Raw genomic sequence first — 72,089 nt, forward strand, 5'->3', positions numbered from 1 at the left:
TAGGCTTCTACGTTTTCTTTTTCAGTAAAGGAGTTAAGAAAGAGTTAAAACAGAAGAAAAAGTAGTAAACACGTCTATTTTTTTTTTTTTTTACACTGGAACAAATGACATCTCTTGCTATGTACAGTGAGACTAAAAAGAACACGAGCGCTCCATATATTAGAGACCACATAAATTACATACAAATACACGTTGCATTTCTTTGCTTTACATAGGAATTTCTCTGTCATTGTATTTACACTATACACTTGTTCCAGTAATTCAGCTGCACTCATACAGTTAATGTCACCCCCAACTGTCATGCTCAGAAGGCTCAATGTCAGGTTTTTTTTTTTTTTTTTTTCAATCCTTCTTTCTGGACCTTATTTATACAAATTCCAGCGATGCAGAACTCCAGCTCTGAGGAGCCAATCAGGTGGCTTTTGCAGTCCTTATCACTGTCTCACCACTGGACAGGGCCCTCTTACACTGGAGTGGGGGTAACCATAATGGGGTAAAGTCGGTTATCCCCTGGGGGAGGGAACAAAAAACTGCCATTTAGCAGTTTGCCGCCCCATTTAAAGATATGAATAAATACCAGCACTACACAAGAGAAACCTTTACACAAACAACGTTCTGGCATTTCCTATGAATAATTGTAATTCCTTATAAGGCGTCTCATACTGGGCCAGAATCAATAACAGTTCATGCATTAAGAGCTTATTATGAAACACAAAGCCACATTCACAAGTTTCACAGCCACCACAATGCCTGCAGTACCATGAGTGAGCTCCTCCCCCTTTGCGCTTGTTATCTCCTGTAGATGAGGTATGGTGCTTTAAATGAACTGCCCTAGGTAATGTTGATCGCCATAAAAATACCTGCGCACTAACGGCTATTTCCTTTCATGCGATTGGCTGCCTGACACCCTGCTATAAGAACGCTCTTCTCGGAAGGGGTTAATACTCTCTAAAACTGATTGCTACTTTCTCCTGCCAGCAGTCCTTTTTCATTAGGCGCAGTTCCAACTGAGAATCCCAGGGAAACGCTGCCTTTTCTGAGTCAATGGTCGGGTGTGCGAGTTCAGGGTAAATGTTTGGACATTTCTGAGTGCTTTTAACATACCCAATACATTTCAGCTACAGCTGTCTCTCTCTCTCACTCTCTTTTGTTTTTTGTTTTTTTATTATTTAAATAGTCCTATTCGGTTGGGAATTTACACAGTAAACATAGAATTACAGCAACATTGCACAGCACTGAAGAATCAAACACACCAAAGCCACTAGGAGTTTGGGAATGTCCATCCCGGCTCGGGGAGCAGTATTCGGAGGCCCCAAGTCTATGGTCCTTTCAAACAAATGGACTTTGTTCTTGTTGGAGTGTAATAGCTTCACATCCTCGAAGGCGTAATAAGCAGCTAATGTGAAATTCACGTCCCCTGTGGTGAGGAGGTCAAAGACGCAAGACTGGAAGTAGAGGTCCTTCACTGGCAGCTTCTCCTTGCACTTGGCTTCTGCCGTTTGGGGGGTGAAGGAAGCAGCACTGGAGGCACTGGTTAGCCTCTTAAGACCAGTCTCTGGGGCTTGCAAGTGAAAGTTTCGAAAGTCAATCTGCTGGTTTTGAGGGCAACCGTGGAGGCACAAGTAAAGTCCCTGGTTATCCTTGTCCTCCACAGCATTCACAACCTCCTCTGGCATCCGGACTGCGAAGGTCAAGTAGTGACCCACCTGACGGACCACAATTGTGGTGCCGATGTACTTGGCCTGGATCTCAATGTGCTGCCCGGCCACTTTCTCAATGATTCTCAAGCTGTTGGCTCCACTCTTGTCTCCACCATTTTTCGAACCATCAATGAAAGCTGCAGGAAGTTCATCCATCTCAGCCTGGTACACTTTCTGGTCTACACACTCCTGGAAGTTCTTGAAAATGATAGTCAACTGAAAGACAGAATGAAAACACATTCTATTAGTTTGACTGAAGCCATCTATGACTGCTGTACAGACTGACAACTGGCCTAGTAGCCCATCATATTGCAGCATTCCTGGTCACCCCTTTTGATTGGCTCCTATGGGTTCCTCATAAGACATTTAAATTTAGTACCTAACAATCCCAACCAGGAGAAAAGAATGTAGTGTAGATGCCATTTGTGTACCATAAGGTTGAGCAACATACACTATAAAACTATAAAACTTCAGCTGAATGCTGGTGAGATCTCTTGAAAGGTCTCCGTGGTCAGAAGGACAACATGAGACTAGTGAAATTAGGGATATCTGCTCCTTGATAATGACTAGAATAAGCAGGAATGGTAGAGTCTAACTTGCCCTGTTGTGAGCTTGGATTTACCAATTTAATACCAAAATGGAGTTAAAAAGAATACAGACATTTCTTTAGCCAGTGAAAGTGACCTCCAGAATAAGGGAAGCATGTCTGTGCCATTCCTTTCCTATGATATTCTGATTCCTTCATAGCGACACGGAAATGCAATTAAAAGCTGTGACACCCGCACTGTCTGTTACTCGATCCACTGCTTTCAAACATAAGAGGCTTTTTAATCCCTGGCATTCTTTTATATTGAGGATAACACTCTTATCTATCACACACAATATCTCCCTCTTGTACAGTATTAGCCTCTCCTATCTCTGCTTGAGGTCACTCAATCAGGCCTGTGTTACTGCTGACTCCCAGACCTCTCATTCTTTTGCTTCCTCCTCTGAAATCAGATACTCCCTGCGCCCTCGCTGCCAGCACATTTGTTCAGCAATTGCATCACAATCCGGTCTTTTTGGTCTTCCATAAAGGAACAGACCTCTGTGATCAGTTATGCTTCTACCAAATGCGAAAATATTGGCTTCTATGATCATTAACTTCCACTGGAAAGTGTTGTAGCTGAAGGGGAAGCGCAGGTAAGGCCCAGATCTCACAATAGCTTGAGGAGGTACCAAGGGGCAGATTTATTAAAGGATCAAGTTGTGTTTTCCATGAAAAATCGAGTTTTCAAGGTTATTTTTGGAAATTGCTTGAATCTGAAAATTCACCATCTAAAACCTGTTGAGGTCATGTAGAAGTTAATGGCAGAGGTCCCTTGAACCATTTAAAGATGTTTATAGCCTTTATGGGTTTTTTCTGAGGTTTTACCTGAAAACGTAATCAATTCTAGATTTTTATGCAGAAAACTCTATCAATTTATGTTTTCGGTCGTTTACCCCAAGCTTGCAGATTTGAGTTTTTTCCATTCAAGTTATTAAAAACGCTAAAATTTGACCTTTAATAAATAACCCCCTTAATGTGGGTCCACTGATCTAGTAACAAGTGAGTATTTAACTCTTTATTTTCAGTGCTGTTCAAAACTGGACTAATTACTATTACCCTTTAGGAACGCTGGGTCAGGAGCTAACATTAGATCAACCTCCTACAAATAAACTCCCTGCTACGACGGGACAATTTTTATGTGAAGTAGATACACAATTACTTCAAATCTTAAGGCACCCAATAAATGGGCCACTCCTCGTAGGATCCAGATACCATATGGAGAAGTCATACGTGACGTGGCTACCTTCCTGTTGTCTGGATTCAGGATTCAGTTGGCCCAAACAATCAGAACACAAGGAAATGAAGAAGAGATGCAGCTTCTTCTCCTGCTGATGCAAGTGCAACATACACTGGCAGATAATATTATAGAACATCCCTGATCCCCAGAACTGACAGATATTCATAGTACTTGGATATTGGCTGCAATTGGCAGTGCCTTGCACATTCTGAATATTTTACAAAGATATTTTCAGTAGGACTATGGCCAGCTTAAATCTTTTCTTGCAAAACTGACACTAATTTCATCTAAGCCTTATATAGTAGTTAAGATATATAATAGTTAAGATATAATAGTCAAGATATATAAAATATATTCCTGGAAGCTGCTGTATTCATGCAATGCAGGATCAATGCACTGCAGAAAACAAGGTATTTTAGTAATGTTGGTCCATTTCTGATGTCAATAGGAAATGCCAGTGTGAGAGTTGCTGATGCCAATCTATACCAAGAAGGCAGATGTAATAGACCAGGGAAGTGATATCCCAATTCATAAATGATCTGTGTGCTGGATGGGGCAAGAGAATGATCCCACTGATCTGGGGAGAGTTCATATATATATATATATTTAGCATTTCCTCAGGGCATCACTTGCATAAATACAGGCCAGGTCTGTTGTTACTAAATCACTGTTCAGCCAAAAGGTCATTAAAAGCTTATGTAAATGATTTGCATTTCCAGTGCTGCACCTTATCTAGCCCTAAGGCGAGTGCCTGACAAGAAACCTACTTGCGTGATCTGATCTCTATTAGAAAGTCGCCAGGGACCTCTGTGGCTAAAACTGCCCTTCCTAGGGGCCTGGCTGAATCCCAGTGCAGGTGGAGACACATTTGCATTTTTGGGGGATTACCAGGGAATGCCGCATGTAATTCGTTTTCAATCCAGCAATTCCAGTTAAAGGGGACCTGCCACCATATATGAATTCCAACTGTATAAATGGGCACAATTCTGCCCGTGTGACATAAATGTCTCTCCTACAACACTGAAAATCACGAAAATAAAAACGTAATAAAAGCTTCATTATACTAAAATAAAAACTTTTTAAATACAATCAATTTAAAAATCTGCATAATTTCTGAAATAATCAAGTTTAGCTTCACTATCCCTCTCTCAGCATTTATTTCTCCTCATTCTCTCTTCATGCAGCAGTTGGGTGTCAGATGATCATAGACAGTTAGATCCAATATATCTTATAGGGGGGCTCCTTTCCAGATGTATTAGAGCTTACTTAAATAACGGATTTCAGTACAAACAAAATCTAACAAAATAACTGCCTTTTGCACAAATCCTGCATGTAGAGAGACACAATGTCTGGTGATTTTAATAGAGTGAGCTCTAATACATCTTCTAGGCAAAAGGAGCCCTCTATAAGATATATTGGATCTAACTGTCAATGAATATCTGACACCCAACTGCTGCATGAAGAGAGAATGAAGAGAAACAGATGATAAGAGAGGGATAGTGAAGATAAACCTGATTATTTCAGAAACAGTACATAATATTTAATTGATTGTATTTAGAAATGTATTCTTATTTTAGTATGCTGAAGCTTATATTAAATTTTCATTATCACAATAGTTCCCCTTTAAAGAATATACAGTAATATAGGCCTCGGCAGCACTACGTCAGCTTTATGGCTGGTCGGAAAGACTGCTGGTGTGTGAAAAGTACACACTGCAAATGTCACTCTGCGGCTTTTCCAGGGGCAACCCTTTAAATGCGATATTATCATGTGCAAATAAACTGTGTTTACCTTGCTGGTGGCTGTGGCAGTTGATCCTGGAAGCACAGGAGTGTTGGTAACCTGCACGTTCAAGTAATTATTGTCTATGAGGGGCCAAGCGCCTTGGATTTTGCAGGTCTGAAAAGTGTCTGAAAACGTCCTAAGATGGGGGTCTCCAAAGAGGCCACAGTGGGTGTAGTTTGGAAGGGCAGAGGGTCTGTGGAAGCTTTTTTCATAATGACATATTTCAGGGCTGTCCGACCTCTCTTGGCTGTCTCCTGGGGGCAAGATGCGCACACGTGGCTGAGAGGTGGGGCCATCTTTGGAGCAGTTATGGTGGCTCATGAGGTCATCGATGCCATGGACAGTTGAATGGTAAGCCAGGTCTCCTCTGCAAGTGCGTGCTGTGCGTCGGCTGCAGTGGGCGTAGGTGCGTAATGCCGTGCAGATATCCACCGTGTCCTCAGCTCCTGTGTGATGGTGCGGGTTGGAAGTCGCTTGCAAGTAGTCAGCAGTGCACTTCAAAATCTTGCACGATGAGCTCACTAGTGAGACAGAAATACAGAGAGTCAACATACACCCTCGGCACACTGTGCAACATCTATACACCCTCATTTGTAAACAGCACTTCCTGCTTCCTGTCCAGCTTTTAAAAGAGGATGTTCACCTTTCAAACACTTTTTTCGGTTCAGTTGTTTTCAGATTGTTCCCCAGAAATAAAGACTTTTTTTCAATTACTTTCCATCTTTAATTTTTTTTACCATTTTTTTTCAAAATCTAAGTTTAATGCCTCTGTCTCTAGTGATTCAGTCTGGCCGCTCAGTAATTCAGGCGCAGACTCTAAACTGTTACAATTTTGCAACATTTAGTTGATACATTTCTCAGCAGTATCTGTGGAATATTAGCAACAATTATATCAATTCTAACAGCTGCCTGTAATGAAACCCAGAGATTCTGCTCAGCAGGGACAAAATAAGAAATGTATCAACTAAATGTATCAATTTAGAACAGTTTACAGGGTCCGCGACCCCCCTCCCTCCCAGAGCTGCTTATGACGGTGGAAAATGACACTTTACACTTCAATATTACACATAGAAAATAGAAAGTTATTTCTCGTAAACTATCTGAAACCAACTGAACTGAAAAAAGTGTTGGAAGGTGAACCACCCCTATAAGTGACATTATACTGAGCAGTTACACATCTTTATAACACGGTTTACTTTCTAAGACAACGGCACAGAGGGCATTTTGTTCCATGGGACACAACACAATCAAATGGGAATCACCAGCAAGTGGCCAAACACTGTAGTGAGCCGTGTATTAAAGGGAATATGTTACAGTACAAGCCCATAGCATTATGATAGACTAGAGGCAGGATCTGGGCATGCCCCGTGGTGGAAAGGTCAGCCGCACAGCCAGTGCCATATGGAACTCATTACTAGTTTATTGCACCGCAGACTGTTTCTCAACCACAAATACGATTACTGTGAACCCCAAAGCTCAGGGGGAAAGAGCAGCTCTGGGAGGACAGTCTACCCGTGTATTTAGCATGATCTACTGCCAGTAAATAAGTCTTGAGTTATTGGGCCAAACAAAGTAGAAATGTCAGCCAGTGGCAATCACCAATCAGCATGTATAATGCAGCAGCCAATAAAGATCTGCCTCTGCTAATCCCGAAACCAGCCCTACAGCACTGAGCAGAGTTTATTTGATGTTTAGGAGATATGAACTTGTGAAAGCAGCAGAGGGAGGGGGTGGCAGGGCTTTGTCTTGCTGAAAGACTCGGCTGAACATCGGCAAATCACTATGGAGTCTTCAAATATCGTAATGTGTGAGTGTGTGCAGCCTGCTCCCCATTACAGACACACAGGGGCGAACAGTATCATTTAAATAGAGGTGACTCACATAACGGGGTCCTTTCATTCAGGGGACTCTCCTTTTTTTATTATTGCAGGGGGTGGCTGAGAGTTTTAGAACAGTTTATACTTTATTAGTAAATGGTGCCGGAAGAAGCACAAACTGAACAGGCCTTGGTGCCAAAACAAAGAAGCTGCATCAGGAGTTGAAAAATATTTAAAAAAAAAAAAAGTACTAAAGGGCAACTATAGTAGGGAGGTGTAAGTGTTCCCCAGCCCAGGGCTTCCTCTGGTGACATTATGTCTAGTACTTTAGCTTCTCTCTTATGTACAGATGTGTCCTGCAGAGTCACTGGGCTAAGCGCTGCCCCAATCCTGGACAGGTATGTCATCGCTTATCCGGAAACCTGTTATCCACAAAGCTCCTAATTACAGAATGGTCGTCTCCCATAGGCTCCATTTTTTCCAAATAATACAAATGATTTCCTTTTCCTCTATAATAATAAAACAGTACCCTGTACCTGATCCTAGCTAAGATATAATTAATCCTTATTGGAAGCAAAACCAACCTATTGGGTTTATTTCATTTTTACATGATTTTCTAGTTGACTTAAAGGACCAGAATTCTCTGCTTGTGCTCCTCTTCAGAAACGGCGACAGGGTGACAATCCATCAAGTGGCGATAGATTTCTCCTCCCTGCCTTTGATAGCCAGGGAGGAGAAATCGAGCACCGCACATTGGATCGTCGCCCTATCGCCGTTTCTGAAGAGGAGAGCAAGCAGAGAATCTGTAAGTAATTTCTTAATAAAGACTTTGCGAATTGAAAGTTAAAACTGCCTTGCTGTTTTTTTTTCGTTAAGTAGAAACACATTTTCCTGTTATCAGGAAAACCCCAGGTCGCGAGCATTCTGGATAACAGGTCCCATACCTGTACCTTATGGCCCCCCATGCTATAAACCTTTGCTGATGAGTTTGCCATGCATATACTGAAACTAGGCATCACTTGCAACCTCAGTAGACTCCTCCATACTCTTAGTAGCCCCCGGGGAGACATTAGCTTTGCCACCCCTATTACTACCAATATGGTTTATCACTCTGCTAACCTACATTCTTTTTTCTTTTTTTTTAGCGTACTCTCAAGAACGTCAATTTGTTCAGTAATTGAATGATTCACAGTAATTATAATAAATGGGTCTCTGTGCCTGGAAGCCATGGATAATGATGAGTGGAAGCAGCGTGCAGTAGGGGTGTAGTTCCCAAACAGTCATGTCATACTGACAAATATTCCACCCAGGGAAAGATTATTGTCCAGCCAGGGGGTGGTGCTGCGGCCAGAGCATTATGTATCAGAGAGGGCAAGAATGGGAAAAGAAATTGGTGACATTAGAAGTCTCGGGTCCTGGGTTCAATCCCAGCCAGGGTACTTGCTGTATGTGCTCCCAGAGGGTTTCCCCCACATTTCAAAAACACACAAGCAGGTTAATTGGTTCCTGATTACTATGATGACAGTGTGCATGAATGTGATTGGGTCCTTAGATTGTAAGCTCCACTGGGGCAGGGACTGATGTGAATGATAAACTTTAGAGAGTAACATGCCCATGTCATATAAAGAACTATATATTAAAGTAAATATATGCAAAGGGTAAATATTCCAAAGTCTTATGTTAAACACAGAACATTTTCTCATTAGGTCCTGTATCTGGAGGAGTGATTTGAGCTGCTGTGTGAGGGGCTGCCATAAAGGGGCTCTTTTTACCTTGGGACAGGGATGGCTGCACAGTATACAATGTGTCAATGTATTTACGGAGACTGAGCTCAGAAATCTAACCCCGGGGGCAATGAGGACAGCTGCGTTCCCAGGTGAGGCATTCAAGGCAAAAAAAAAAAAAAAGTAAAAAAACGCACAGTTTCCTCCCACCTCTCTTTCCAAACATCCACACAATCTGAAAGTGCATATTGGCCGCAGGCATCAAAAGCTAACACCTGAATGCAGCAGCGACATGTCTGGGTACCTGGCAGCTGGTACATAAACGGTTAATACCTGTCCAATGAAAAATTTACATCAGCGACATGGCTGTGCTCCTCGTGCCCAGATCCCTCATCAGTAGGTAAATACATGTGACAATTCTATACGCTGAACCACTTGGGAGCTTATATAGCAACATCATGTCACTTGGCAGCCAATCAGATATTTGTTTTCTCTATTATAGCTGTGCAAGATCAATAGAAGCTGATCTCTGATTGGTTGCAATGGATTTCTCAGGGGTGGGGTAAAGAGGTACATGTTACTACACAAGCCTGTTTGTCCTGAAAAGGGGAAAATCAACAAGGATTGAACCTATGTATTAAGGCCTATGGAAGACAAGACACCAGGGTGTTCCAGATGCCCTGTAAAATGAAAGAGGTAACGCTCAAACACCTCGCAACTTGGACACTGGACTCAAAGGACCTTTCCTTTTTCCTACAGCAAAGTACACAAGTATGGCAGCTCCCGCTCGAACAAAAATAAGGAGAAAACTTTACAGCTTGGGAGAAGATTCAAAAAGAAGCTTTGTGTTTTTATTTCAGTTTTATAAATGATCGAGCCAAGTGCTGTTTGCTTCTCGTTCTATCACTGTGAGTTAGACGGCCTTGACTCCTCACCTCATACAAGCAATGTATTCTTTCCCAGGCTGTGGGTGTGTTTACCAGACTTGCTCCTTATATAACACCCAGGCAGCAGATGCCAAGCCTAAGGGGCATGTTTACTAACATTGGAGATAAATATCTGGAGAGATTTCTGGAGATGTTGCCTTCTAATAATGAGAGTGCAGAGGAGGATATGGGAAGGGGCTAAGGTTGATGTGCGTATAAGTCACAGGGGAGCCCGGGCTGAACGTTAGCACAGGTGGCTCATTTCATGGCTCTGGATTTCTCACTGACCTACCTTTGCTCTGGCTCCTGCTCCTTGTTTTGCCAACCCAGAGAAAAAAAAAAGAAAGGAGGTTTGTGTGGAAAGTGGTGTTCTCTAAATTAAGGTCAAGGAAAGCTCCATTAAAACCAGCGAATACAAACATAGAGCTTTATAGGCCGGCGCAGTTTCATGTCAGGCGCTTGCTCAATAGCACAGTTGTTTGAAACCTGGACGGATCACAAAACCTTCTTGTGTGACTCATGCCTGGCAGGACCCGTTGGTATTGTTGGCACCCACTGCTTTAGAACTTTGTTTACTTGGTTTTGACACAGAAAGAGAGAAAAAAAGAAGTGCCAATGTATCTTGGCTTGTGGCGGCCACATCTTTCAACAGAGAGACCAGAAGATTGAAAAATTAGCTGATCGAAATGAACGCTAGAAAAAAAAACTCCCTTTATTCAAGTCGTTTCAGTATTCGTTTCCAGCGCCCCCCCCCCCGCACCCTGAAAGGTGCCACCGTTAGAAATCTTGTTTCTTTTCAATAGGACTAATTGGCTTCATGCATCATTTTTACGCCTGCGGGATTTTCCAACTTTTTCTTATTTTATACAAATATCCCAGAGTGTTTCCAGGAAGGCAGAGAAACAAGGGCCCAGCTATAACCTCCCAGGCAGCACTTTCACAGCCATAACATGTGTATTCTGGGTGTTAAACAATGACTTCTGCCCTTGCAATATGGGAACTCTATAGAATATTAACTGCCACAAAGTCACCATTAAAATGGCTGAGGCTGCTGTTTGCACGGTTACTTGGAACAACACCTGACCTGTACTTTGTAAGTTCTAATCTCGCAAAGGAACCGCCGTACCTTTCATCTGCCGATACTGATAACCAGTGTTCCCATTGGAACCACATTAATCACCGTTACTATGTTGTAAAAAAGGCTGCAGTAAAATTTGTCACACAAAGGACAACTTTATTACCATTTTTTCCCATTTTATATTTAATATGGACCAACACGTTAGCCTGCTCTTATGTAGCAGAAGTTACTGTATATCTGCACATGTATGTTCATGTTTCTTGACTTGAATATACTTTATCACTACAGTGCCAAATACAATCATTTTATAAAGCTTTTTTATGATCAGTTAAAGGCAAGGAACTTCCCCATTGGATTTCAGTGAAAAGAATTGTGATGGCAGCCAAGCTCCGCTATATCATTGTGCTGGACATTCATAGAGAAAGTCAATGGAAGCCTATAGGATAGGGACCTGAAGATCAACGGACACATGTTTGTCCATGTGGAAAATGTATTTAGAGTCAAGCTGGAGAAAATGTCAACATTTTACACTCACTTTTCTGCCTGAGTCTCTAGAGGTGTAGGTCCTGACTCGCATTCCTTTCTCATTCCTTCAGTGGGTCTCTAGCGGTCTCTTTTTTTTTTTTAATACAATGAACGAGTGAGAATCAGGCAAGGTAAGAGATTCGGAAGGCCCAAAACAGGCCGTGTATATCTAGGTCTACTCTTTGCCCTCTTTAGTCACCAAAGTGGTGGGACAAAGCATCTTTCATGGGGGTTCATGCATTCACAGTCCAATGTAGACTTGCAGCAGGCATGTTGTGGGCTGGGCCCTTGAAGAGATCTGTAATGCACCAGACTGCTTAAGATTATTATCTGGATGGCATAATTATTTAACTAGAACCTGCCGCTTTAATGTATCATAGTAAATAACTGGTCCACTATATGGACAAGTTGTACAACACAGACTTACAGGACTTTTCAGTCATTCTGATCAGTGACCAAGCCGTGAAGCATCAATTTAAACCCATGGACACACTAAACTGCCAGTTGGCTTAAAGGAAAACTATACTCCCAAAATGAACACTTAAGAAACAGATAGTTTATATAATATTATATTAAAGAATATTATCAAACTAGAATATATATTAAAGTAAATCTTGCCATTTACATCTCTAGCCTTGAACCACCATATTGTGATGGTCTGTGTGCTGCCTCAGAGATCACCTGACCAGAGATACTACAACTCTAACTGTAACAGGAAGAAGTGTGGAAGCAAAAGACACAACTCTGTCTGTTAATTGGCTCATGTGACCTACATGTATGGTTTGTTTGTGTGCACCGTGAATCGTAGGATCCCAAGGGGCGGCCCTTATTTTTTAAAATAGCAACTTTCTATTTATGATTATCCAATGGCGCATACTACTAGTAAAGTATATTATTATGAAAATGGTTTATTTACATGAAGCAGGATTTTACATATGAGCTGTTTTATGCAATATCTTTTTATAGAGACCTACATTGTTTGGGAGGCTATAAATATATTTACAGCTGGGGGCACCTTTAGGTTACTCACAGGGGTCGTTCGCCTTTAAATTAACTTTTAGTATGACGTAGACATACAATTTGCAATTGTTTTTTTTTTTTTTTAATTTGTGGTTTTTGAGATATTTAGCTTTTTATTCAGCAGCTCTCTAGTTTGCAATTTCAACAATCTGGTTGCTGGCGTAGAAATTACCCTAATTCAGTAGACAATAAACCTAGCCTGAGGTTTCCTTGTGAGGTAACTTCCGGGTGGCAGTATAAATTGTAAATCCACATGCAAATAATGTCTCCCCTGTTGCAGTTGTCCTCTATACACGTCCCTCTTTCACGGGAGAATCTGGTCCCCTATGTAAATGTTACAGACGGATGAGCTAGTGGAGGGTCTGTGCGCGGAATCTGTGTGTTCCCTGATGGTTAATGACCTTCATGATTATCACATTAATGTAAAAAGCAGATTTAACATGTGAATGATCGGTTAACGAGATCCCAGTTGAAAGGGAGGCCTTTGCAAACATGCTAATATCAAACCTCCACAGCCCAGAGATGCCCGGCCTCCCTCATTTGCAACACATTGCCGCATTAATGAGGATTAAATCCACGGCACACATATAAAAGTGAAGGAATTAAAGAGAAAGGCTCTCCGAGGTTTATTCTCCCGTGTATTATCTTCTGCCTAAAGTGAAACTTTCAAGGGAAAGAATAAGGAACGGGTAAAACAGAAATAGTGAATATTTGTCTGTGGGCTTTGGGGTCCTTCCAGTGACCTCTTTTGAACTGTTAATGGAGCAATCTTGCGGAATAATGAGCTGATTATTGTTGCCTTGTTTGCATAACAAAGTGTTCCAATAAAACCTATTTGACTGTACTCAGAGGGGTGTGAAAGATCAGCTGAGAGCAGAGCCTATGGAATGCACCCGCCTCACTATAGCTTGGGCCCAGGAATAAAGACAATGCAATTTGCCATTAAGGGAGGCCCAATAGGCCAATAAATTACCCCATGTGCAAAGGGATTAGATCAGGTTTCAGTTACACTCAGGAGGGGGGTGGGGGGGTGGAGTGCAAAAAAAAAAAAACTTCTCTTTTTCTTAAAGACACAGACTTTCTTTCATTCAATGCCTTCACAACAGGGATCTTCTGAGACATATGGTGTGATGCTTCATGTATTCAGCTGCTAAATAATGCATTGCTGGCCTCCGTCATTCTCCGCTATACACCATCGCTGGACTTGATAACCCACATGCATTTTAAATCCTTATATGGGGCCCACCAAAGGACCTGCCCGGCTGATATCTGCCCAAAAATTGGGCAAATATTAATTGTGTAGGCTGACGATTGGATCAGCCAGCATGTGGGTGGCCAACCTGGGCCAAGATTAGGGTTGCCACCTTTTCCAGAAAAAAATACCGGCCTTCCTATATATTTATCTCTTTTCCCTATCAATAACATTGGGATCAACCATCCCAGCCAGGCTGGTATAATACCGGCCAGGTGGCAACCCTAGCCAAGATCAACTCGGTTGGCAAGGTAGCTAGCTCTCCAGATGATCAAACTTGCAGCTTATGGCCAGCTATAAATTGTAAGCTCTTGCTAGCAGGACCCTATCATGCCCTAATAATATGCAATTGTAACTGTTTATCCATTATTGTAAAATGTTTGCCTTATATTTGTATCCCTTACTCTGTAAAGCATTGCAGGAGATAATAGAGCTATATAAATAATATTTACAAAAAGCCTACTTATGTGAAACTACACTTCCCAGCATCCCCTCCCAGAGCAGACAGCAGGAATCTATATAATAGCTGCCTTTACATTTGCCCATATCCTGCTCAGAAAACACTGTAGACACCAACACACCACCCAAACAATATTACTGTCTGCCAGAGAAACCTGATCTTGTAACACTGCCCTTTCAACATGGAAGCCCTACTGCATGGATGGCCACCCTCCAGGACAGGTTGTCTGCCAATGCCTTACTGCATCATCTACCAAACACATGGAAAGATTTTGCTAAGCAAACAATATAACTCACATGACAGCATAACCGGTAGAATGCTGCGAGAACTACGCTGATGTGGCCCCAGCCTTTAATAGTCTAACTGCAGCTCACTTCCTACATTAATGAGAAGGAGGATGGGAGAACACAAAAGCCATTGTATGATAAAAACAAGAATGCACGTATAACGTTAAAATATGCAGTCCCACCTTATAGGGGCCCGACTGCAATGAAACACCTGGGGCATTTCAATAGGCTGCTCAGCTCACTCTATGTAACTGAACACAGATGGAGAGAAAGAGGGGGAAATACTGCAGAAATCCCACATGGTTTATCTATGAGATAAGAATACATCCCAGAGCTGTCAGCAGACTCTTACTATCTAGCAATACTTAGTGAGAATACTCTCGAGCAGTCAACGCAGATACTCCCAGCACATACCGACTGCACAAACCGACTGCACAAAACTTTCACATATTCCCAAGTACTGATAAAGAATAATCGTGGCTTTGCTATGATGTCAGGCTGTAACCAGGGAGAGAGCATCAGAACAAGCTCAGTTATTAGGGATATAAGTGGTCACAGGGCAAGGCAAATGTTGCACAGGTATATAAAAGCAGGGAGATGCCCAACATGGAGCCTTGTTGGCTAACATTAAATGCTATGGCTACTATGGCCCACTATGGCTACATTGGAATTTACTTGTTGGCAAGGGACCATTTCAATTTCACAGCAACAATGCGCTCATAATTGGATCAATGTGACCATTTGCAGACACAAAATCCGCACACAGGAACGGAATCAGACACTTTGGGCATATAACGCACATGAAGGGGGGGGGCTTATTAAGTGAAGCTCTTGCACTAGACTAACCACTAACTATTCCTGAGCCTGTCTAATATTCCAAAAAATCTCAGTACAATTAGCTCTACAAATAAGGCTGAAGAGCAGTGCGACCACTGGCAGCATCCAGACCACTTTATTGGGAAGGAGGAAGATGTTTTGGCACAAGGAATTGTGTGTGACCTCTACTGAAATCCCAGCATGGCTGCTCCTGATTGGAAAATCCAAAAGCTATTTGCCCTTGCAATGTAAATACACTTTATCACACAGTTCAGCTCTGAGATATCTGGCTCTCAGCAAACTGGGGATTTTTATATCTTATTGAACGTGACACACATAAAATACATATCCCGCAGGGCTGCATGTCCTTCCATTGCAGCTGCATACTGCTTGCTATATGGGGAAGGGATTCTGGAATCCTGGGCTGCCATATAGATTTTAGGGAGGATACAAACACCAGTGTTAAGCCTACAGTAAAAGTTAAAGAGCAAAAGGTATTGACGTGGGAAACAGGTACTTTATAAAGTCAATAGGCCGGGCTGGTGTGCTATAAATCTGCAGGTGCCCAGGTTTGTGCTATAGACAAGACAGGAATCTGGTTTAGCATATATGAAGCCTTTTGATATATATAGTTTATACATATATACTCCAAATGACTTGCAATATGTTATTATTTTCAACAATTATAATCACTGTTGTATTATTTAGTCTAGTGTTCTCCATGTGGAACACTAGCTGTTGTTCAACTACAATTCCCAGCATCCTCACTGGACACTACCCAGTAGTTGTTACTAAAACCTAGAGTGCACAGGTTGTCTCTCTTTTCAGATTCCGCCTATGGATAATGGGGGAAAATACAGCAGGTTCTGTACAAAATAAGAATGTTTTGAAAGGGAAATTGTTGTATAACGTGCTCTATGAAAGATTCCCAGTATCAAGCACGGCTTTGGATCTCAAAAGACATAATGAGATTCTTGTTGCCTCTTTAATAGAGTTGTAAAGGTGTTTTTGTAGAGCCCGGGCCCCTCTCGCTGGAGTTTTCAGTAGAAGTGAGCAGCCACATCCCCCCTGACTGCCAACAAGAAACACAAAGGTGATTTATCAGCCTCTTTGATAAACCTCCAATAAGGCTGATCTTTATCTGGGCAAACCACACAGACTGGATACGAGGCGCTGCTACTTCTGAAAAGCACTTCAGTCAATTAATATATCACCTTCTTCCCATAGCCACAGGGGCTCTTAAACCCCTCAAGCCATAGAAAGGATACGCCAAGCCTAAAATAAGCATCACCTCATTTTTATCTGCAAGTGTCTGATTTGCCTTTGCAATTCTGTTCTTAATAGAGCCGGCATCAGATTCTACAAGGGCTTGGAGGAAATTAGAGGCATTAATCTTTCACCCAGAGCTACACTGAGATATTATGAGAAAATCCCCTTTGAGCAGGCAGCGTTGGAGCAATTAGAGAGTAATCAGGGTCATACCACCTTGCTTTTTTTTCCCCCCTTTTTCTTCTCAAAATAGTTTGGCCGCCCTAGACGACAAGGCAGCCTCTGTGCAACTCCCAGATTAATTTCAGAGCACAAACAATAATAGTATACAGATATGCTAAATTAGTTTCAACTCTTTTTTTTCTCAGTGGGTGAAACAGAATCCCCCCGGGGCATTTTCCCTTCCAATAAATCACAATGAATAGCAGTTTATGTTGTTGTATACTTTGCATTATATAAAAAAACACTCTACTTGCTTTTTTCAACCCTGTGGAGTCATGGAGTCAAAAATAACCGTATAAAAGCCTATTAAAATGTATCACAGCCTTGTTTTTTTAATTTATCGATCTCCGACGTGGATTGTTTTTTTGGGACATATGAAAGAAATCAGGCCTTCATTTAAATTCATATTGGAAGAACTTTTCGGCAGAACTTTTGTCTAAATCCTAGTGGAACATGTAAGCAGGGATTTAGATGGAAGAAAGGAATCTAACTGCACACATCAAATCAAGGAACACTATTGATTCTGAGAGTAGCAAGAACCAAAACATTAGCCTGCCTGATTATTTACACTGCAACAGCATATTTGCTTAAAATTAATATTTTTTTTGGGGGGGGGGATTTCACATTTCTACATTTCCAGGTGAATAAAACCTGAGGGATATAGAAATCCGAGAACTTTGGAAGGAACAAAACCCCCAGTGTGGAGGCTGTCCTCCTCCCCCAACAAAAACAAGGCTCACAGGAATTTAAAGGCAAGGATCAAGCCAGAAAAACAGAGGGATTCATTGGAAACAGATGGTTTCTCCTGCACTTATTTTATAGGACGTGTAGCCCTTACCTTGATGGAGAGGGGAAAATTTAAAAAAAATATATTGAAAACCAGTAACACCTAGAAAATAGGAGCCTGGCAAAGAAGTGAGCAGCTCATATATTTAAAAAAGGCACCATGAGAAGTAGTGATCGATATGGGAACAAAAAGGTTACAAGGTTTAAGGCAATGGGGGAAACTGCGTTAAAGAGCTACGTGATGCAGGGCAATCATTTATAGTGACAAGCAAACAGCTCTGCAGAAAGAGCAGCCCAGGCAGCAGCAGTCCCATGATGAACAGCAGAGGCACAATGCAAGAGCGCAGTTGGAAACGTGCATTAGAATAGATACCCACGCAAATTATATGCCTATTCTCAGGTTTCAAATTCCACCCGGCCCCCAGAAATAAGAATCTAAGGCTGCAATGGGCAACCTGTGCCCCTCCAGATGTTGCTGAAGTACAGTTCTTGGCATCGGCCTCATGGGGCTACCTTCACCCATCCTATATATATGCAACATTTAAAAGTCCAGTATAGATAGGTTTCGGGAAGCATTATAAATGAAAAGAATTCTTGGCATGCGATTCAATTGTTCTGAATCGTTCAAAAGGAGACATAGGGGGGAAAAAAGTATTTGCTTACCTGTATGAAAAGTGCACAAGAAGACAGTGAGGATTTTGAAGAATCCCAGGGCTTTGGGTCCTGCCCCTCTCCCCATACCCATCCATCCAGCTTGGGCTTTAACCGCAACCTTCGCCCTGGACGAACAGTTAAGAGACAGAAGAAGAAGAAAGGATCATCAGAAACTTGTACTAAGAAGCAGCTTCTCCTTAGCCAGCACTGCATTGAAAGATTAGACACACTCTTTCCTTCCCTCCTCCTCCTCCCTCCTTTGCACAACAGAAAAGCCATCAATCACCTGGCTTCTCTTCCAATGCCTACACAGAGCTTCCCTCTTCCCAGCCCCCATGGATGATCTCAAAGTGTCCCACCCACAGGCTCCTGTTACAGCCGGCAGGGCCCAACTCCAGGAGGAGGAGGGGAGATTCCCTCTCTCACACATTCAGCAACTGAGAAAACACACAAGCTGTGCGAAGCCAAATATGTAAAGGCTTGGAGGGAAAAATAAACAGTGTGCAGGGCCCATGAAGAGCCATTTGTCACCAGATGTCACACTCGGCATTTGGCCGCAGGAGAGCAATGTTTGCTCTTGCTCCACTCATTATTGGAACTTGTGAGGCTTATTGTTGCTGCTCTGCCACACAAATACAGCACTTTCTTTCTACCCCAGTGGATCAAAAATGCTGCCTTAGCCTGCTAAGATGTGAAATTTAGTGTAAGAAAAGTGATTGCCCTCCTACAAGTAAACAGCAGCTGGAGCGACATTATTGTTACATTGTCACCATAGTAATAACATAAATACATAGAGAAACATCTAGTCTCGCAATTTTGCAGTTGCTGGGATCGCCGACCATAGCAACCATTTTTTAAATTTGAGGGTGGAGAATGCCAAACAGAAAGGCAACTGAGTGGCAAAGGCAGATACAACAATAACAACCCTTAATCGCAGTGTTGCTTCTGTCTGGGGAAACATTCCTTTCACTGGCCATATAAAAAAGAAAAGTTATGCGTAATTATAGTGCAGAAACTGCAGAAATGTTAACGGTGGCCAAACAGTGACCGATGCTAGCCATAAAGACAGAAGGAAGTGAAGAGGAGCTGCGGCACTACACTGGCAGGCATAATATAGTTTACATTTTCAAGCACATCCAATTGACAGGAGAAGCAATATCCATAGTATAAAGGAAGTCCAGCCCTTGTACAACTGCCTCCTTTACACCCCAGTGTATGATCTGATCAGTGGCCCCAGGCCTAATAGCTGCACCAGCTCCATTTGGCTTTGAACTAGGCCCAGATCCACTCATTTAATGATTGCACCAGTGATTCTGGCAGTGTAAGGTCAGTTTGAGAGTTATATGAAGGATAATATATTGCATTTCCCTAAAAATGATAGACATGTTATCAGTAATGCTACTGAAAGATACCCAAAGTATTATTCTCTGAAAATCTGCAGGCCAATGTTACTTCAGTGATCTGACCCACCCAGGGCAACGGCACATAGGGGCAAATTCCCTAACCTGCTGAAATTCGGCAGTGATGGCTTTGCGCACATCACTATAGGCAAAAATGTGTTCAGACAACGCTAATTTACTAAACTGCGAAGTTGCATCCAGGGCGCCGAAAGCTGGCAAATTTTCACTAGCGTTATGTTGGCAAACAAAGCGAAGATGTATTAGCGTTCAATTCTGCCTAGCGCAACTTCGTTAGAGGTCTTCGCTCAGGCTAATATTCATAAAGCGGGAAATTATAAAGTTTATTATTTTGCGGCAAATATATTACATTACACAAGTCCAGGGAACCTTAATAAAGAAAATAGAGTTGTAATAATGCCCTACACATGAGCCCACTGTATAGTTAATGTTCCATATGTTAGAAAATGTATGGGGCAACTTGTTACCCAAAAGACATTTTTAAGGACTTTTGCAGGCTATCATTTTGAAAAAAGGAAAAGACGCCAGCGTTTTTTGCGACTTAGTCATTTTTTCCACTAAAAATTGAGGAAGTCCTATCCACTCCATTGCACTTCACCTGGTCTGAACTGGCAAAGGCAAGTCTGGCAAAAGAGGTAACGTTCAGTAAAATCTGCATCTTAGTGAATTTGCAGAGTTACGTCCATTCGCCAGAGTGAAAATTCACCTGGCGTTAGAATGTGAAGCAACGCTAGCGTCTATCTCCTTCGCTAGGGAAATGACGCCTGCGCCCGTTAGTAAATCGGCAAAGTAACAAAATGACGTCACGCTGGCGAATCATCGACCGCGTTAGTCACTTCACCTTTAGTAAATGTGCCCCATAGAGTGTTGTGACGAGATTCTTTTGATTGCGGGTGGACAGCAAGTTCTGCATAAAGGAAAATTCTCTGACCCCGCCAGTGCCCTTGAGGATCATGTGTCTACCACTAAAAAAAGAAAGCTTACTAACTTTGGGCTGTGTAATATTAGTAAGACCACTCAGTGATATATTTTTCTTGTGGTTTATTGCTGACAGCAATATCGTTGGACAAAGCACTGATATCAAAAACAAAAAGTGTGGGTGATGCAGCACCTTCATATACATAACCCATCCTAAGCACAGGAAAGGGGAGCAGCAGTTATGGATCGTAGCTCTGTTATAGGGCCATTTATCTTTGTACACAGCACTCACTTTAGGGTAGTCCAGTGACTTTATGGGCACATGGGCATGTATATATATATATATACTAGCCACCCTGCCATCCAATGAGTAGGGATGCACCAAATTCACTATTTAGGATTTGGCTGAATCCTGAATTCTTTGTAAAACCCTAATTTGCGTCTAATAATTAGGGAAACGAGGAGTAAAGAGAGTAAAAAAACTTAAACATTTTTTAATTCCTTGTATGTGTGACAAAAAGTCACATAATTGTATTTTGGATTTGGTTCGCCATGCACTTGGATTCGGCCGAATCCTGCTGAAAAAGGCTGAATGCCAAACCAAATCCTGGATTTGGTGCATCCCTACTAACGAGTCACATATAAATATTTATTTGAGATCAGACACTTAATGGGGTGAGACAATTTGCAATTGGTTTTAATTTTTTATTATTTGTGTGTTTTGAGTTATTTCACTTTTTATTCAGCAGCTCTCCAGTTTGCAGTTTCAGCAATCTGGTTGGTAAGGAACAAATTACCCTAGCAACCATGCAGTGATTTGAATAAGAGACTGTAATATGAATAGGAGAGGCCTGAACAGAAAGATGAGTAATAAAAAGTAACAATAACAACACATTTGTAGCCTTACAGAGCATTTGTTTTGACATGGGGTCAGTGACTCCCATTTGAAAGCTGGAAGGAGTCAGAAGAAGAAGGCAAATAATTCAAAAACTATATAAAAAATAAAATAATGAAGACCATTTGGTTAGAACTGACAATTCAATAACATACTAAAAGTTAACTTAAAGGTGAACCACCCTTTTAATATGCTTGCATTGCACCATAAAGCATCGTGCCCCACTCATAGCTATACATATCAAAATGAAGAGGGGAGCTCAGTAAAACAATAGGCGACTCTCTCTTACATTGCTGGCTATTTCATACTTTAACCCTATAAAAGGATATATTTTCCTTAAGCTCAGCATCTATTTAACCCCCTCCCCCCTTTTTTCCAGTGGAAGTTTATTTTGTCACGTATTTGGCATTGTATCTAGTGATACAAATCAGGTAATGACACCCAGTTAGTCTCCAAGTTGTGGCGTGTGGCACCTCATTGTCCCAGATTTCACAGCGGGACCCTGGTGCCAGGGAAGTTATAGTTCCGCTTACAACGTGGAAATACATTTCACAGCACTGTACGCTATAGAACTATGTTTATTGGCAACCAGAAAACAAGAACAAAAGTGCTATGAGTGCAGGGGGAATTCTATATACAGGCCTGAACTCTAACAACAGAAACCATGGTGTAAACATACACTTCCCCAAGCGTGGAACAGCGACTCCGATGATGATCTCTCTTGCTTCTTATAGGATTCCTCTCTCTTCTTAACCAAAATAAAAATCAGGCTGTTGCTCTTTTCCCTGTTGACATTAGCAGGACCCCCTTCTGGCAAAGAGGTTTAATGTGCAGAAGTGTCAAATTAAGGTAAGATGAAGCGGTTTTGTGCAGCGTTACGCATAAACATTTATAAAGGCGCTGCGCTGAGAGCTGATAAAAGCACATCCATGGTGAGCAAAGATAAGCACAATGTCATCCCATTCCATTAACAAGTATAGGGGTGATTAATCAGAGAGCAAGACATTAGTCTGGGGCTAGCGCTGTATATACCCTGACAATCTCAAACCAGCATTTCGTCAGGCCCCTGGCACTTAAGAAGGTAGCAACCAGCTGTATTACTCATGCTACGTGTTTTATGTGGGCCCTGCATGATCACCAGGAGACCATAAAGCTAAAGGCTGTACTAGCACTATATCATAACAGGTCACATTGTTCTATAAACAACACTTTTATGACCTTGGAGACAACAAACAGCTCAGTATGAGAGATCACGTAGTGTGACACTTGCTTCCTATGTACATAGCTTTTCAATGGGACAATCTGAATTCTGCCCATTCAGCTGTTCTAGAATGCAAACTCCCATCACCCTCAGCTGGTTACAGGGTGGGGTTCTGTGTTAGAGCCACTGTCACACAACATATACTGTACGTTTGGTACATTTCTGCAAGTGTAGATCTCGCAAATGGATCCTTTTCTGGTTTGGAAGGTCATTTTATTCAGAATGCTTGGGACCTGAGGTTTTCCAGATAATGGATCTTTCTGTAGTTTGGATCTTCATACCTTAAGTCTACTAGAAAATAATGTAAACATTAAATAAACCCAATAGGCTAGCTTTGCTTCCAGTAAGGATAAATGATTAGTGATGGCCGAATTTATTCACCAGGCATGGATTTGAGGCGAATCTCCGCACTTCGCTGCCCGCAAACGTTTTTGCAAAACTGCTACGAAAATTCCCAGTGGAAAAAAATTGTTGCGCGTCAAAATTATTCAGACCTCCATTGATTTCAATGCATTTGGACAAAAGGGTCACGCGTAGAACAAATGTTGAGCGTCAAAATTATTTTGACACCCGTTGACTTGGTTTGCAAATTTTTTGGCGTTTCGCAAATTTTAAGGGGAAGCGAAACGGGCAAGATTCGCCCATCACTATTAATAATATCTTAGTTTGGATCAAGTACAATGTACTATTATTATTATTACAGAGAAAATTTGTATTATTTGGATAAAATGGAGTCTATGGGAGACTGCCATTCTGTTATTTGGAGATTTCTGGATAACAGATTCCATACCTGTACTTCAATATTAATTTGCCCAATAATTTTTTATTGTTTTGAATGCAGCTTAGGGAAAGACAGTTGTTGAGTATTTATAACAAACATATACAAACAATTCGCTCCAAGATGGGGTAATACAGAAGGTAAAAGTCTTGTTTGAAAGAGCTTACAGGCCCTTCCATCTGCTCTTCAATGGCAACTCACAGCATTCCCAAAATATTTGACAATGGCACCTTTGGGGTTCAAAGTATAACATGGGGAGGCTCGTTAAATAAATGCTGGTTGACTGCTTTTATATATACTGCAGCTTTATTATTAGCCGAGGGGGCAGGAACAAATCTTGTATTGAAGGTTGCTTGAAATCTTCTGCACTATAGCTGTGATATCAACAGTAAGTCTGTTAGTGGATCAGTTCTGATATTGGTTACGTTGATCTCACTTGGTATTTATATGAATATTTATATGGTATTTATATGGTATTATAATTCAACCAATCGAAATTTATTAAAAACATGTCAATTCTAAAAATCGGAGGAATTGAAACGACCCGAAAATCAATTGGATCAAACTCGATTTGAAACCTCAAATGTCAGGAAGGGTTCAAACAACTCCCAAATGATCCTTGGACCTCTCCAATTGCAATTCAGAAGGTTTTAGGTTGCGACTAGTGAAATTTGAATTCTTAAAGGGCCAGATTATGATAAATCTCGAAAGCCACATTTTTTTTAAAGAACTCCCTAGATGAATTTGACAGTTTTGACCATAAAAACATTTGAAAATTTGAATTTTAAATTTGACCCTTAATAAATCTGCCCGAGTGTTAGTTGAGCCTGGGGCCCAACGGGTAAGAACGCACAAGAACCTGTCCAAGTGCAGAGAGTTTTAGTCTACCTGTGCCACGTATAGACATTTCCCCATAGCTAACATGATTTTCCCTCCTCGGTGGGTGATGGAAAGTAATGCAAAGCTCCAACAAGACAAATGATTTTGTCCGCACACACACCCTGCAATGCACTCTCAATCTCCTGTAAAGAAACACAGAGCAGAAAACAAGTGCGATGAGCCACCTGGAAAGCTGACAGGATCTCTCTGCTCATAAACTGGAGGTGAGTTTTATGAGGCTTGTAAAAATAAGCCGAATTCTAGGGACATTAGCAGGGGGAAAAACCTACATTTCTAGCCGAGAGAAATCCAGGCAATAACACGTAGGCTACAAATGACTTTTGATTGCCTGGATTTACAAGCTCCCCATTTAAAAAAATTAGAAATATTTCGATTTCAACCCTCTGGATTAGAGCATGCCGGTGCTTAAATATATTATAACTGCTCCCCAAATAGCCGTAGGAAATGACAGTGAAAGGGAAACTCTGTGACACTTTCAGGTCATTAAATTTATTGCTGCTAATTTGCTCTTCGATATATGAAGATCAGTTGCTTTGGTGAAGTTGCATAATGAGCAGATCTTTTTGTAATATGGTCGTCCAGGTGCTGGGCAAAACATGGCTGATCTAATCATTGGGCCCTCAGGGGTGGGGCTTATGAAGACCCGCTTGGAGAGAACCGCATCAATGGCCTCATTTGGGTCAGACCCGATGGGGCATTTAGACCTGCCCAATAGATACGTGGTCAATACTCAGGCCAATATCAGTTGGGTGCCATATATGGACCAATATATATGAGTGAGTGTGATGGGATCTGGTTCACACACTATAATTAAGGTATAGGTTGGCTTTTAGATCAGAGTTAGCTGCTCCCAGTGCACCTTTACTTAGTATAAGCAGTGCCAATGGCATTTTATAGTCAATTTTATAGCTTTATGGCACACTGCCTGTAGCTGTGATATGTGACACTACAAGTAAACATGCTCTCGGAAGAGGAAGAAGCATTGCTACTTTTATTTATATGCCAGAGGCAGTGTGTACAAGGTTTGCAACTTCTATCCCTTTACCCAGGTCCTGAGACTTGTAGATTGCAAAGTAGATACAAGTGCAAAATTTAGGCCTGTAGCAAAAATACTGATGTATAGTAGGGATGCACCAAGTCCATTATTTAGGATTTGGCCGAATCTTGAATCCTTTGTGAAAAATTAGGCTGAATACCGAACCAAACCCTAATTTGCATATGTAAATTAGGGGAACAATGGGGTAAAGGAGTAAAAAAAGCTTTAAAATTTTTGAATTCCTTGTTTGTGTGACGAAAAAGTCACATGATTTTTGTATTCGGATTAGGTTCAGTCAGGCTCAATCCTGCTGAAACAGGCCAAATCTTGAACCGAATCCTGGATTTAGTGCATCCCTAATGGATAGCTACACTAACCATCAGCCAAAGAGCAGCAAATGTGGCCTGCTGGTTGATGACTGTTGGTTACTAGGCCTTATTAGGGTTGCCACTTTTTTTATTGCGAAAACAGACAGGAGGCGGGCTGGAGACATAAGGGGTGGGCCTGTGATGTCGGGGGCGGTGACATCACAGGCCCGAGCAGCCCTTCCAAAAACCAGGCTGTCCAGGTGAAATCCGGATATACTACTGATATACTACTGCACTACATGATCTGATGATAAACCTCTCCAAAACAATGAGTTACAGAAAAGTAAATCTTTCTATGTGGCTGTAACAGCTTGGAGAAATTAAGGCACAAGGGCAATTTCCATAAAAAAAGTTAAGAGTAGAGTCTGGGGGGCCTGTGATACCCTTGGGAAGTGCAATAAAATCTAAAAACATCTAAAAATATACAGCGACTGGGGATGTGAAAGATCCTTCATTGCTTATTAGCTAGAGAGAACATTAACTCAGCAAAGCCAGGTCACTATCTACAGCAAATCTGAATATGCAAATAATATAGGTTCGACTGGGTTAATATTTTCTGTGCATTCCAGAGATTGTCACATCGCATCATATAATTTTATGGACTTGAACCTGTTGGATGTATTTACAGGGCCCAAACACTGCAGATAAGTCAGACACGTAACTATATGAAACAAGGAAGGCTTTTATTGTCCCAACATGCAGCTACATTAAGGCACACAATGAAAGCTGAAATATATGTGTCACATATACGACCAAGGTTAAAGTACAATGCGTCAAAAAAAGGGACACTCATGGCAGAATCAGTTACTGTCGTTGCACTTATCTGCCGACTCACTGAAAACTTCTCTATTATTTACAGTATAATGTATCCCCTATTGTAAGATATAAGGATATAATACTTTATAGACTATTTTGCAAGCATTTAAAGGCTCAAGGGCACATGTTGAGTGCTTGCAACTCTCACGTGGCCCAATATCTTCATTTACGGTAATATTTTTATATTTTAGCAGACCATTTAAAAAAATCTGGTGTTGCTGCAGGGTTCAGAATGAGATCCCATCTACTATACCTTCTGCTCTGTTTACAGATGGGAGCCTAGGAGTTTGGCCTTGGCAATCTCAGGGCTGCTAAATCTGGTGTATACCTAAGCAGGCTCTTACAGTGGAGCATGTAGGGGGAAGGCAAGAGAAGTGAAGACTGGTAAGTTGAAGACACTGTGCCACTTAATGCCATGGACCTCCATGCCATCCAATGGGACCATTTAAAGGAAAGTGAATATTTTTCTGCATAATGAAAGAAAAAGTAATTCTAAGAATTTTTCCAAAGGGAGATTCTCTCCACAACAGGAGGGTGCGGAGAGTGCAGGTGGCCATGCTGAGGAACATACATACGCCTGAGCATGCTCAATATGTACATGTGTGTGACATAGGACCAGTCGACTCCTCCCCCAATCATTGCATAATGACCAAACTGTGGGGCATTTTCAGCCACAAATAGCACTGTTTTCACCAATCAGGGTGTCAGATCTATTAGCCAGCAGCTCCTGAAGGGGCAAACAATTTTGCCAAGATAGGTGCCCTTTAATATTCTGTACAGCTCTACTACAGGAAAGAAAAACCAACTTTTAAAGGGGTCGTTTACCTTTAAGTGAACTTTCAGTAGGCTGTAGAGAGTGATACTCTGAGACAATTTGAAATTTCTTTTACATTTTTCATTATTTGTGGTTTTTGAGTTATTTCGATTTTTATTCAGCAGCTCTTCAGTTTCAGCAATCTGGTTGATAGCGTCCAAAGTACCCTAGCTACCATGCACTGATTTGAACAAGAAACTGGAATATGAATAGTAGAGGCCCTGAATAGAAAGATGAGTAATAAAAAAAGTAGCAATTACGATAAATGTGTAGCCTTACGGAGCATTTGTTCTTTAGATGGGATGGGGTCAGTGACCCCGATATGAAAGCTGGAAAGAGTCAGAAGAAAAAGGCAAATAATTAAAAAAAAACTATTAAATAAATAAATAAATAATGAAGACGTTATCTATTTAAGTTATCTTAAAGGTAAACCAACCCTTTTTGTCTAACCTGGACATGATCAAAAAGCAGATGCATATTAGGGAATGCTCTGGGTCCCTGCTCTGTCATCTTTGCTCTACAGTTTAGTTTCCATATAATATCTCATACTGGCCTGATGACAGGATTGGCTGCACAGCACATACTGAATATTCCCAAGCTATATAGCTCTTTGGAATTAGTATATATATATATATATATATATATATATGTACCAGCATACTAGGCCAGCTGGCTGTACTTTTATATAATTTACACTGGGGATACCGCTGTTAGGCGATGCTGAGAAATGTAACTGTACGGCTGTGATTTTTACACCATTTTTTCCCTGTAGCCTTTCTTTTTTCCTTGCAGGATTTATCCTGAGTAATTTTTTGCAGCTTCGACCATCAAAATCTTCTTTTACTGTTGGTTCGACGACACAAATATTAAGACTCATCCTAAGACTCATCCTAAATAAGTTTCGATGATAAATCTGTTAAAACAAATTCACAGTTGCCTGCTCACAAATTAAACAGAAACCACATCTGGATATTTTCTGCGATTGCAAAATGTGATGTAAATATGTTTCACCTTGTTTCACAGTCTAGTGCTTGGCAGAAAACAGTGCCACGCATTGCCAAATCCCTGCTTATCACACCCTTATATGAGCATAGAGAAAGGCCTAAACATTATCAAGATGCACTGGATGAGTGTACAAAGGGAATGCCGAATTCTGGCACCAGCTGGAAAGGTCTCTTCACGCTAGATGGAGCAGTGGTTGCACTGCCTAAAATACTCAGCATGCTAAATGTGAGTGAGCTAGCTTAAAGGAACAGTAACACCAAAAACGGAAAATATATCAAAGTCATTAAAATATAATGTAGTGTTGCTCTGCACTGGTAAAACTGGTGTGTTTGCTACAGAAGACTACTATAGTTTATATAAACAAGCTGCTGTGTAGACATGGGGGCAGCCTTTTAAGATGCAAAAAAGGAGAAAATGCACAGGTTACATAGCACATAACAGATAAAACACCATTATATTGGACAGGGCTTATCTGTTATGTGCTGTGTAACCTGCACCTATTTCTCTTTTTTTCCAGCTTGAATGGCCACCCCCATGGCTACACAGCAGCTCATTTACAGTAGTCTTTCTGAAGCAAACACACAGCTTTTACCAGTGTGTGCTAACAGTATATTATATGTTAATTACTTTAAAATGCTTTCATTTTTTGTGCTACTGTTCCTTTAAGAGTAATGCCATTAGCTTTTTTGTTGCAAGCATTTTCAGTGTCATGTTGGGGTGGGGCAGGACCTAGCAACTAAATTGGACAGATTGGGCCCAATTTGTTAGCTGAAACACAGTGGGACTCTAAGAGAGGTAAATCTGCACCTGGGCAGCAACCAAATACTAGCCAATAATAGTTTTGCTTTCCTAAATCTTCTTGCAGCAGGATGAACATAGCTAATCACTGGCTGTAGTGATATGAGGGCCAGCCCAAAACCCTCGGCGCTCCCTTCCGCAGGCAACTGTACACTGCTGGCTTCCGGCCCTTCAATTTATAGACACATGCCTGCCCCACCCCTTTCATGATGTCATCGTGGGTCTTTAAATAGAGGGGATGGAGTGGGCCGGGTTAGGAGGGTGCGGGTCGAGGAAAAATCAACCCGCACATCCCTAATTGACTTCTATGAGCTACTGCTTTAGTGTTATTTCTCCACCGTTTGTGAATGAGCCCAGTTGAATAAGAAATGCATTATAATGATATATAAATTGTATAATGAACATGCTAACTGCTGCTGCTAAGACAATGTATACATATAAAGGCTCATTTACTAACATAAGTGCTAAATTGCACAAAAGTGGGAGCAGCTCAGCACTTACCGTCAAGCAAGCTACAGCAAGTTGGAAAATGAACGCAACAATCAATTGCAACTATGGCCCATGAAGCCAACCATTGAAGGGTATTAAGATATTTTTTTAGCATCCATACGACAATAAACCAAGGCTGCCTTCCTACAGATGTAAAGCACTGCGTATCTTGACAGCGCTATATAAATAAATGATGATGATGATGATGTATGGCTGAACTATATGCTGGACTTTGTAGTCACAAAACAGGACAACTGCTGCAAAACTACAATTTACAGCATTCCCCAGCCAGAAGACCTGACATATCTGTTAAAGGGACATGGTCTGGGCATCACTTTAAGTGAGGATTTTGATGCTTACTGCATCATGCCTGGTTTGGAATTTCAGAAGCCATGTCAGAACATTCAAGCACAGCACGGACAGCCGTGCATGAAAATAAAGATTACGTTACAGTATAATATTCCCCCCATTGAAATGATCGCTTCAATCTTGAAACAAATCACTTGTTCTGAAAGATGAATTATGCATCCCGGGCAAGTTTCAGTGGGTACAAAAAAATTGCGTTCCTAAGCATTTTCTGTCAGCTCCAATGTGATTTAAGGCTGGCAGTCAATAACAAGCGGCACTCCTTCTACAGTAGGGAAAAAGAAAAGCTGCAAAACACACAAAATAGGAGTCAATAGATTTGGGTCTCATCTTCTACGCCTCATCCTTCAAATTTAGCCAATGAAACCAGGGACAAAGGAAGGGCTAGACTCTGCATTAAATTAAAGTGTGATGGATGGAGGCATAGTCTTGCAAAGAAAACAATACTAGAAAAAAACCTTTTCCTTTATAACTGTATAGAACGAGACTAATTGAAAAACTCTATTTAATGTTTAGAGCTGCAATAGAGGTTACAGGGCACCTGAAGGGAGGTAGCCAGCCAGGAAACATTAAAACCTAAACTTAATTTTGCCTGCGATAACAATTTTCATTTTTTGATATTAGAAAGGGAGGATTAATATGCACAGACATCTACAGTAAATATCCCGAGCGAGCATTTTGCACCTACAGGTGTTACCAGAAGGTGGAGCTGTTAATCCAAGCTCAAGAGAAATGTAGCACAATTCACAATGATCTGTGTATGTAATGCAGAGGCACAGCATGCACATGCTCCGGAACCTTATTGTTGGAATCCTTGTGTATTTGGATGCAAGGTAATTAATCTGCCACACAAAATCTAATTAACCACACTTAAGCTTTTCCATGCACCCTTCACACTGAGGTTAGACCACCTGCCCCTGCATATTTCCGTCGGGCAAGAAACAAATTGTAGATGTTGTTGGACAACGAATTCATGACTGGAGCAGTGATATAAATAATGAAAATGATTGCACAGACCTGTGCGAATGTTAAGACCCCCTGTGTGTTGCAAATCTGGGCAATAAAGGCAAACTTGTAAGGAGCAACCAAAACCCCCAGTGTTTTCTGCTAGATGCAGGGAGTTCTAACGATTGCCTTTACCTGCTCTAGATTGTAAGCTTTCTGTATATAACATGTGGCTTGGTAGCTCTGCTCCTCTGATATATGTTTTATAGCACTACAAACTCTAGGGATATAGCTAATAAAATGTAATTAATATGCTTTTCCTTTAAAAACCCAGTGATTTTATAGCCCATAATGGCACACTGTGAGTGATCTTACTTTATAAAAAGAACCCCCAACCCTTGTTTGCCTCCCCCCAAATTTAAATAAGTATAGCAATGTAGTATTGTTGGTTAGAAACAAATTCTCCTATTTAATTCACGGGCTGTTTTGAGAAGAAACAAACAATTAGTACAAGCAATGCCTTTCTTATTCTGGTTTCAATGAATCTCACAGCATGCGTGCGGGTTCTTTTGTCAGACCCAATTCCCTGTATATTCCCCCTATGTTCATTTTACATGCAAAACAGACCAGAGACTCCCATCATTCTCAATCTGCCCTGGGTTTCAGTGCCCTGCTGGCTGCTCTTGAACTAAATAAAATAACCATTTCTACAAGTTGCTGAACAAAAACCCAGTATGTCAAATGTAGACTTATGAGTTACTGTAAGATAATGACATTAATCTGACATACTCATATACATGTACAACATTGTGTAATAAATTCTGGAATAAACAAATGTCATATGAAAACAAACATTAAATCCATTACATATTGATACAGTGTATGACCGTTATGATATGAGCTACCTCACAATAACAGACCAGTTACTGTGCCATGATATTAGCCCAGATGAGAGCTGCAGGTGCCACGTTATTCAGGCACATCATTAACAACTGGCTATATATATATATTGTTTACTTATATGTAAATATAGTAAATGTGCTGGGATAGATAGATAGATAGATAGATAGATAGATAGATAGATAGATAGATAGATAGATAGATAGATAGATAGAAAGATAGAAAGAGAGCGATAGATAGATAGATAGATAGATAGATAGATAGATAGATAGATAGATAGATAGATAGAGCGAGAGAAAGAAAGAGAGAGAGAGAGCGATAGAAAGATAGATAGATAGATGATAGATAGATAGATAGATATAATAATGTGTATAGTGAATAGGAAACATACACTGTATGTAGCATTTTTAACGTGAGAAAACCCAGAACAAAATGTATATAAAAGCATCATGTCCATAAAGCATATCTAGAAATAAAAGCCTGTTTGCTCATAACGTCACTGGTCTCATTGTAAACAAGTGGCAAAAGTGTCACCAATTTCCAATGTGCCATAAAACACTGCATTCACATGCTGAATTATGTTGGTAAAATATTTCCCCAGCACATTATTCAAGTTTGATGACTGGGGGGAGTACGGTGTTTGTATAACAAAGAAAAGGATGAATTGCAACAGTCGGATTGCCTTGATGTTGAAGGATACTGGGAGTTGTAGGTAAACTGGTGGGTGAAGGTTGTGTAGCTGTTGCACTGGCACTGACACACATACAGCTGCTGTCCCATCACTACAGGGAGTTATAGAGGGTCAGGGAATGACAGGAGGCATGAATGTTAGGGTAATAATACACTATAGCATGAATGTTAGGGTAATAATACACTATATCATGAATGTTAGGGTAACAATACACTATAGCATGAATGTTAAGGTAACAATACAGTATAGGATGAATGTTAGGGTAATAATACAGCTGAGCTGTGCAGGGACAAAACCCTGATCTGTGTAATGTGTAATGTGTAAGGCTCATGTGATGGGGGGGGGGGGTAACATGAATCACCTGGACCCCATCTTTCAGCATCAGCATTAAAGTCAATGGAGGAGCAATTGGCAGGTTTTGTCAGTCTATGAACTAACCCCATGTGCCCATATAGACATCATGCTGCGAGCACTGCGCTCATTCCCATTACAATCAATGGCACCATCACATTGTTACTTGGCTTGTACCGGCTCTATTGCTACTCACACTGGCCACATATCAGTGTAATTGTCGCACAGGAGAGAAATCGCAGCGCAGGATGAACAGTGAGGGGAAGGAGTTGATTTAAATGCACCGGCGCTAGTGACTCCCTAGAAGTGCGGTAATAACGAGTCGTGTGAGAGGAGCAGCCGGTGCCACAGGTTGTGTCTATTGTATAAAGTGACAGTGAGTCAGTGACAGGCAGATGAGGGATAATATAAATACACATATATATATATAGAGAGAGAGAGAGAGCGCACCGTGCTAGTGTCAGGTGGGACGCGGGATGTGCACGAAAGGCTTTGCAGCAAGGGAAGCGACGTCAGGTCTAAACTCACCTTATCGGCTGCATGAGCCCCTTCCCAGCCCGAGGGGTTATCCTCCCATAGGACTTATTCCAGCCCAGCGCTCACACGGGGGTCAGTGTCTCTTTCCCTAACATGCCGCGGCGTACAGCCCACACACTGGCACCGGCTCTCTCAGCCACGGAGCGAGCAACTCTGGGACCCGCCTACCACCCCGCCCACTCCTACCGCCCCGCCCACTCTACGCGCTTTATAGCTGGGAGCCTGACACTTAGCCCGGCGCATAGGGAGGACTTCACACTTCCCTTGTGAGCTCATGTCTGTTATTGTGGGGCGCAGCTAGACATACGGGGTTGTAGAGAGCGACACCTGCTGTCAGCAGCGCCCCAAATTAACCGGGAGAGCATTACACCTCTCCAGCACGCGTCCAGTCAGACACAGGAGAGCCGGGCCACTTTCACTTTACACACAACCTGACACACAGGAGAAGCAATCACTTCTACAGAGGTGACACACATAGGCAAAGAGACCCACTTGAAGAGATCAGTGTCAGTAGGAGAGGGGGGCAAATATGGGAGACCGCCCAATTCACCAGCAGCAATGCATGCTGGGAAAGGAGATGAAGCTTTCACTGTAACCCTGACAGAGCCCTTTTGTACTGGCAATTAGCTGTGTCACTGTGTGTGTGGAACTATGTGTGTGTATCAGTAAATGTGTGTGTATGTATGTGTGTGGAACTATGTGTGTGTATCAGTATATGTGTGTGTGGAACTATGTTTGTGTATCTGTATATATGTGTGTGATCTTCAAGTAATGGTAATGCAAAACCTGTGCTTGTATTAGGGTCATGCTCAATCTGGAAACCTTGCTGCAAACCTTGGTTTCAGTAATCTGTATATAATACACAAAAGCCATGAATATCTTGTAAATTATATCCTTATAAACGTTGAGTTCTGATGTCATCAGTTATAAACGGTGAGTTCTGATGTCATTTCTGTCACATGACTCACTGAAACTTGTATATTATAATAAATAAAGTACCCCTGTTGCAAAATATGAGGATATTAGAAGTTACCTCGGAGTTCCATGACCTGTATAAAAACACTCGGACTTCGGCCTCGTGTTTTTATATGGTCATGGAACTCCTTGGTAACTTATAATATCCTTATATTTTACAAGAGGGGGGTACTTTATTCACTATATATTAGAAAATCAGATGGCACACACTCTGGCAAAAGTGCAAAAAACTTGTAGTTTATCGAGATCCACACACGACGTTTCGGTACAACCTTCTTTTAGACAGCACTTGAAAAAGGAGGTTGTACCTCCGAAACGTCGTGTGTGGATCTCGATAAACTACAAGTTTTTTGCACATTTGCAAGAGTGTGTGCCATCTGATTTTCTACTATATACGTGTGTGTGTGTGAGACAGACGGAGCCCATACCACCAGGGCTGTGGATTGACCTTGCTGGCTCCACTTTTAATGGACAATCAATAACCACCAGAGCCCTCCTCTACTGAGTATGATTCTAGAGCAGTGTCTTTGGAATTGTTCAGTTCCGGCTCCTCTGAGGCACAGCCTATGCTGAGGGTGTCCCTTAGCTCATTGGTAAAAGACATAGGAATACAGCAGTTGTATCAATTCTTCAGCCATAGGCCCAAGAATATCTAATTTAAGGTGGCCATACACGGGCCGATAAAAGCTTCCGACAGACCGAGTCTGCAGCTTATTGGCCCGTGTATGGGGCCCCCCGACGGGCTTCCCCAATCGAGATCTGGTCCGAAAGTTGGCCAGATCTCAATCGGATGGGACTAAAAGTCCCGTAGGATCGCGGCCACATCTGTTCATTGATGCGGTCCCGCGATCCGACCGCCCATAAAGCCACCGTTAGGACCCGATCGTTGGGCCCTAGGACCCACGATCGGATCAGCCCGATATTGCCCACCTCAAGGTGGGCATATCGGGGAGAGATCCGCTCGTTTGGCGACATCGCCAAAAGAGCGGATGTCTCCGTGTATGGCCACCTTTAGCAAATCAGTTTCATGATTGTGTAAAGGTTAGGGTAAACCTTTAAAAACATTTATAGTCTCAGCAATAAACAAGTAAGCAAGTTCCAGCAAGTAGCTGAAAGTAGACCCAACCTGTAATATGTAAATGCTTTAATGAAAAAAACAAACAAACATTTAGCTGATAAAAGGAGGGGCCCGGACTGGCAATCTGTGAGTTCTGGCAAATGCCAGAGGGGCTGCTATAAGGTCCCATAGAAAGTCAGTATTTAGTGGGCTGGTGTGGACTGTTTGGGACTCTATATGGGCTGATTGGGCCTCTGTGCACCTGAAATGCCAGGGTCTATTTTAATTCTCAGTACAGACCTGAGGCCTGCCATGAGTGGGATAAATCGAACACAGGGCATTTCAAAACTAAATGTCTTTCTCAGCAACTTAAATCAAATTTTGTACCTCTGCTTCAACTTGCAACTGATAACCTTTAATTCATATTGGGAACAAGGCCCTGCTTAAATCTGGGCATATTTGTAATCACCCATACTGGGTTTACACTAGCAGTACTATTGGTAGGGAGGAAATCACTTTTTGAGTTGAGTCTTTTTATCAAGATAAACCCTCATAACAATTTTTAGTAACCAGATATTGGAGTTTTTCCTTTATCCCAAAAACAGTGAGGGTAATACATTTTAAAGTTCTCTAGCACCGTCATCCAAAGCTAAGCAGGGAGTACAATACAGGATAAATGTAAGTAATTCTGTGCTGCATTAGGTAGGGGAGAAGAGCAGTTACCCCACCTGGGGTAACTTGAGGGCCCTTTATCAGTTTTTTATATTTCCACCATTAAACAAGGCGTGGGTGTAAAAGTTGTATATCAACAACCATTTCTTGTACAGATATACAATCTATTATCTAGAATGCCTGGGACCTGGGGTTTTCTGGATAAGGGATCTCTTTAATTTGGATTGCAATACATTAAGGGGAAAATTTACTAAAGGTCGAATATCGAGGGTAACCCTCAATATTCGACTGTCGAAATTAAATCCTTCGACTTTAAATATCAAATTTGAAGGATTTAGCGCTATTCGTTCGATCGAATGAAAAATCGTTCGATCAAACAATTAAATCCTTCAAATTGTTCGATTCGAAGGATTTTAATCCATCGATCGAACAAACGATTTTTGTTCGACCAAAAACAGCTAGCAAAGCCTAGTCAGACGTTCCCCATAGGCTAACATTGACTTCGGTAGCTTTTAGGTGGCAAACTAGGGGGTCGAAGTTTTTTCTTAAAGAGACAGTACTTCGACTATCGAATGGTCGAATAGTCAAACGATTTTTAGTTCGAATCGTTCGAGTTGAAGTCAAAGGTCGAAGGTCGAAGTAGCCAAAAAAAACATTTGAAATTCAAAGTTTTTTTCCTCTATTCCTTCACTCAAGCTAAGTAAATGGACCCCTAAATCTGCTCAAAATCATTTAAGCAATAAATAAAGCAAATAGGATTGTGTTGCTATCAATATGGATTTATACAGCTAAGCCTCAATCAAGTACAAGGTACTGTTTTATTATTAAAGAGGAAAGGGAAATCATTGAAATTAATTAGAAGATTTTTTTTTTTATAATGGAGTCTATGGGACATGGCCTTATTGTAATTTGGGGCTTTTGGGATAATAAGTGATCTTATAACTGTATATGTCTGGGTTAATGGTCCCAAAAGACATTTTTAAAAAACATGGTACCCTAAAGCCAATACACAATATAAGAGAAGATGGGATGCAATGATCTGTCATATTAAATAGCAATTCTACCTTAATTTTTTATTGTATTATTCTACTGTTTTTTTGTTTCTATGCAGCTAAACAACAGCCTTCTGAAATCATTAGTATTCAGCTATATAGCATGTCGATTTTACCCTACTACTTAATTCCACTGAGCCTTTGCACTGCCCCCAAACCCAGTCTAACAGGCTCATACTTAGTGCAGCAGCTGTAGGAGAAAGAGTGTTGTGTAAGTAATATTCACAAGCCATGTTGCATGATTAGTTCTAATTATTTCATTTATAATGCCAAAGTATGTTTGATGTCACTGCAAATGACATTTCTGATCATGTGAATTATGTCATGATGACAGATGGGTGCTACCTTGAAATCCATGTTTCCTGCATTTTTAGACTTGAACCTACGAATGTTTTAACAATATTTTCCTACAAATTAATCATGACCCGCAGGCAGCTGAGATCGCATACTGAATATGTAAATCTGATTAGAGTTTCAGTTTGACAAGAGCTCCTTCACTATACCAATAATATGTTCTTTAGATTCAGCATGGCGGGGGAGAATAAATTTACTGCTACATTTCTTTATTCCAGTGGAGGCTGGATACTATATTGGAATGGGAATCGGGACACAACAGGTAGCAAGGTAGCATTTTACAAAGAAAAACTTTGAAAGCAGCTAGTAAGTTGCAGGTAAAACCTAGTCCCTTTATAAAATGTGTAATGAAGCAATAGAATTCTTAATGAATCAGATGAAAATTGAGCATAGGACTGGCCAGATATGGGATGACTTTGATGTAGTTGGCCAGCTTAAATATATTGCAATATATGGACAAACAATCCCTGTTTTGTTTAAAGGGTAAGGCATTTTTCAGTAGCAGTATGCACAAAATCTCTCTGTCTTAAATATATTGATAATGGGTTGAGTGCAGAGGACTCTTGTATTTGACTACTATATATATATATATATATATATATATATATATATATATATATATATATATATATATATATATATATATATATATATATATATATATATATATATATATATATATATATATAGGGAAGAAAAATCACATAATGAATATACACAGACATCTTATCAGGACAAAGAGCTTAAGTGCTATGTGGTTAGAAACATAATGTGTAGGAGGTCCCTGCCCATAGAGCTTACAGTCTTATTTGATATTTGAGGTACAGTGAAAACCCCATTTTACCTTTTTTTTTCAGTTTGACATCACTTTCGGCTCGTGCTTTAATGATCTTCAAGCACCCCCTAAAGCCAGCTTCTTAATAGTAACTAGGACGCCCTAACAAGATCAGAAGATGGTGAGCTGTTGTGGACACATGTGACAGCTTGGATTATTATTGTTAAATTCAGTTCAGTATATGAAATAGAGCAATTCTAGCTATAATGGTTTGTGGTTTTATTTTGTTAACATGGCTAATTACCATTGAATATCTAGGCTGAGCTGGCTCTTAATTGTATTATTATATGAATATATATAACACTGAAATATATAATTGCTATAACATAAAAACCTAAAAACTTTGTGAGAAGAATGCAAGCATGCTTTTCATAATATTTCCATTTCAATCGCACTTTAAATATGCACACTTTCTATTCTTTCTCGGATCAGCCTAGTCCCAGTGTTACTGTGATCTACAATAAGTTGTAGCTCTATAACAATGACTTAATAAAAGCAGCAAGCCTTTTTTATTTCTCATATATAAAAATAGTAATGATCCTGATTATGTATTATGCAGCTTTAAGTGTACATCCTTTTAATATTCTTTGGCATGGCAACAAGTTTTTTTTTTTTACATTTTAATATGAGAACAAATGACTTTGTTGCCTTTGGGCTTATCATCAAAGTAATTGCATATTACAAACTCTGTCTTTATCTCTTGGATGCAGTGAACACATTACATTATAACTCTAAATGAATGCCTCCAGCGAGAAAAGAGTAAAGGCCAGCAGGTGGGATCACCAGTTAAATATGTTTTCCTGCAATTGTGCATAAAGGTACATACACAGACCCTAATTCATAGGGAAGGAAAAACCTTTATGCTTATGATCGACATTAGAATAGAACATTTCAATTAAAACGATGGTACCTTTAGTACATTGTTAAATGAACAATTATCATTTATGATACCTGCCACATAAAAAAGCTTGTGTAGTTCCAGCTCTAAATAGAAATTTTAATAGAAATAGTTGAGCTTTTAAAAATATTTGCCATTGGTTTGAGTTAGCTGCAGAGTTAAAGAGACAGTATACCCCTTGTACAATTTAAATGCAATGAATAGGGCTTGTGTTGAACACACTTTTTGCGTATTGTTTTAATCATGATTATTATATATTTTTTTATTTCTTACCCTAGAGAGGGGAACAAATGAAATATAAGGTCCTCAATTTTTGGTTTAGGTCAAGATTATTTTGTGATTAAAACAACAGGCAAAAGGTATGTTCAGCACAAATCCTATTCAACTCCAAAGGGTGAATGATGTCCATTAAGGGGGTGTTGCAAAATATCAGGTTAAGTAGAAAATTGGTCAAGTGCAGTCACTAAAATGGACATAAATGTTGGTCCGTATTGTTGGCTAAGGTCAACACACCTGCCCAGTGTGCTGGAATTAATGCCATCCTGAACATGGTGATAATTCCAGGGTTCCCACATTGGGTTGTGTCAGTAGCTGAAACAGATATGCATAAAGTGTATATTGGAGGAAAAAAATACTTCTTAGTTAATAGTGTGTCAAGTTAAAGTGCCAGAGTGTTCCCACAGAAATGTTCCTTTTAATTTAGCATAATCACAGCAGTTATTTTAAATATATTAGATGAATACTCTGTAACAGGACTTGTTGTCCAGCAGCATTAAGAAAAGGAATCCATGACATTAGTCCCCAGCACCTGTGGATTCTATATGGAATGAGTCTACCAGCAATTGAGCTCTCTCTGTGCCTTTCAGAGCCACTAGGGCATATGATAACAATGCAGATAAGCAGTTGGGCAGGCCTGCCTTTAACTAAACAACGTGTAGGGCTATCACTATGTGAGGCAGCTGTGGTAAACATGTCTTTGTGTTATAAGAATTGGCTGATGTGGAATTAATCACAGTCTCCTAATTGGAGTAGTTTTTCAACAATCAGTCGACTGCCTGAAGAGACAGAAGAGAGATTAGGAGAAGGGATATTGTTGTGTAGATAAAGCAAAAAGAATTTAAATTTCTGTGAAGAAGGCTCCCTTTTACAAAACACACCCTTCCTCCCTCTCAAAATAATAAGGTTGTCTAAATCTTTAAAGAACTGCTTGGCCACCTACCTCTTCTCCATTATAAGGAATGCAGACTAAAAAGCCTTATATTACACACAGCTAATTACTGAGAATAAAAATGTCTAGCCATTAGTCAGTATCAGCGAAGGTGCAGTTCATATGTGCAACACAATCTACCAAAGAATTTTCTTCACTGATATTTCTACAGCTTTGAGGAAAACATGGGATTTATTAAATTACCATAAGTGTATTTGTACCAAACCGGGCCAGGCAAGTGATAGGCCAAACTGAGGTCAATTATAATTGGATCATATCTGTGTCCCAAATCCATGGGCAGATGCAATGGTGATTTCTGGTGATTTCTGGCCTGTCTGATCCATATTTGTTCAGGGTAGATACTTTTCAGGGAGGCTATAATTTTGGACACAAATATGGGTCAATACCCTGCTGTCAAATGTTGCCAAGTCGTGGCCAATATCTGTTATTTTATAGAAGTAAACACATGATAGAGGGCATGTGAATGCATTTGTGACGATTAATATCATAGTAACATTTTGCTTACAAATCTTGGTCTTATTTGTACTGTACTTTCCCATACTACCCTGGGGTATCTGCCTAGAATGTATGTATTATATCAAGATATCAGATTTTAGAATATAACATTCAACATTACTACGAATTATATGTTTACAGAATGGGCAACTGTACCCAGCTTTTCTGTGTGCAAACTAGAAGACTTGTATCTAAAATAAGGGAAAAATTATATCCCTAATGCCTTCATATCTGTCTGCACAGCTATCTGAGGCTGTCACACTACAGCAACCTATCGGCTATTTTACTATAACTACTGAGGGCATCACAAGTTAAGAGCGCCAGTTCAAATACAGAAGGTGAGCCTCAGGCTGAAGAGCTCTATTGTACTATGGCTTTAATGTCATGCCGGTCAGGCCCGGATTTGTGGAAAGGCCACCTAGGCCGGCAGGATTTTAGGGGGGGTGGCATGCTGCCCAACCACACCCACATTGGTTCAAAAACACTGGAGATGCGCTGGAGATACAATAATTTTCTTAATTTCCCGTGCGCCAATCCTCATTGCTCCTCTCCGCCTGGAGGGGACAGGGGCGAAGAACGGTAGTGGGCCTAGGGACGCCCACTATATAAATCCGGCCCTGATGCCGGTGCGAGTACCATGTATCTGAAAATTAACCTCAGCTCCCTCTTCTTTATAAAATCCCTATTCATCCTGTAGGGATATGAAAATATTCATTTTGCTTGTACTAAAGAATCACAGTGTGAGGAAATCTCAAAAAACTAATCTACAGCACCCCTGTTTCACTATGTGATCTTCTATTGTGATCTTTGTAAATTCACTTTATCTCTTGATGGTGCTATATAAATAAAAGATAATGATCAGGAGGCATTCATATCCGCTGAGCCATAAGGCTGCTGTTGCAATACTGTAAAAATACCTCAAAAATCTGAAAATAACCACCAATTTGACACACTGTTCATATATACGCAGAGCACATCTGCTCTAACTGAAACTGGTAAATGGGTGCTAAGCTAAATGTCATGCATCAAATTTACGCTCATATTGCTGGTGGTCACTGCCTATAAATTTGACTGAATACATTTATGTTAACGCCGCAGTTTGCAGAGAAAACCAGGCATCTTGTAATGGAGTTAAACTGGAGCAGCAACATCGAAGACCCAGTTATTATTCATCTCACTGAGTGGCTTGTCTGCATGAGACCGGGAAAGAAAGCAAGCCATTCCCAGACTGTGCCTGTTACAGGAGAATGCGAACTGGGTAGTCATTTCACAGAAATAAGTGCCTGCGTGAACAAAGTGTATATTGTTAGATGTTCATGGCTGAGCAGTCCAAATTTTTAACAGCTAAATCCAAACACCACATTAAGTAAGCATCTGCTATTTTTACCAGACCATTTAACACCAAATTAAATAAATACCCAAACAGAGGGTACGTGCAATTGCAGCCAGATACCCCATTAGGACATTAGCAGGAAAGCAGATGCGATGTTGGTGGGGCTCACAAAAAGGCCATTGCCTAATTAACAGGTCGTATCTGAGTCATAACTCTGTCTTGGACTCATGAAATAACATTAATAACACTCAGGACCTGGAAAAAGGGCTGCTAATGCCCATCTGATGCTGAAGCTTTATGTAGAAGGCATGCGTTTAAATTTTCTACATTTAAGTAAGTGAAAAATATAAGGTGGTTGTTGCGTTGGTATTGTGGGAGAAAGCTGATTTTAAGGAAGAGACAGGTTTTTGAAGCAAGACATTTGGATGAAGAGCTCTTTAACAAGTTATACCTTGCTCCAAATGCAAACAGAATAATGTAATGTAAGTGGGTGGTGTTATAAATTATTGTATTATTGTAACTGCTGGCTCTATATAAATAAATGATAGCGATGAGCCTGTTTATTGAAAACATAAGGACATGCAGATGGAATGAGTTTGAACTCAGAACCAGGTCCAGACTGGGATTTGCTAACCGGGTCAGCCAGGGACAAGAGTTCCTTCAAGTTCTTGTTTCTCCTGCGCCCAAAATGATGTTCTTTACGATTAATCGCTGTCAATTCAGCATCAGTTTTCACTATGGGTCAATGCTGAAATGCAGATTTCCTAATCAGAGGTGATTGTGCATCAAAAGTAGTCATGTAATAAATTACATAATTTGTATCGGTACTAGCCCATGTTGAACCCTTCATCTAATGATTCAGTCCATTTTTTAGTATGAGTGATCAAGTCGCTAGGGTACCCCCTCTCCAAAACCTTATGGCCATAATTTCCCTCTCTTTTTTTATCACTTGTCACTCGGATCACACGCATCATCTGTGACCTAGACAGAGAATTTAAGGTGGCATAAGGTGACATGTAGGGTGGTAGTAAAGAATTCCTGTTGGTCAGTTTCTGAAAGATCTTAATGTGCAACTTATGTGATTCCTCATCTTTGTACACAGTCACATCCAAAAAAGTAATACTGTATCTGTCACTATGTGCTGTAAATCTTATTAGTAAAGGGATCCCATTAAGATCATCCACAAATGCAGTCATTTTCTGAACCGTACCATAGAAAAAACAGATCATCTTTATAGTGTCTGAAGTATCCACAATTTTTCTTAAACAAAGGATGACTGTATATGTTAATGCATGAATACATTTGCATATGTAGGAACTACATTAGAGCCCATGGCCGTCCCAGACAGTTGCAAGAAAAAATTGTTCTCAAACTTGAAATAGTTGTTATACAGTATGAATCTCAATAAGGAAATTACAAATTCTGATGGCGGGACTCCATATGTAGAGTTGCCACTTAATAACTCCCTTATAGCTTCTATGCCTGCTTCATGTGGAATGCATGTGTACAAACTGTGGACGTCCATTGTTACAAACATGAAATCCATGTTGTCTGTATTAATACTATAAATCATTTTTAAAAAAATCTTGCAAAAAGGATCCCAGTTCCCTAAGCAATGGCTGCAGGAGTGTATCCACATACTCAGTCCCGGACTGGCAATCTGTGGGTTCTGGCAAATGCCAGAGGGGCTGCTATAAGGTACCATAGAAAGTCAGCATTTAGTGGGCTGGTGGGGGTTGTTTGGGCCTCTGTGTGGGCTGATTGGGTATGTGTGTACCTGAAATGCCAGGGTCGTAAAGATATATATATATATGCCACGGGATAACACAGACCCTTGTGCCATTAGCCTTAATGCTGGAATCATGGTTGGAGAAGAATTTACAATATACAGCTATGAAAAGGTCAGTCCTTGTATAATTTCACTTATCAAACACTGATATTGCCAGTTTAAAAAAACCACACGTTCCATTCTGTTTGAAGTTGTAGAAATGAGACACTGAGGTATAGCACCCTGGGCTAGAATCAATATTACTGGCTCGGAAGTGATACATGTTAAGTCATGAGCCTGCGGGGTAATTCTTCTGTGAAACCTGCCTGTCTCCTGCAAGATACCCTCAAAAGTAATGTGGTCTGTGGGATTTTATCAAATGACTTGATAAGGAGCTATATTCATGGGTTATGCAGTATCATGGGCACATTTTACCAAAGCCTAGTAACTGGATCAAGTGCTGCAAAATCATCAATACAGATGTTTATTTTGACTTTACTTTTTTTAAGTTTCTAGTGTATATTGCAAGCTTTGCCATATTCACTAGTGCTATAGCTATGACATATGGATACAGCTCTTCCCTAGAATGTAGCTTTACTTAAAGGTAGATGTTGCAACTTTTGAATTACTTGGTGAGAAGTTAATTCCAGCGAGTGATTCATGTAGGATCTTAAAGGAGAAGGAAAGGCTTGTTGCACTTGGGGGTGCCAAATGTTAGGCACCCCCAAGTGATTTTATTGACTTACCTGAAACCCCTGGCCGGTGCTCCTATCACCACAGAGCGATCTTCTTCCTGCTTCCTCCTTCTTCGCACGGCTGCGCATGCCCAGTAGAATGAAAAGCCAAACTTTAACTAAAAAGTCGGCTATTTCGTTCAACTACATGTGCGTTTGCCCTGGGAAATTTGAGTACAGAAGATGAAGGAAGTAGTTTGCTCCGTGGTGCTCACTGCTATAACCCCGGGCCGGTGCAGTTTTCTGCTGATAGGAGCACCGGCCCGGGGGTTTCAGGTAAATCAATACAATCACTTGGGTGTGCCTAACAGTTGGCACCTCCAAGTGCAACAAGCCTTTCCTTCTCCTTTCATGTACACTGGCTAGAAAATGACACCTAGTTGATTTATTTTAGGGCACAGTTGCTGGATTTTATTCACATATCTGCACTTGTTTTCCATTATTAAAGAATGCAAGTAATTTTTTTGAAGTTCCTAAGTGGGTCTAGTCTTCTTTCTGCAACATAATCCAAAAATATTTGAAGTGAGCAGGGCTGGATTTACATAGCGGGAGCCCCTAGGCCTGCCGTCATTTGCCGCCCCCGTCCCCTCCCCTTTATTCATGTACATTTTTGGAGCCCTGGGGATTGGCACACGTGAAGTTTAAAATACTATACAATGTGGGTGGGGCTGGGCGACATGCCTCCCCCTAAAATTCTGGCGCTCTAGGCCCAGGCCTTGGTGGCCTTTCCACAAATCCAAGCCTGGAAGTGAGTTAGAAAAACTATTCTAAATGCCTTTGAGTGCTAACTTTTACTACTATTATATTTTTAGTATAGGTGTGGGATCCAGAAAATTGTTATCCAGAAATCTTCAAATTACAAGAAGGTCATCTTCCATAGATATCCATTAGCAAAAAAGAGAAAACATATGAAGGCTCATTGTCTCAAAAAGTAAAAACCACTGTTTATTGTAACATTTAAAAAACAGATGGCTGCTGCATAATGGACACCTCATAGATATGGAAATCCAAATGATGAAAAACCCCAGGTCCTGGACATTCTAGATAACAATTCCCATATCTTTACTTGATAGTTACTAAGCTGCACGAATCCATATTGATGCCAAAACAATCCTATTTTGTTTAACGTTTAAATTATTTTTAGTAGTCTTAAGGTATGGCAAACCAAATATTTCGGAATGATGCCATATCCAGAAACCCCAAGTCCCAAGCATTCTAGATAATAGATCCGATACCTGTACTATTATATTTTTTATTAGTATTGAATCATTTACACAAAAAATGCAAATAAGGACAAATACAGTATGTTTATTTGAGCTTTTTTTTGTTAGCACAGTTTGATTGAACACATTGGTTGGATGTAATTATTAGTTATATGTGACCTGTGTGATCAGTTATGTGATATTCAACACAGCATATGTGGACAATAATGATCTCGGGCAGTGATTTTAAACCTTTAACACATTTACATTAAAGTAATAATGTCATACAAAGAAGTTCATCCAATCATTGAGAATATTGGGAGCTATAAAAATCCCTTAGAGGGCCACATCTGGCCATGCAGGCTTCCGATTGGACAGCCCTGATCTTGGGTGTTTATTCATCTAATTTTTCTTTATAGAAAGGCAGTGCTATATCCTCTTTTCAGAAGCTATTCCCTACACATTGATTGCCAAGGGCTACAAAAATTCTTTGGAATGTGCTATACAATAACATACTTACTGGAATGAAAGACCTTACTTTCTGCATTGTGAGACTTGTGATTCACCTACCTAATCTATTTGCTTGTCCCTTTGGGGTGAGAAACAAAAGCAGGAGTCCAGCAACATTGCATTTGATGTATTAATTGCATAATTCTGCTCTCTAGTGCTAGAAAGAAAAGGAATTGATAATGTATATATGTAATTATATAAACTATTACTGTGTTTGAAATAATGATTTCAAATTGCACTGCAAAGTACATAAATACCTATAATGATACTTACAGGTCTTTGATGGTTGCCAAGGATACGTTCATCCTCTCTAAATAGGATGGGACAATGGGCCAGGTGGCTTTTCCTTCAAAAAGCTTGTACTGAACAATGCAGGACCATGGTACACAGCACAGCAATATAAATTCATTATAAGTATAGTTTTGGTCATTTCCTGGTTTTCCAGGGACTCTGATGGGATTTAGATTTGCATACTGACCAAGTGCTGGGGTCTTGTCTTAGTTTGTGACTAGATTAGCTGGGTTAGATCTCAATAATTTGGTATCTAGTAATCCTGATCAAATTTTAAGACCTTCCAATATTGCCCTATAGTTTATATGACAGGTAGACACATCACCGATTTATCAGGGCTGGTATTAGAGAAAGGCAATGGAAGTCTGGGTGATAAAATGCTTCAACCAGGTATGTTCAGTAGATTTTGACCGTATGAGATGTTGGAGTTTTACCGGGTATTCCATGGAAAGATATATATATATATGACATGGGAAAACAAAGACCCTTGTGTCATTAGCCTTAATGCTGGAATCATGGAGAAGATTTTACCATATACAGCTATAAAAGGTCGATCCTTGTATAATTTCACTTATCAAGCACTGATATTGCCAGTTTAAAAAAAACACACGTTCCAATTTGTTTGAAGTTGTAGTAATGAGACACTGAGGTATAGCACCCTGGGCTAGAATCAATACTACTGGCTCGGAAGTGATACATGTTAAGTCATGAGCCTGCGGGGCTAATTCTTCTGTGAAACCTGCCTGTCTCCTGCAAGATACCCTCAAAAGCAATGTGGCCTGTGGGATTTTATTATATGACTTGATAAGAAGCTATATTCATGGGATATTCATGGGTTATGCAGTATCATGGGAACATTTTACCAAAGCCAAGTTGCTGCAAAATCATCAAAACAGATGTTCATTTTGACTTTCCTTTTTTTTAGTTTCTAATGTATATTGCAAGCTTTGTCCATATTCACTTGTGCTATATCTATGACCAGGGGTGATTCTGACCTTTCTGCTGCCTGAGGCAAGAGCATAGCATTGTGCCCCTATGCCACGCCCCATGCCAAGTCAGGAATGAAATTTGTATTGTGAATTTTATAAAAAAATAAAAATAAAAGGCTACTAGAAAATCAGGTGCGCATAGTGTCCAAAGTAACCCTAGGTGCCATTGCCCTCAGGCTAATATTGTGATATTTGTTGGTGCCTGCACAACTGGAATCATCTGGAATTGGCAAGGGCACCTGGGCAAGTGCGGACTTTTATACATACTGGCTTTTGATGACACACACTGGAGAAATAACAGGCAGACTCAGTACAAGTATAAAATTATTCCAAAGATTTGTTCTGTACCTGTGGTGGATGTGGTTTCTGAATAAACCCTGCCTGCCCTGAGCTTGTGCACACGAGACGCACCAGCACCGTTCCAGCGCCAACACCTAGCCCTAGAATTCACCCGATTGCTGCGCAGAACTGATGATGTAAGGATCGGAGCTCTGTGCTGCTGCGCAGGTACTCTTGCACTGGACAAGTGAGGGCAGCAGGAGGGATGATGTAACCAGCGGAGCGCTGCACTACTGTGCACGTACTCTCACACTGGACAAGTGAGGGCAACAGGAGAGAACCGACGGAAGGCACATATTTAATTTACGTTAGTTGCAGATATTACAGCGGCTATAATGCCGCCCCTTCCGTTGACCCAAATTTTGCTGCCTGAGGTGAGATTCTCAGGCCGCCTCATTATAGAAGCGCCCCTGGCTATGACATATGGATACAGCTCTTCCCTAGAATGTAGCTTTAGTTGTTCGATGTTCCAACTTTTGAATTACTTGGTGAGAAGTTATTTCCAGCAAGTGATTCATGTAGGAGCTTAAAGGAGAAGGAAAGGCTTGTTGCCCCAAGAGATTTTATTGTCCTACATGAAACCCCTGGCCGGTGCTCCTATCAGCAGAAAACTGCACCTGCCCAGGGTTATACCAGTGAGCACCACAGAACGATCTTCTTCCTCCTACTTTGCGCGGCTGCACATGCGCAGTAGAATGAAAAGCCGAACTTTAACTAAAAAGTTGGCTATTTTGTTTGACTATACGTGCGTTTGCCCTGGCAAATTTGAAGACAGAAGAAGAAGGAAGAGGATTGCTCCGTGGTGCTCACTGGTATAAACCTGGGCCGGTGCAGTTTTCTGCTGATAGGAGCAATACAATCACTTGGGGGTGCCTAAATAGTAAGGGACAATGGGCCAGGTGGCTTTTCCTTCAAAAACCTTGTATTGAACAATGCAGGACCATGGTACACAGCACAGCAATATAAATTCATTATCAGTATCGTTTTGGACATTTCCTGGATTTCCAGGGACCCTGATGGGATTTAGATTTTTTTTAAAAAATTCCTAGGAGCCTTTTACTTACTTTTTAGCCATCTATTAAGAATATATGCCTTCAAAATCGATCGCATACTGACCAAATGCTGGGGTCTTGTCTTAGATTCTGACTAGATTAGATGGGTTAGATCTCAATAATTTGGTATCTAGTAATCCTAATCAAATGTTAAGCCCCTCCAATATTGCCCTACCGTTTATATGACAGGTAGACACATCACCGATTTATCAGGGCTGGTATTAGAGAAAGGCAATGGAAGTCTGGGTGATAAAATGCTTTAACCAGGAATGTTCAGTAGATTTTGACTGTAGTATATGTGTCATAGTACAGGTTTGGGAAATGTTATCCAGAAACTCGTTATGCAGAAAGCTCTGAATTATGGAAAGGCCATCTCCCAGAGACTCCATTTTATCCAAATAATCCAAATTTTTTTAAATTATTTCCTTTTTCTCTGTAATAATAAAACAGTACCTTGTACTTGATCCAATCTAAGATATAATGAATCCTTATTGGAAGCAAAACCAGCCTATTGGGTTTATTCAATGTTCTTTTAATGATTTTATAGTAGACTTAAGGTATGAATATCCAAATTATGGAAAGATTCATTATCCAGAAAGCCCTAGGTCCCGTGTATTCTGGATAACAGGTCCCATACCTGTACGACAATAGCTGCTATAGTGATACGTCATAGAAATCCTTGGCATGACTATAAACATAGCCCTAACATTTCCTAATCATTACAGTAAGCTATACCAGTTGAACATGTACTGGACCAAGGAATGTGTTTTGTGGAACCCCAACAGATGGAGACAGATGGATAATGAACTCTGCTTAGGGCTAGTCCACACGGGGAGATAGCGGCGCGTTTGCGGTCGGGGCGACAAAGCGCCGCGACAGTCGCCGCGACCGGCGCAGGCGACAGTTTTGTATGGGCGCCTATGTAAAAACGCCTGTGCTAACCACACGAGGCGATGCGCTTTTCAACAGTCGCCTGAAAAAGCCTGGCGAGGCATTTTCAGGCAACTGTTGAAAAGCGCATCGCCTCGTGTGGTTAGCACAGGCGTTTTTACATAGGCGCCCATACAAAACTGTCGCCTGCGCCGGTCGCGGCGCTTTGTCGCCGCGACCGCAAACGCGTCGCTATCTCCCCGTGTGGAATAGCCCTTATACTGAAAAGAAAACTATACCCCTCAAACAATATCAGTTTCTATAAAAATATATTGCATAAAACAGCTAATGTGTAAAACCCTGCTTCATGTAAATAAACCATATTCATAATAATATACATTTTGATTAGTATGTGCCATTGGGTAATCATAAATAGAAAATTGGCATTTTAAACAAAATAAGGACATTCCCCTGGGATCATATGATTCACGGTTCAAACCAACTTACCAAACAAACCATACGTTAGGTCACATGAGCCAATTAACAGACAGAGTTCTGTATTTTGCTTCCACACTTCTTCCTGTTACAGTTATAGTATTTCTGGTCAGGTGATCTCTGAGGCAGCACACAGACCATCACAAAATGGTGGTTCAAGGCAAGAGATGTAAAATGATGTATATTTACATAAAAATATATTCCAGTTTGGTAAGTTTCTTTAATATGTCACTTAATTTGATATAAACTATCTGTTGCTCAAGTATTAATTTTGGGGGTATAGTTTTTCTTTAAGAATGGCTTAGCCATTTTGTATTCAACTGCCGATACACTCTAGGAAAGTCTGATTCTTACAGGACTTTAGAATGGAATTTGGCTTTTGTTCAAAATTCCTATCTCTTCCGAACTGTTGCTGATTACAGGCAGATGAATACTGGCTATCTGCTGACTCATCTGCATCTGCTTTTCAAGAGAAAAAATACAAAAATGTATTTGTATGAAATGAAAAAGTATAAAGACAGATCATTAATATTTTGTTATAGTCTTATTGTAAAACACGCCAGCAGTTCTGAAAGTATGCAGCATAAAGGGGAAGTGCTCCCTTTCAGTCATGAAGACAGCAGAGGCAAACTATCACAGGTGCACAAGCCTGGAGCTTCAAATTATAATAAATATATTTAAAGGAAAACTATACCCCCAAAATGAATACTTAAGTAACAGATAGTTTATATCAAATAAAGTGGCATATTAAAGAATCTTACCAAACTGTTATATATATTTAAGTAAATATTGCCCTTTTACATCTCTTGTCTTGAATCACCATTTTGTGATGGTCTGTGTGCTGCCTCAGTGATCACCTGACCAGAAATACTACAACTCTAACTGTAACAGGAAGAAGTGTGGAAGCAAAAAACAGAACTCTGTCCATTAATTGGCTCATGTGATCTAACATGTATAGTTTGTTTGTGTGCACAGAGAATCATAGGATTCCAGGGGACTGCCCTTATTTTTTAAAATGGCAGTTTTCTATTTATGATTACCCAATGGCACACTCTACTAAAAAAGTATATTATTATGAAAATGGTTTATTTACATAAAGCAGAGTTTTACATATGAGCTGTTTTATGCAATATGTTTTTATAGAGACCTACATTGTTTGGGGGGGGTATAGTTTTCCTTTAACGGCAAGTTTTAAAAGATCTGGTAGGGGTGGGAGGGGGGATATGCCTATGTGCCTCCCCACCACCCCTCATGAATTCAGGGGGAAGATGCAGGTCTTTGCTCTCAAGTGTGGAGATCAAAGACCTGCATCTGTTCTGCTTTTAATAGCTCTTTCTTCCCACAAGGACCAGGTTTTTCCCATTGCTGTTTGTGGAGGCTTGTTCATATCTAGCATTGGAAGATCTCTCTTGTATCGCTTATCAGTTTTATTTTTGGATTTGATCTGTATGTTCAGTGTGTGCACCCATTTATGGCACAGCACTGCAGAAAATGTTGGTGCTTTATTAATAGGGATGAACCAAATCCACTATTTCGGCGGAACCCTTGAATCCTTCACGAAAGATTTGGCCGAATATCGAATCCAAAGGGGAAAAATGTTTTACTTCCTTGTTTTGTGACAAAAAGTCACGCTGTTTCCCTCCCCATCCCTAATTTGCAAATGCAAATTAGGATTTGCAGCAGGATTCTGCCGGCAGAAGGATTCGGCTGAATCCTGCTGAAAAGGGCAGAATCCTGGCTGAATCCTAACTGAATCCTGGATTCGGTGCATCCCATATTTATTAATTATTATAATTTACAACAACAATAATAATCATTTCAGAAATAGCTTGTTGGGGGACACATGGTTTCTACAATCCAGCAATGGAAATCTGTCTACTATCAGAACATATGTAACTAATATTTCAGATTAGGTATATATTCCGGGAGAGCAATTTCTCAGAGTTGAGGAATGAAAGTGGTTTCCTCTTGAGCGGAGTCTTTGGACCAGGTGAGCTTTTATTTCCTATAGTTCTGTCTCTATACACTCACTAGGATTAGAGGTTTTTTTTTAATAACATTGAGGTTTGGTGAATTTTATTGGCTATACAATATTTGTAGGGATCTTGAATTCCTAAACCTCCTGGTTGTTTATCTTTATATAGCATATAGGATTATTTTCCTTCCATATGAATTTATGAAAGATAGATTGGGCTTTGTGTCCCTATACTTTTATAGCCAGCATCTTAATAGCACTTCAGAGTTTAGAATGATCAATCTAGTGATACATCTTGTTGTAAGATCTAAAGGGATTTCTGTATATCCATGATAAATAAAGTTGGCCATACACAGTCCGATAAAAGCTGTCAACAGTCAAATTGGCAGATTATTGGCCAGTTTAAAGGGCTGTCCAAAGGGCTACCCTGACCGTCATCTGGCTGAAAATCAGGCAGATGTTACTTGGACAGGTTTAATAATCCTGTTGGATCAAAGGAATGCATCGCTTTGTTGATGTGGTCTCCACACCGACCATCTACATTGTGAGCATATCGGGGCAAGATCTGCTCGTTTGGATATCTGTCCATGTATAGCCTCCTTAAAGGGATCCTGTCATCAGAAAACATGTTTTTTTCAAAACGCAGTTATTAGTGCTACTCCAGCAGAAGTCTGCACTGAAATCCATTTCTCAAAAGAGCAAACAGATTTTTTTATATTCAATTTTGAAATCTGACATGGGGTTAGACATTTTGTCAATTTCCCAGCTGCCCCTGGTCATGTGACTTGTGCCTGCACTTTAGGAGAGAAATGCTTTCTGGCAGGCTGCTGTTTTTCCTTCTCAATGTAACTGAATGTTTTTACTATTGAGTGTTGTTCTTAGATCTACCAGGCAGCTGTTATCTTGTGTTAGGGAGCTGTTATCTGGTTACCTTCCCATTGTTCTTTTGTTTGGCTGCTGGGGAGGGGGGAAAGGGAGGGGGGTGATATCACTCCAACTTGCAGTACAGCAGTAAAGAGTGACTGAAGTTCAGAGCACAAGTCACATGACTTGGGGCAGCTGGGAAATTGACAATATGTCTAGCCCCATGTCAGATTTCAAAATTGAATATAAAAAAATCTGTTTGCTCTTTTGAGAAATGGATTTCAGTGCAGAATTCTGCTGGAGCAGCACTATTAACTGATGTGTTTTAAAAAAAATTCCCATCACAGTATCCCTTTAAGATGCACTTGTGAATAGGTGGGCCTGGATATTATTCCAGTAAAATGTTAAACACTTTGCGGATTCTTCACCGACAAGAGCTGCAGAGGGAAATATAAACTTTTATATATTGAATATTGATAGGGATGCATTGGGATGTTAGATTAAAGGAAAGAGCTGCTGCTAGGGGATGATAGGAACTGTAGTTTAAAGACATGCAGATATATCATGACAAATGTTTTACACAGAGGATATTTCTAAAGGTGGCCATAGACACACAGATCGGATTTTCGGATCGTGTGTGGCGTGTGCCGACATCTTTCGCCCGGCGGAGATCGGTCGTTTGGTCGATCGGTCAGGTTTGATTTTGACCCGACCGATCCCGCCGGAGCTCATGGCACATCGTAATCTGATCGTTCGGCCATACGGCCGAACAATCAGATTACCCCCGATATAGCCATGCCTGTTAATGGCATATCAGGGAAAGATCCGCTCGTTTGGCAACATCGCCAAACGAGCGGATCTTTGCATCTATGGCCACCTTTAAGGTGGTTACTGAAGTCTGGGTCAGGAGATGGGTTTATATTTGCTTTAATATTAATTAACACACATGTTTGTCTACAAATGTTATTACTTTGGCCACTTATTATTAGTGCTGCTTGTTCTGAACATTCATTCCCAGTGGCCATGGAAACAGCAGAATGCCTGCCCGATTTTATCAAGAAGTAACTTTTAAAACAAAGCTTTACATGAACATGAGAATGCTCTGCAACAAAAACCCTACAATTTGTATCTTTCTAATCCCCATTTCTAATCCCCCCGGGCCGCTCCTGCCATGAGGCGGCAGTGAGCGACTAGTTACTAGGGGCGCCAAACAGCAGCTTCTGCTAACCTTAAGAGCCGAATTTCCATTGTTTTAAATTGAAAATAGGCTCTGCTAGTATAGCGCTCTCTACACTAGCGACCCCCTTCACCCACTTCTAAGTACGGAGCGGGAGGGCAGCATCTGGCAGCAGCCTCAGAATTGCCACTCAGAATCAGTATAATGTATATTTAAAGGGATTGTTCACATTTTAGTATGATGTCGAGAGTGAAATTCTGAGACAATTTGCATTTGGTTTTAATTTTTTATTATGTGTGTTTTTTGAGTTGAGTTGAGTTCTCTTTTTATTCAGCAGCTCTCCAGTTTGAAAGTTCAGTAATCTGGTAGCTAGGGTCCAAATTTCCTTAGCAACCATGCATTGCTTTGAATAAGAGACTGGAAAAGCAATAGGAGGGGGTCTGAATAGAAAGATGAGTAATAAAAAGTAGCAATAATACATTTGTAGCCTTACAGAACATCTGTTTGTTAGATGGGGGTCAGTGACCCTCCATTTGAAAGCTGGAAACAGTCAGAAGAAGAAGAAGAAGGCAAATAATTAAAGAAATATACATAATGAAGACCAATTGAAAAGTTGCTTAGATTCGACCATTCTATAACATAAAGAAAGTTAACTGGAAGGTGAACAACCTCTTTAATAAATGGTTTGTCTTGAATCAATCAAACCATTGAATCAAGACAACATCTCTGGAGATTTCTGGTGATATTTACAGTATCTCCAATGTTAGTAAACATACCCCCTTGGTGCATTTCGGGGTCTGTTAATTATGCTGTGTAAGGGTCAGGGCACAAGCTCAGATTCGAGGAGATTAGTTGCCCGGTGAGAAATCTCCTCTTCTTCAGGGCAACTAATCTTCCCAAACTGCCTCCCGCCAGCTAGAGTGTAAATCGCCAGTGCGATGGCACTCAGGGCACTTTGTTTTCCGAAGTCGTTCGAAGTTGCCTCACAAAGAAACTTTGCGCGACTTCGGAAAATGAAGCAGGAGGCAGTTTGGGGAGATTATTCACCCTGGAGAAGAAAAGATTTGTCGCTGAGTGTGTGCCCTGACCTTAAGAATCGCCTGCGCTAATGCACTTGCCGCGCTACGATTTCCGAAGTCACCCGAAGTTGCCTCATAAGGAAACTTTGGGCGACTTCGAAAATCAAAGCGCCACGAATGCATTAGCGCAGGCGATTCTTCGTTCAAGCAGATGGAAGGCAGACGGAAGGCAGTTTGGGGAGATTGTCGCCATGCAGAAGAGGCGATTAGTCACCAGGAGACTAAATCTCCCCGAATCTGCCTGTCTGCCCCAACCCTAAAACGTAGAGGGAAACCTTACCGGAGATGTTGCTCATAGCAACTAATCAGATCTTTGCTTTTGTTTTCTGTGTTCTAATTAATTGCTGATTGGTTGCTCTGGACAATATCACTGCTTCACTCCACTTTTTACACATAAAAAGGCCCCAGATTGTCAACAGATGCATTGATTCAAGCTGCACTGATCTGATAGACGGAGGGCAATATTATCAGACAGGTACCTTAATGTTTAAACTGTATGCATCTATGTGTTTGATTCCAACAAAATATATAAAGGGAAAGAGGCACAGAGCTTTAATGAACTGGGCCATTATCATCAATTAAACAAATTATTGTTGTTACAGTTGAAAGGAAGTGATTGGATCCATATCCTGGGCCAAGCTATGATACTGATTCCAGGAGATTGTTATTGGGACATTTGATTCTGGGAATATTACCTTATTCAAGGAATGCCGAGAGGTGGCTTGATTTAGGCTTTCCTGCCTAATGAGGAACATGTATATTTGCAATTTCAGGTGAGCATCTGATTAGTTCTGATACAGTATATACTAGTTCAGAGTTACCAGTGTTGGTATATGGTTCATATTTATTTTCTAATCATTGAAAAATATATATGTTGCTAAGCTTTGTTAAATATTAATAGCATGATGTTTTGCGAGGAGGACTTCAAATAAAGGTCTGGAATCTTAAATGAGGCTGATGGAATTTTCTACAAGTGTTGGTGACAGCTGCTCCGGTGCTGCCAGGGAATCCTCAAACACAGCTGGACAATCCTCACACCAAGCTCTGAACAGAGGGGGAAGGAAGCTGGTTCCAGTAATTAGCCGGAGAGGAGGTGCAAGGACTCTGAGGCCGGAGAAGAAGAATTGTTTTCTAATCTCAAGTCATCAGTGGCCCCATAAAGCACATCAAGCACAATGCCCAGTTCAGCTTCCAGCCACCTGATGCACAGCAGGAGCTCAGTGTGTGTTTATTATGCTGGGTGTTGCACAAGGGGTGAAAGCAAAAGAAAAGGATCTGTCATCTTCCACTAGGGAAATCTAAAAGGAATTATTTGTACACCAACGCCAGTGAGAAGGGCTCAGCTTCCTTGTAATGATGGTCAAAGTATCTTTGCTTGTAGGGGCCCACAGTGCAGGTGTGAACTTTAATTTTAATGGCACACTGAAAATTACAAAGCACAATCAAAAAGAAAAAAAACGAAGCACAAAAATTTTAATTTTTTTAAAAAAAAAAATCACTGTGAAAAAAGTCAGATGTGTGCTATAAGTTACAGATGATAATTAACCTTGCACCATGTAGATTTTCTAATGCATCGGCCACTCCATATAGTGGGTGCGTATAACAGTAAACCTAAAAAACTAGCAGAGGCTTCAGGAACAACTTAGATATAAATTATATATATAGGAACTGGAAGAAAAGAAGAGAACTTCAGAGCTCAGTCAAAGCTGCTGTTTTTATTTGTGAGCCATAGTGAAGGTTGTGCAGGTTGTCTCTTTTACTCCTATTACTTCTTACATTGTTTCTAACACAGAGTATGAAAATGGCTTTGAAATGAATGTGTTCATCTATTTATAGAGGTAGACCATAGGGAATATTTCCCTAATACTATATTTATATCTGGAGATGTAAACATGAGGGGAGGGTGGGGGAGGCCCCCTATCTGTCCCCAAACTTGCTCATAATTTTGACATACAAATAAGGGACAGCAGAGGACACAGGTCACAACAGGGCTTGCTCTATGGCAAGCAGTAAAGATAGGGATGACCTGCACCCCTGATGCTGTGCCCTCACTAAGCCACATGCAGAGTTTAGCCAGACTGGGGGAAGAAATTTTGCCTGAAAGACCATTAAGAGGTGTGCCCTTGCACCCCTTAGGGCTCTTGCACTTCTTTGCTATGTTAATAACCCCTCAAATTACACCATTAGTCTGCCAAATACAGATGCTTGTGGCATCCTGAAAAGTGATGCAATTGTGTCTTTTGTGACATTGTAAACCAGAAAATACAAGACTTTTTCAGCCCCAGTTCCACCCTTTGCACTGTAACATTTGATTGGGTTATATAATATGACAAATATAGGAAAATATTGCCCCAATAATCACCTGGAACAGTATTTCAGCACCACTACTGGTTGCTCCCCCCCCCACCTAGCTGTCTTGAACCCCATAGAGCAGGGTTCCCTAACCTTTTTTACCTGTGAGCCACATTCAAACGTAAAAAGAGTTGGGGAGCAACACAAGCATGTAAAAGTTCCTTGGGGTGCAAATTAAGGGCTGTAATTGGTTATTTGGTAGCCCCTATGTGGAATGGCAGCCTACAGGAGTCTCTACTTGGCATTATACTTAGTTTTTATGCAAATAAAAGCCTGGCATTTAAAAAGAAGCACCTAGTTTGAGGCAACTGAGATTAACATCCAAGGAGTTGGAGAGCAACATGTTGCTCGCGAGGTACTGGTTGGGGATCACTGCCATAGAGGTTCCTGACATTATGGGAACCTCTGCTGTTATGAATAAATACAAAATGTTATCAATAGGAATAGTGAAGAGAGAAATCACAAGGCAGACCTATGCTGCAACCATTCTTTATTATTCAAAACATTTTTAGTCTCAAGGACTTTTTTCAAGGCACTAAATTGTTCACAGTGGCGTGTAAAGTGGGATTGGGAGGCATAGGGGTCTTATACTTTGGGATTTTAGAAGCTATATACCTAGGAGACCCAACTATTTTTGGAAAGCAGCCAAACACTACATGGAACACTGAATAAAACTTATATGTTTGCATGCAGATTCTTGATGTACAATGCCAGCTGTATGGACAGAATTACACATCATTCATACTGGTAGTGCCCAGATATGTTGCAGTACAGCTATCTTAGTGCTTTGTCTTAATATAAGCTCTTCTGTAGTTCCCAACATCAAATAGCCACAAATGGTTGTCTAGATGAATACAACAGGGATACCCCTCCTTACTCAATGCATTTTGCCATAATACAAACGGCTCTAATATAAAGTCTGCCACAAGTTCAGCTATATACCATGGCTAGACTGATGTATCTGTCCTTGAGCCCTGTTTTACTGGCCAGCTCTGTGATAGACAAAATTGACTTAGCTGTTGCCTCGTCCAGGGGTGTAACTGCAGAGAAAGCAGAGCAGAGAAAGCAGACCCTGTGGCCGGCAGGAGGTATAGGGGCCTCATGAGGCCCTTATTCATATACTATTTTAATAACTATTGGTAAAACAGGTCATTCTCTAGTAGGGATGCACCGAATCCAGAATTCGGTTCAGGATTTGTCCAGAGTTTGGTCAGCAGGATTCGGATTCGGCCGAATCCTTCTGCCAGGCCAAACCAAATCCTAATCCTAATTCGCATATGCAAATTAGGTGCAGGCAGTGAAATTGTGTGACTTTTTGTTACAAAACAAGGAAGGAAAAAATGTTTTCCCCTTCCCACCCCTGACTCTGATTCGGTTCGGTATTCGGCCGAAGGATTCAGGGGTTCGGCCGAATCCAAAATAGTGGATTTGGTGCATCCCTATCCTCTAGACATTTTAGGGGCCTGAAAATAATATGCTGTGGGGTCCAGTAATACATCTAGTTATGCCACTGGCCTCGTCTCCTTTTTTTTTCCATTTCCTGCAAAACGATGTGCATGATATAATTAGTGATATCCACAGCACCAGAGAGTATAATATTAGGAATGCATGGAGGTAAGGGGAAAAAAACACCCCCGATAAACAAAAAGCATTGCTGCAGCAAAAGAAGAAGACTAACGGCTTCATTATTGTCCAGTTTCATTTGCACACCAATGTGAGATCAATGCTGTAATTAGCTTGCAAATCAGATGGAGCTTTCAGCACACAGAATCTTTTCACCACATAAACCATATTCAACACCTCTAAGTTTTGGTGTGAAACGAGTGCTTTCAATTGAAAGGAGTCACAATGAACAGGGCCACTCACTCTCTCAGCACTTCCAGCTGCCACCCGCATCACAAATCTAAAGGGCAATCACAGTTTCTTTCTTCTTTTTCAAGGGCCTGTATGTTTCCTAACTTTATGGTTCTGCTTGTTTTGAAGTCTGTCATTTCTTTTAACACACAAGCAATCCCACTACAAGGCATTTCTTAGAACATTTCCACACTACAGCATAGAAGCTTTAAATGTTATTTAAACTGATCATGTAATGAATATAACCCTGGCAACCAGTCTCCTTCTTTCATTATATTAATTGCACATAGCATACAGCTAATTAAATGTATTAGCTAGGCCAAATCAGAAAAAATTCACCTGGATTGGCAGGGCTGCCATTGGAAATCTTGGGGCCCTGTACAAGTTATTTGTCTGGGGGCCTCCAGGAACACAAGTATGTAGTATCAAGATTTTGGCCACGACCCTTGTTTAAGCTATGTAAAAGATCAGTTGGCAAGTAGTTAGGTTTTGCCAGGAAAATAAATTTGATGGAAGTGTTTGTTTTTGTTTTCAACCACAGCTACTATGATACTAACCCACAAACCATTCTAGTGAAGCAGGGGTGAAACAGTTCTGCAACTACCGTGGCCTGGGAAGTATAGTGGACCCAGTGGGGTTTTGCTTGTTATGTAAAGGTCCCCATAGACGCGACGATTCTTCTTGCCGAACGACCGATTTTAGGGAAGTCCGACCAATCCTTCGAAATTATCGTGCGGTTAGTGGTATTCGAACAATCGTACATCTTACGATTTTTCGGCCGACATCTGTCGGGAAATTGATCGGCCAGGTCAAAAAATCTTTGTCGGCCCCAGTGCAATCGCTCTATGTTTGCAGGGCCAAGCAGGCAGCTTCCCTTTGTTTTCCTGCCAAATTGGTCTTTTTAGTTGATGGTAAATTCGTACGATCGTACGATCGTTCTGAGAAGATATTGGTCTCACGATCAGGATCTGATCTTTTAAAAATCTCAACATCTATGGCCAGCTTTAGTCTCTATGTTTGTTATGCAAGTTACAAAAGCTTGAGCTACCCCCCCCCCCCCCAGATTCAACGTTTTACCAGGCTCCTGACAACAGTCCTCCATGCCTCCTGCTGACAGCCCTATGATTTGGCCACCAACTGGCTGGAACAAATTGGGAAGATCAGTTCATTATTTTGGCTAAAGGCCCCCATCCACAGGCCCATAAAAGCTGCAGATAGACCGAGTTGACAGCTTATTGGCCCGTGTGTGGGGCTCTCTGACGGTCTTCCCTGATTGATATCTGGCTAAAAGTCGGGCAGATGTCGATTGGGCAGGGTAAAAAATCCTCTCATGGCCGCATCTGTTTATTAATGAGGTCCTGCAATCCAATTGCCCGTATGGGCTTCATTCTGATCCGATCATTGGGCCCTAGGGCTCAGGATCAGCCCGATAACACCCACCTCAATGTGGGCATATTGGGGAGAGATCTGCTCGTTTGGCGACATCTCCCTGTGTATGGCCACAAGTGACCTGTCTGTAGAGGACACCCAGTGGGATTTTAAACCTAGCAGATATTGGTTAGTCAGGCTGTTGGGCCAATGTGCTTGTAATTTTTTTGAACTATTTTTAACTGTTTGAAAGTGAGGGTCCATAATTTTTTGGCTGGTAATATAAAATGCTGTTTTTTTAAAATCAAATATGTATTTGGCTGTGACAATGATAATAGCAATTTTCAAAACTTAAAATACCTTACTAGCACCACACTGACATTTGGCTTTCTCTACCTGTTGTCACTGACTGCTGAGGAGAACCGGTTGTACTGTATAATCCAGTTAATAACCCCTTGTGATGGGTAGTCATGAAGTGTGGTTGACCTGAAACCCATGGTTTACCACCAGTTGGGCTGATTTTAGTTGAATTTGGGTGACCATTGCGGGTTCAGGTTGGATGCATATCAGACTGGGTGTTAGGGTTGGGTGTGGGTTAAGGTTTTCGGGAGTTAACCCTGATCTTCATCCACCAGCAGCTTGCCAGACTTGAACTGCAGTTTAGGGGAACTATTGGGGACTTAAAGCATCCAAGTGCATCATATTTGCTTACATTTTGGGGCCCTCTGGACCCCTTCCCCAAACATCTGTTTCTGCTGTGTGCACCAGCTTTAACATGCCATCTCACTTTCTTATATAAACTTGCTGTAGCACTTGTTGAGCCATGCTGCTGAAATCTTCTTTTAGGATTTATTGTCTGCAATACAATTAATGATATTTCAGAACACTCAAGGGAAACAACAAAACCGACCTGTGTGCAGATACTAAAGTTGAATTTGTATTGCAGTGTCATGGAATAGCAAGAGAACATATATAATATAATGTTATTGCCAGATGCTGGAATACTTCATAGCAATGACATCATCTGTGGCTGAGGTTTCTGTTCTTTGGGATGTAAGCAGAATTAATACTTTGCAATAAATATTATTGTTTTAACATGTGACATCTTAGGGGTGCCCCTTAAGAAGTGATTTTATTTCTGTTTTTGCCACTTGAGTTTTTATAAATGTGGACTGAGGGAAAAAAAATGTATGGGCAAAGTGAAACCCTTTTTTTTTGGTATAACGCCTATCTGCTACTTAGGGTCTTAATGCCTCCTGCAACTGTGTCCAACAGTGAGAGCCAACGAACACACTTGGAAATCTCTTGCCTCAAGAAATAACAGAATATGGAAATGTTTTGTTAAGAAGGGGGAGTATTTAAAATGGCACCAGCACTGACATGAGTACACTGAGTCCTCTATGGAAATGTGTTGCGGTATTCATACATATACAGTATACTTTAAAAACTCCCTGCCTTCACAGAAGTGTTGATATGTAGCTTGCGCTGTTTTTCACAGTTGCTTTCCGTTTGGTGTGAGTTGCAAAATCCACACAAATAGTCAGGGGACCTGTTATCCAGAATGCTCTTCAACCGCTTCAGTAATCTTTGGCGTGAGTTTCGGCGCATGCGCAGTTGTCGCTAAACAGGAAATTGCTCCATCTGCGCATGCGCCTTCATGCATCAATGTTCACGGGCGCCATCTTCTTCTCTTTGGAAATCTTCGGAATGAGACCTGCATGACAGCGCATGCGCAGTTGGAGCAATTTTCTGTTTAGCGACAACTGCGCATGCGCCGAAACTCACGAAAATTGGCAAAACTAGGTCTCATTCCGAAGATTACTCAAGCGGCTGAAGATGGCGCCCGTGAACCACGATGACTGAATCTGCACCGTGAGGTAAGTAAAACGTTAGGGCATTTGCCCGGGGTAACACTTAGGCTGGGGGGAGGAGAGAGGGGGTCTGTGTAGGGTAGGGGGATAGGGTTTTTTTTAAGTTTCGGGTTGAATTCTCCTTTAAGTCTACTAGAAAATCATGTAAACATTAAATGAACCCAATAGGCTGTTTTGCTTCCAATAAGGATTAATTATATCTTAGTTTGGATCAAGTACAAGACACTGTTTTATTATAATAAAGAAAAAGGAAATCATTTTTAAAAAATTGGATTAATTGGAAAATATAATATTTTATGGGAGACAGCCTTTCCTTAATTTGGAGCTTCCTGGATAACGGGTTTCAGGATAATGGATCCCATATGATAAACTTGAAGTATAAGACGGCACTTCTGGAAAAGGGTTTATTGAGGCAGTATGCTATAATACACCTGATGTGTTTCGGGACAGTCTCCCTTAATCATAGGTTTAGATATACCTATGATTAAGGGAGACTATCCCGAAACGCGTTAGGTGTATTACAGCATATTGCCTCAATAGACCCTTTTCCAGAAGTGCCGTCTAATACTACATGTTTATCATGTTCATACAGTGGGGACACTGAAGACAGAGCACCTGGATAAAAGTCTGTGGGGACAGTAAGTCCAACTGTTCGATGCTCTAACAGTCTCTACTTTTCTAGGAAGCCTTTCCACTAGATGTTAAACAATGCTGATGAGATTTGATTCCATTCAGTTGTAGTTGTGCACTGATGGTGGAGATCAGGCTTGGCTTGGATTTGACATTCCAAATCATCTCACAGATGTTCATTTGGTTTTTGGTCAGGGTTGCAGGCCATTTAGGTTTTTTTTTTCAGTCCCACCTCATTAAACCATTCTGTACAGATCTTACTATGTGCATGGGGTATTATTGTGCTAAACCAGGAAAGAGCCCTCCCCAAACTATTGCCACAAAGTAGGAAGTACAGAATTGTAAAGAATGTCATTATTATTATTATTATTATTATATTATTATTAACATGTAGTTATAGAGCAGACTTTGTTCACTGTAAATTTAATGTGTTTGCTTTCGATAAACGATGAAACCATGAAAACAGCCTTAGACCATTATTCCCCTTACAGTGGGCATTACACATTCAGCCAGGCAGGGTTCTCTTGGGATTCATTTTTGCATAAATGATACACATTTGCAAAAAGAACAGTGTAAATACTACATATTTGGTATAAGAAAAACATTGGTTAGTAACTGTTACATGGTTATTTTAATATGGATATATGTGGGGGAATCCTGGCATATGTACTACACAACTCTGCCACCATTATTGGTGTAGTTAATGGGAAAGATGGGACAGATATTCTGCAGAGATATGAGTTTATTGTAAGACCATGCACAGCCACAGGGAGATGCTTTCTTTAAGATTACAACAGTTCCCTTTGCAGTTAGCTGCAGTATAAATATTGGCTGCACCATGATGTAACAGCTGGCTGAGGATTCTGGGAAATGCAGTTTCCAGCGAAAGAAACAACGTATGGCATCTGGGCTTTAGCCTGAGGCAAGTTATCAGTATGCTAAGGATCACTGTGCTGACGTGCATAATAATAGGGCATCAGTGTACTGGTAATATGCAACTACCAGGACGACAAACCAGGTAATTGAATGGTATATTGAGAATTCAATTACAGATTGTGCTTTAGGGCTCAGCAAATTCCTGCTATTTGTCAGATAAAGTGTATGAGTTGCTGTATTTCCTGCAGAAACATATGGACAAGCTGCACTTGCTGCCATTTGCACAAGAGTCCCTGCGGAGCCATCCATTCAATGACCTGCATATATTCACTAAATAACCCTACACATATCCCTTCACTTCACTGCTGATATACTCCCCCTTGCCTGTGTCACAGGGGCCATTGCCAGACAGTTAAGATTTTAATTCTGGTTCCTTTCATCAAAATGACTCAGTATTACCATAATACGTCTCAGAGATGAAAGGCGACATTTCTGCATCCACATATACATAAAAACATCCTCAAAGATAAAAATAAACCCAGTCTGAGATTAAAGTGCGACTTGACAGAATGTGTCCATTTGAACTAATCCTTGCCATATTATTTCCCTTTGTATAACCTTGAGAGATGCTCTTGTAGAAACAACGTGTTTCACCCTTGCAAGCTTTTCTCTTAGCAAAAAACAAATCAGATGAATGGAAAATAAATACAGAAATGTAATTTCATATGTAGGATACACTGCCCACATATATGCTTATTTGAATTTATCTCATTGTATCTGCACTTTACACAAAACAATCAGTGACTTGTAGTTAAAAAAAAGTCTGTATGGCACCCAGCTTCCAAACTCCAGTCACAACTGTACATTTTATTTAATTTCTAGGATCCTAGGATATGTGTATTTTGGCAAATATTCTAAAACAAATTGTAATATATGCAAGCTGGCTATAGGAGTAGGTAAAGTGAACTTTAAAGGGGTTGTTCGCCTTTAAATGAACTTTTAGTAAGATGTAGAGAATGTTATTCTACCATTATTTGTGGTTTTTGAGTTATTTATCTTTTTATTCAGCAGCTCTTCAGCTTGACAGTTCAGCAATCTGGTTGCTAGGGTCCAAATTGCCCTAGTAACCATGCATTGATGTGAATTAGAGACTGGAATATAAATAGGAGAGACCCTGAATAGAAAGATGAGTAATAAAAAGTAGCAATAAAAATAAATGTGTAGATTTGATTTTAGGTGGGGTCAGTGACCCCCCATTTAAAAGCTGTAAAGAGTCAGAAGAAGGCAAATAATTAAAAAACTATAAAAAAAAAAAAAAAATGAAGGCCAATTAAAAAGTTGCTTAGAATTAGCAATTCTATAAAACAATAAACATTAACTTAAAGGTGAACTACTCCTTTAAGTAGTAACTTGGCTGTGCAAGGACTTTGGCTGGACAGCATTTGTGGAGCTTCAGTAGCTGGTAATTCCTGATCTCTGTTGGTGACGCGATTCTGGGAAGTGCACTGCCCTGGAAAGGATTATAATAAGAAATGTTGCGGTGGCAGCATAATAGGGCTGAGACACCATTGACCCACTTACTAACCTATAGGGCAGTGATCCCCAACCAGTGGCTTGTGAGCAACATGTTGCTCTCCAACCCCTTGGATGTTGCTCCCGGTGGCCTCAAAGCAGGTGCTTATTTTTGAATTTCTGGCTTGAAGGCAAATTCTAGTTGTACAAAAAACAGCTGTACTGCCAAACAGAGCCTCTTGTAGGCTGCAAGTCCACATATGGGTTACCAATTGCCAATAACATTCCATATTTCACACCCCTATGAACTTCTTGCGTGGTTATGTTGCTCTCGAACATATTTTACATTTAAATGTGGCTCACAGGTAGAAAAGGTTGGGGACCCCTGCTATAGAGGGTGACTATGGACAAACTGATGTTGTGTGTAAGGCAAGTAAAAAAAACTAATGTAAAAAAATGTATAATAAATAGTGAATAAAGTACTCCCTCTTGTAAAATATAAGGATATTATAAGTTACTGAGGAGTTTCATGACCATATAAAAACACGAGGCCGAAGGCCGAGTGTTTTTATACAGGTCATGGAACTCCGAGGTAACTTATAATATCCTCATATTTTACAACTGGGGGTACTTTATTAATTATAATACACTAATTTTAGTGAGTCATGTGACAGAAATTACATCACTACTCACCGTTTATAACTGATGACATCACTACTCACCGTTTATAAGGATATAATTTACAAGATATTCATGGCTTTTGTGTATTATTACAGTATAAATTTGTTTTCCATTTTCAAGTGTTCAACCGTCTTTTACATACTATAGGGATCATTTACCACTGCCATGGATTTTTATGTGAGAGCAACAAAGATGTATCCCTTAGGGTCCGTGCACTTGCGGAACTGACCGACAAGTTGAGTTCTGCTCCTTGTGCCAGATTATAGATCTGACGTTATATACAGAGTACGGTACTTTCAGAAACAACCTATCTACGTATCTATGTATCTCCTGCTACTGTATATTGCACAACCCATAAGGAAAGGTGCAAAGGGCCAAAACAGGTGAAAAATGAGGCCAGTGTTTAAAATGCATTAAATAACCACTATGTTAACATGATATTTATAAGTCAATGTTTCCCTTCAATTAGGTGAATTTTTAATTCTTTTTTATTTTTATTTTAATAAATTAATTTTTAAAGTGTTATTATATACTCGCTGGCACAACCAACTTAAAGAGAAAATATTCTTTCCACTATGGGTACATATAACTTATTAAAGTCACACAAACAGGAACCATTTCTCCATAATGCCAAAATTTCCATCAATTATTCCCTATTGCTTTCTTTGCTAATGGGAGGATACATTCATGTAGGATTCAGTGGGTGTATTTAATGCGTTTTTGCTGAAGAAACACCTTGTGCCCAAAGTAGATAGAAGTAGCAATTCTGCATTTCCTATCTATATTTATTTAAAAAAATGCAATTCCTCAAAGCCTGATTACTTCAGAATCAAATCAATCATGTCTCCCACATACCTGACATGTCCAGCTTTGGTGACATTTAGACAAGATCCTCCAGGTAGAAGATAAAGCTACTTTGCAGCAAACTAATCAGAATATTAAAAAAAAAAAAAAACAATGTATTTAAGTGTGTACCTTTGTTATTAAATAAACTGAGAACAGCGCATAAATCCTTGCATCAATTTCCCTCCTGTTATCTGTAAGACACAACCTAAATAAAAGATTACAGTGTCTGGGTAATGATCATGTTCTGTAAAATTAATCTGGAATGGTGGAGACTCCGTCCCCATAAACCTAATTTGTTCGATTCAGCACTACAGACAGAGATTTTGTAAAACCAATACAGATAATGTCAGTATTACTTCTTGTACAGGGGTCAATTTCCTTCTTCTCCGGGGAGATTAACTGCAGCAAGAACAAAAGAAGCATGTAAATGAAATTGCACCTCGGCTGATACAGATTTGGATCTTCAGTAATGAGATGGCAGACTATTTTGTAATATTTGAACTTCATTTCAATGGTATCTCCACAGAGGTTTATATTAGCTGGATTTAATAGGCTTGGAGTTTCTAAAACCTTGTTCACAAATTCTGCTGTTCTGCTGAATTAATTTTCTTTAGTTTGGAAAAAACTGGGCTTAACATATTGGGGGATGTGCAATGTTAAATGCAGCCTCTGTGCACCCCCGTTACTGCTTTGCCTACCCACCCAAAACCTCCCAAACACCTGCCCAGGACATTCTTCTATTAGCATACAAATCTCTGCCACTTCAGAAATGATTTCTTAGCTGATTTAGGGCTTATTCACACTGGTACAAGTTTTAAGTTGTGTGTTTTTAAAGCCACCTGAATGCACTGTAAATCTTAACAAATGGTGCAACACAAAGGAGACTGACGAATGCTTGCATTATTCTGCTGCATGCACCATTTTGTTTGATATCCAGCCCTAGCCATGAGTGAGCTTAGTAAAGCAGCATCTCAACCTATAAAGCAAATATCAGGCATCTACCTAGTGTTCCTAGTTATTATATCCACTGGTATAAAGAGAAATAGAAAACACAGCCTCCTTCAGTCTTTGTTCACTTGGTTTCTGTAATTCATCTCTATTTTATCCTTATACACTTTTCTGGCCTAAACATCCCAGCCCTACCCTTATCACTCACTGGTACAGGAGAATATAATGAAATCTGAAAGCTGTCTCAAACATTGTCAAAACATATTGGACACATATTCACAAACTGTTTTGCAGGTGGCAGACCACAGATGTCTATTGAATTACCAAACTGTTGAATAGTTTTGTTCATCCTGAGCTGAAAGACTGCATAAACAATCAATGCTCAGCCAGTTTACTGCACATTTTCTCGGGCTGCGGACATCACAGCCACCACCCATCATCTTAACATCACCGCTTGTTGCCTCTGAGAGTATTTAATAACCTTTTACTTTAATACACAGCTTTCATCCATCACAGTAATATACCTTCATTCACAGTAACATACCTTGGAACCTATGGGAGATGGCCTTCTTGTAATTTAGAGCTTTCTGGATAATGGGTTTCGGGATAATGGATCCCATACCTGTAATTGTTTTTTGTTATCTGTGACGAGTTACATTGCAAGTGTAAAGTCTAGTAAGATCAAAAAAATTAATTCTGAAAGATGGTATTAAATGTTGAATTATCTTTACTATCATACAGTATATACTGTATATAAAACTGGGACATTGCATATTGACCTCTGCAGTTATTATTATTATTACAATTATTCTTACTCATGGCATGAGAGATTTCTTTATTAGTGATCGGGCCAGAAGCCTTTTCATTACTCCAGGTATGGAACATGTTATCCAGAATGCTCAAGACCTGGGTTTTTCTGGATAACGGATCTACGGATCTAATTTGGATATTCACACCTTAAGGGGCAGATTTATCAAGGGTCGAATCTTGAAGTGGAATATGCTTCGAAATTCGACCATTGAATTGAAATAGTTCGAAAATCGAAGTCGAAGGATTTTTTACCGAATTTTTTAATCCTACGATCGAAGTAAAACGATTCTAAGGATTTTAGCGATCGTTCAAACGATTTTACTTCGACTTTAAAAAAACTTTGAAAAATGCTATAGAAGGTCCCCATAGGCTAACATAGCACTTCGGCAGGTTTAATTTGGCGAAGTATTGAGGGGACAGTACTTCAATTATCGAATGGCCAAATATTCGAACGATTTTACTTCGAATCAAAGTCGAAGTCTTGTAGCCTATATGATGGTCAAAGTGCCCAAAAATTTCCTTCGCAATTCGAACTTTTTGAACTTCGAAAATTCACTCAAATCCACTTTGACCCTTGATAAATCTGCCCCTAAGTCTACTAGAAAATCATGTATATGGTAAATAAACCCAATAGGCTGGATTTGCTTCCAATAAGAATTAATTATATCTCAGTTTGGATCAAGTACAAGCTACTGTTTTATTATTACAGAGAAAAGAGAAATCATTTTGAAAAATTTCGATTATTTGTATAAAATGGAGTCTATGGGGGACGGCCTTTCTGTAATTCTGAGCTTTCTGGATAACAGGATTCCGGATAATGGATTCCTTTAATCCCATTAATCCCTTGATTTATTCTACAGTAAATGTTTAGGCTAGACATACCCTGTCAATTAAATTAAACAGGGTGATAACTGACAGCTTTATTTTCCAAGGATAACAGCTGCAGGCTGCTCCTGCTTGATGTCTATAAACTGCCTATTAAATCTTTATACCTGTGAATATATTGTGCCTAGAATTCAGGTGGTGCAAGAGCAAGTACATACAGTACACACTAAACTCATAGACAATTTATTACAATGGCCATCATTTTAAGGCATATTTTAATATCTAAGCCACATTATCACGGTGATTATACACAGCGGGGTATAAAAGAAAATACATTTAGATTAACAATTTGCCACAGATCCCAAACATTCTTTCCTTATAGGCAGGAATGATAATGAGAGGGTTTTATGACTTATCCTTTGACAGTTATCAAGATATGATGAGGGAAATTGGTTTTCTACTTTCCATCTTGAGAGGCTGTAGCTTTTAAATGGACTCTCTTGCCCATTACTTTCCACTTTCCATGTGCAATATCAATCATTACACAATAACTTTATAACTGATCTGCTGATGTTTAAAGGACTCCAGTGCCACGGTGCAGCGAATGGGAGCAAGCACAGAAATAACAGGCTTATCTACACCTCTGAATGCAGAACAGAATATCAGACTTATCGCAGGGCAATTTCAAAGGCTGACACGTGATATACAGAGCTTTATATTATCAGTTGTGTTGCCAACTGTAGTGTAATTAAACCCATAAATCTATACACTGGAGCACAATGACATAAATACATTGGTAAGCAATAATATCATCTAGTCAAAACAGTTGCTATTTCCAAGATCGCACACAGTGCTGGAAAACAAGTCAGTGCAGAACGGGAGGATTGTAAACTTGTTGGGATTATATCAATGTGCACAATATTAATACGCAAAATAGGATTTATCCGGGAGATAAATATAGGTTTTTTTTAGTTTAGCACTTGCTTTAAAAATTGGGACCTATGATATGATTCTGGCATTTTAGCGGTCTGTGCATAAACCCTTAATATTCAGCCTCCTCCGAGTTCATACAAGAAGACATACTATAGATACTTATGGGTAATGTAATAAAAGACTCAATGTTTGTAGTCCATTTGGTAACCCTTATTTACAGCAATCCCACTGTCCAATAATTTAGGAGCTTATTTAACAAAGTATGCATAAATCTCTCACTAGAGCCCATGTTGTAAAGACTTCATTGCCCCTGTGCTAATTCTTTATGTGACAGTATTGCCTTGTACCAAGGCAATTATTACACCGCACAGCTCCTAATTGTCCACATGGAACTTTGCAGTGTTTATGTTTTATATATATATATATATATATATATATATATATATATATATATATATATATATATATATATATATATATATATATTGCATGGCCCTCCTACAATCTTACCCACTGTTTATCCCCCATATGTATTAAGAGGCAAAATGTATCCTGGTGCAGTAACCTATTGCAACCAATAAGATATGTGCTTTAATTAGGTGACCTGCTGATTGGTTGCTGTAGTTGACTAGACCTGTATCACCTTTTCATTTTGTATTACATACTGTACATATACATATAATTGGAATTATTGCTAAAATCAGTTGCTCAGATTTTTGCACAGCTTATTTAGCAAGAATGTAAGCTAGGTGATATTTTGCTTAGGGTAGAGTGTAATGCAATGGGCACAGCTATCTGCACCTTTCTTCTCTAGGTTATATCCAGCATTCCATGGGTTACTTCATATGGGAAGTGAACACTAGCACTATCAATATTGGGCAGAAGGTTCGAATACCAAGGAAATTA

General features: G+C 40.3%; 1 protein-coding gene across 3 annotated transcripts; it reads right to left on the reverse strand.

Moving 5' to 3' along the window:
• Positions 1-251: 251 nt before the first annotated feature.
• On the reverse strand, positions 252-33,582 carry rgma.L (repulsive guidance molecule BMP co-receptor a L homeolog). Of its 3 annotated transcripts, none has more exons than XM_018250725.2 (4): positions 33,425-33,582; positions 18,157-18,272; positions 5,318-5,832; positions 252-1,916 (listed from the first exon to the last, which is right to left on the reverse strand). In XM_018250725.2, the coding sequence occupies exons 1-4, from the start codon at positions 33,436-33,438 to the stop codon at positions 1,215-1,217; spliced, it is 1,347 nt and encodes a 448-aa protein (XP_018106214.1). In that variant the 5' UTR covers positions 33,439-33,582; the 3' UTR covers positions 252-1,214.
• Positions 33,583-72,089: the final 38,507 nt, after the last annotated feature.

Source organism: Xenopus laevis, chromosome 3L, assembly GCF_017654675.1.
Source record: "Xenopus laevis strain J_2021 chromosome 3L, Xenopus_laevis_v10.1, whole genome shotgun sequence".
In the NCBI taxonomy this organism is placed as follows: domain Eukaryota; kingdom Metazoa; phylum Chordata; class Amphibia; order Anura; family Pipidae; genus Xenopus; species Xenopus laevis.

Bases quoted from the DNA above. Each gene is read 5' to 3' on its own strand.
- rgma.L (XM_018250725.2), bottom strand. The intron at 5,833-18,156 runs GTAAGCAAATAC...CTGTCTCACTAG, and splicing joins CTTGTGCACTTTTCATACAG to TGAGCTCATCGTGCAAGATT. The intron at 1,917-5,317 runs GTAAACACAGTT...TCTGTCTTTCAG, and splicing joins CTGCCACAGCCACCAGCAAG to TTGACTATCATTTTCAAGAA.